This window comes from Amblyomma americanum, chromosome 2 (genome assembly GCF_052857255.1).
Source record: "Amblyomma americanum isolate KBUSLIRL-KWMA chromosome 2, ASM5285725v1, whole genome shotgun sequence".
NCBI lineage: Eukaryota > Metazoa > Arthropoda > Arachnida > Ixodida > Ixodidae > Amblyomma > Amblyomma americanum.
Window position 1 is genome coordinate 34,182,965 of NC_135498.1, and position 56,360 is coordinate 34,239,324.

The window sequence follows — 56,360 nt, forward strand, 5'->3', positions numbered from 1 at the left end:
TCTCGTCGCCGCTGCTCGTCCCACGCGCACTACGATTACCGTGCTCGCACTCCTGTAGCGTGCTGCGGCACCCCGCCTCGCGAAGAAGACGCTACGCCCCAGCGTGCGCAGATCTGAATTTGGCCACCAGAAATTTATGCACAAGAGGACTTCCTCAGCCAGGACGGAGCGGAGTCGCCGACATAGTGGGTTATTAAAATAATAAAAAGAAAGGATAAAGCTGGCAAAAATCTTATCCTTCCTTTTTATTATTATTTTAATAAACCACTACTACTACGCGATCGGATGTCGGCGGCTCCGCTCCCTCCTGCAGGCTGAGCAAGTCCTCTTGTCCATAAATTTGTGGACATCAGGCACATTCGGCTTGGGCCTGCGATTCTCCTTCCACAGGCTCCTTAATTAAATGTGGACAACTCTCCATACGTGTTTAGTGTACGTTAATGATGGGGGCATTTTTTGCACGTATGCCAAGGTGAGCTACAACTCGTATCGGATGCCCGTTTAAAAAGCTCGTCCTGTACTCTAAACAGAAAGGACAAAAAAAGTGGTCGCAATACTCAATAGAGGGCCGACTCCAGGGGGAGTTTCCCCGCACAAAAATTTGCCAACCATCGTGTACCCGACATACCAACGCGCAGTCCTGCTTGTAAAAATAATTGCGTCGAGCCTTGCCTGGACGCGCCGGGGCACGGGCCTCGGCACGGGAGGGTCTAGCCCTTAACGATGATATGGCCTCCATCCCCAATGAGGTTCCGCGTTGTGACTAATACGACACGTGCGCTGCGTCAATTTGAGGTTGCAGAACATTCTCGGGCTGTTTCGCATAGTGTGGCTAGAGAAGAAAAATGGGCCGCAATCACTGATGTCGACGTAGACTCTTCTGCGAGTGCTTTCGTATGCTGCACACTCCTCGCGTGTGCCGCTTCGATGATTCACTGACAAATCCCACGTGACCGCACGTTGCATGACGTCGCGCATTTCTTCATTGGTCAGTCTCGAAGCGGCGCTGCGACTCAATTCCAACCGGACCCTTTCTTCCAGATGCAGACCGACGCAAATGGCAGCGTTGCCCAACGAAAGTCGCACCATATGAAACCGGCCTTATTTTAACTAATTGCTGTTGCATTTTCCTAAAGAAGGGCGCGGACAGGCGAGGGAAGAAGGAAGAAACGAGCTTCACAAGGATTGACTCTGAATAGAGCGTTTAATGAAAACGCGCACAACTTTTATGCGAAGCATACTAGCCGCACAACCGAGCTCTTCCTTGCTGCGCCGCGCGCGGCCGCGTAGCTACCACATGACCTACATCGGCGCACCACGTGATATGACGTCATAACGGCTGTGAAAGCTGGGGCTCAATTGATTGATTGTAAAACATTTTATTCGCCGGGAAGAGCTTGGCAAGAAGTCGCGTTAAGTGGTCGAGAGTACATAGCCCTCGACGACTTTGTCAGCCCACTCCACCGCCAAAACTTGCGTTCTGGGGTCAGAGCTAGCCAGCACGGTCTCCCACCGCTCGAGAGAAGGAGCTGTAACTAGATCACCCGGAGGTGGCTCTATTTTGCAGTCCCACAGGATGTGATCGTAGGTAGCACGTTGGCCACAGTGTTTGCAGTTTGGGTTGTAAAGATCTGGATAAATGTGCGCGAGGAGTGATGGGGTGCGTATCGATCTCGTCTGTAGACGACGCCACGTAACCTCTTGTTCTTTAGTAAGGCTTTTGTCTGGAGGGGGGAAAATTCTCCTCTCTAGTTTAAAATGATTGGTGAGATCATGATATGTGATCATTGAGTCCTTCGTGAAATTCAGGGAGCCAGACTCATCCACTGCCCGGTCGACGAAACCTCGGGCTTTATTGTGGGCTGCCTCGTTCCCCGGATTCCCCGAATGGGCTGGGACCCATATCAATTCGGAATAATTTGGTGAGAATTTGGTTGCGTTAAGGATTCTAAGGGAGGTGTTTGTAATTCGCCCTTTAGCGAAATTATTGATACCCATTTTGGAATCGCTGAGGATGATGCTCCCTTGGGTATGTGCTAGGGCGAGGGCTATAGCCGCCTCTTCTGCCGTTTCAGAGGATTTCGTTTTGATTGTCGCCGAGACGATGTGGTCACCATTCTCGTTCACAACCACAACTGCAAAGGCATTGGTATTTTTGTATTCTGCCGCATCTACATAAAGTGTTGCAGCACACTGTCTGTATTTCTTATACAAGGCTTTGGCTCGTGCTTGTCTTCTACCCTCATGGTGTAAGGGGTGCATGTTTTTGGGGAGTGGTTTGATTAGTAGGGCCGTCCTATAGGCGCGGGGTAAGTCTACTTTAGCATCGTTATTCGTAGGTTGAAAGTTAATTCCGAGCCTGGTAAGAATACTCCTGCCAGTTCTGGAATTGGCTAATCGCGCTGTTTGAGCCATTAAATGGGCTTCTTTCAGTTCATTGTAGGTGTTATGTATTCCTAACCTCATAAGCCTTTCGGTTGAGGCATTTAGTGGGAGTCCTAACGCAGCCTTATAGGCCTGCCGTATCATGCTATCCAATTTGTCCTTTTCTGCTTTCGAAAATTTCAGATAAGGGGTGGCATAGAGTATCCTGCTCAGCGCAAAGGCCTGCACTAGGCGGCATAAATCTCTTTCCCTCACCCCTTGTCTGCGGTTAGCTATGCGGCGGAGTAATCGCGCCGTCGCTTCTACCGTGCGTTTTAGCTTAGTGAGTGTGTCAGTATTTTTTCCATTTGTTTGTAAATACAACCCCAGTATTCTCATGGTCTGTACCTCTTTGACAGATCGTCCATTAACATAGACGTTTATTTGCGGGGGGGATGTCGTGGTACGCCTACCGCTTTGTTTACGACGGATCACGAAGAGTTCAGATTTTTGCTCAGAACAAGTGAGGCCAGAATCCCATGCGCATGCCTCGATGATGTCCACTGCTGCTTGGAGTGTGTCTTCTATGTAGCCTTCGCATCCTTTGGTTACCCAAAGTGTGATGTCATCTGCATAGAACGTGTGATGTAGGTCTGGTATTTGTGCCAGTTTGGGGGGAATTTTGATGAGGGAGAGGTTAAAAAGGAAAGGGGACAGGACGGAGCCCTGTGGCGTTCCTTTACTTCCTAGTTTGATTGGGGCAGACTCTATTGTTCCGACCGTTATCACTGCTGTTCTGTTAGTGAGGAAGGATCGGATGTAGTTGTACGTCCTTTCTCCGGGGTTGATTTCTGACAAGTTTGTCAAGATGGCTTTGTGGGTGACGTTGTCGAAAGCTTTAACAAGGTCTAAACCCAATATTGCTTTCGTTCCTGTTCCCTCGTCAGCTTCAATTATGTCCTTGTTAAGCTGCAAGAGAATGTCCTGGGTAGATAGTTGGGCCCTGAATCCTAACATTGTTTCAGGTAGGAGGTTCATGTCCTCCGCATAGTTTTGGAGCCTATTGAGGATGACATGCTCCATGAGTTTGCCTAGGCATGAAGTTAATGAAATTGGCCGTAGATTCTCAGTGCTGAGTTTCTTACCCGCTTTAGGAATAAAAGTGATTTTCGCGTGTTTCCACTCTGGTGGTATGTTGCCTGCATGCCAGTATTTGTTCATAAGGTCTGTAACCGCCGCGATCGACGTTGCGTCTAAGTTCCTGAGAGTCTTATTTGTAACTTTGTCTGGTCCTGCCGCAGATGTTGTCCGCAGTTTTCCAATTGCGTACCAGACCTCTGCGTCTGTGATGTCTGCGTCTAAATTTGGATTAGGAGTCTTCCGGTAGTCTGGTTGTGTGGTACTATCATCCGTGTTTAGATAACGTTCTGCTAGCTCTTTGATTAGGTCTTCAGTTGTACCCTCATATTTATGTATGAGTCTGTACAGTTGACTTTGTTGCACGGGACGTGTTTGTTCTGGATCGAGCAGGTGTCGTAGAAGATGCCATGTCTTCTTATTTCCGAGCTGTCCATTGACGCTTTCACATATTTGGTTCCATTGTTGTGTTTGGAGAGTAAGTGTATGTTCCTCGATTCGCCTCTCGATTTCAGCAATCTTTTTGCGTAGTCGCTTGTTGTGTTTTTGCTGCTTCCAGCGTTTTTGGAGGCCTTTTTGTGCCTGCCACAGGTGTAACAGTTTTGAGTCTGCAATCTGCTCCTCCTTCTCAACTGGCACCACAACGCTAGTGGAGCTGACATCCTCATTCAGGGCGATAACCCAGTCGCTAAGGTTAGAGATCTCCTTTGGAGCTGTTTTGTCGCGAAGTTGCCTGAACTTGTCCCAATCCGTGGTTCGTATTTCTTTTGCTTTGTTTTTAAGTTTTGTCGTGGGGAACGTGATGCTAAGGATGAAGTGATCACTGCCAAGGTTTTGCCCGGTGTTGACCCACTTTGCGTCCTTGACGTTTTTAGAGAGGGATAAGTCTGGAGATGTGTCTACACATACACTGTTACCCATGCGTGTGTGGTCGCTCGGGTTGTTTAGCGTTGTGAGCCCTAGTGACTGTATGATTTGCCAGAGCAGGTTCCCTTTCGGAGTTGCTTTGGTATATCCCCATGCTGGGTGTTGAGCGTTGAAGTCTCCCACAATTAATAGTTGAGCCCTAGCAGCCAGCTTTACTGTGTTTATCAACAAGTGTGGGAGTCCATTGCCTTTGTTTCTGGGAGGGTTGTATACATTAAGGATGAAGAGATTTGAGCCTCCTTTTTGCCTTGGTACTATTTCAAGTAGGGTGTAATCTTCTTCCGAATCATTTATAAAATGTTGAATTGCGGTGATATTTCTATGCACCAGAGTGGCTGTGAAGGAGCCGGCTGCGTTACTAGTATCATAATGAGGTGGCAGATATGCTTTATAGCCTGGCAGTGTAGCCCTGCCGCTAGCTTCTTGCAATGCAATCACGTCTGGGGTTGGAACAGACGGTGCTTGTTGGATGTGGAGCTGCAAGTGGGCCCGCTTGCGGCGGAAGCCTCTGCAGTTCCATTGCCAAATTTCAAATTTTTGGCGTGGTGCCATGTTGGGTTATAGATGGTTGTGGCGTCGTGGACAGATCCACGGTGGGGGGTAGGCGGGCCTCGATAGTTGTAAGCCTATCCATTATTTGCTGCATGCAGGTGGCTATTTGGGATACCTGTCCCTCTAGTGTTGCAAAGCGAATATCTATCTCTGCAAATTTGGTAGTAACGAGGCCTTGGAAGGTAGCTTGTTCTGTTGATATAGCGCTAGTTCTCTCTGACAGAGTATTGATGTCTGCCCTGAGTTTGGTAGGCGCTTTCGACGGCTGCGGGGTGTCGGCTTCCGAAGCCTCGGCCTTTCTTTTGGATTCCTCGCCTTCTTTTGTAGGATGCGGTCTTTTAGTTGCTATTCTGGCGTCTGTGTCCGTCGCGTTATGGGCTGAAGACTGGGACGCGTTGGAGGGAGTGTGGCAAATAGCGTCTGTTTCCATCGCATTATTGGTCGAATCCTGGGACGCGGTGGGTGGCATTCTAGCCGCAGTGGCATTCTGTACCTGATGCGCTTGTAACAGGCGTTTAATGTCAGCCAACTCTTTTTTAAGGCTGGCAATTTCTCTGTCTCGGGATTGTAGTTGGATCTGAAACTCCTTCTCTCGAGCGTCAATAGATTGGGAGGCCTCTGCTGGCCAGCTCACCTTTTTATTGGAGCGGCTATCGCTGCGTCCGCGGCTTGAGCTCCTCTTGTCTTTCCCTGCAGGGTTCCCCAGGGGCGGGAAGGAGCTGGAGTTGTTCCGGCTGTGGCTTCCTCCTTTTCCGGTAGCACCGTGTTCCTTCTTCCTGGGCCTAGACTGGTGTCCGTGTAGTGATGAGTCGTTGTCCCCTTGCTTGGGTGTCTGGTTGCCATGGGGCGTTCCTTGTTTGTTCTTGTTGATCAGCCGGAATTTGCAGTTCCGGCTGCCTGTGTTGTGGCCCCCGTTGCAGACGATGCATACGGGTTGGCAGGTTGGCTGTTCTCCCTCAGGTGGAGGCGAGTGATTTTCTCCGCAGCGGCGGCAAAGGTTCGTTGTAGGTTTGTAGCAGACATCGGCCCGGTGTCCTACTCTCCTGCAGTTGTAGCATACCTCATGTTGCTCCCTGAAGGGGTGGACCCGAAAGACGCCGCACTGATAGATTACTTGGCTGGGTAGCTTCTTTCCAAAAAAGGTGATTTGTATTGTTCTGGATTTCCCGATCCTTCGGGCATCCACAACTTCTATTCCTTCGTTTCGGTTTCCGAAGCCTTGGCGAACCGCTTCGGGCGAGTCTCCCGCGTAGGCGTTGTAAATGACCCCTTTTACCGAGTCTTCGGGCGCCGCCACGTACGACGTTACGTTGTAGGTTTGATCTTGGAGGTTCAGTTTTTCAATATTGGCGTATGCAGTCGCCCGTTGACGATCGGGCGTGCATAGCGTAAAGGTGTTGTTGGCCGTATTGACTCTGATAATGTCTTCATTCTTCACCGTATCATACGGCAGCCTGGCCACCTCGCAGGCGCAGAAGAGTAGTAGTCCGGGCGCAAAGTCCCTCAGATTCCAACCTTGTGGTCGGCAGACGATTTTGTAGTCGTCGGTCGGTAAGCGCGGGAGAAGGGCTTTCTTGCTGAGTGCAAGTAGCTTCTTCCCGTTCTTTCGCGATGGAAAATTGGAATTAGACTTGCCTTGGCCGTGCCCCTGCGCAGGCTCGTCGTCGGTTGATGCGGGCCCTTTATTCTTCAGGCCTCGTTGTCGGTCGCGGTAACGAAGAATGGTTTCCCATTTTCCGGCCTCGAGCTCCGACGGTGATATTTTCTCGCCTTCCACGGCGTACTCCATCTGTGCGGGTCCCTGGGCGCTCAGTTCCCGGCGGAGAGGTGACGAGCTAGGTCGAGCTCGATGGCTAGGCCGGCAGTCAGCCGGCAATATGCCTAGGTGTCCGTAGATTGGCAAAATCCGGCTGCAGCAGGCACTGGACAATGGCCCGGATGTCGTCCAAAATATTCGAGCCCGAAGGCTGACTTTTTCCGCCGAAAAGTGGCTTCGAGGCGGGAGCCCATGCGAGACACGTCAGCACAGCTCCGTGGATTGGATTGGGGCTCAACTCGTGCGCTCGCTTGCGGACGCGCAGCCTCCGCCGGCGGCCTAACTCCCGCTCCTACCGCTAGGAAATACTGACGTCACGCAATTGTATAAAAGGCGACGCACTCGTTGAGTCAGTTGACTTCTTCCTCTGAAACCCTACCTATCCTTCTCTCTATCTGCACGCCGGCAGTGGTTGTGGTGTTTTAACACCAGTCACAGGCCCGTGCATTTTCCTTTCCTCTTCCCTTTACATCCACTTACTACTACTTACTACTAAGTCAGTTGAGCAGCGAGATGTCGGCCAGGGAGAGGGCGGCTCGCCAGACCGCAATGCGCAAGTTACTAAGAGCCACGGAAACAGGAGAAGAACGAGAAGTACGGCTTGCCAAGCGACGTATGCTTCGCATCTTAGGCTTAACCATAAGCTAAGCCAGGCCATTTTTCATATTGCCACATGTTGCGCACACAGACTAAATAATTCAAGGATATAGCAGTCAGGCGCATTCAGCATCAAGCACTGGCACGACAAGACGAGAGGATATACACCGACAAGATATGGACCTCCTGCATGTTTGTAAACAAACGAGGTCGCGCTGCAGTCGCTAGCGAGCTCGTGGTAGGCAAAAGGTCGGGGAGTGGCGTCGCGGATATGTGTTGTGCGCGGATTTTCAAGGCCTGTAGGCGCGTTTCCAGTTTCTGCGAATCACAGCAATGGTCGATGCTTCCAACTTAGTAATTTGTCGAAGTACACGAGCTCGCGTTGTCCACGTGCGGCCTATAAAGAGAAATAGTTTGCCACTGTGTATTGTATATATGGTTAGTAGTAAACATGTAGAAAGCGTTCCTGCCGTTTATTTATGCGCTAGGCATTGAATAAAACAAGTTTTGACACTCTGCACTCGCCGGAATGATTTTACTTCGGGACACTAGTGAGGGGAAGTGCTGGCGTTGTTTCGCCGGAGCAGACATGCGCTCATCGTCTGCTGACATACGTACGTGTCGCGCTGCGCGAAAAGTGGGGAGAGTCGTGTCCCCGATCTCCTGTCTCGCTTAGCGCTGTTTTTAGCCGCATGACCACGCACCAGCCAGGCCGACTTGTCCTCTTGTTAAGCTGGTCGATTTGGTGTAAATTTTTGATTTCTAGAATTATTTCCTTTCCTAGCCCTGAAGTCTAGTTTCGTGACGAAAAATTATAGCAAAATATTGAGTACAAATTTATAAATTACGCTTTTTAGAAGTGTGGTCGTCAAAAATTGTGAGGTAATTTCTTTGATTTCAGTGCCGCATTTCTTTGACCAAAGCGAAAGCGAAGATGCCATAAACGAGGGAATAAACTTTAAGGCTCGTTTTCTGACCTCTCACATTTTCTGCGACTGGATCACTCACCTTCGTAATTCGCATGAAAATCAAATGATTCCATTTGTCGCAAACTATTCCTGAGACGTTGAGGAGCGTAATAAATCTCTCGATTTTTTTCCCTACACGTGCAGTATTGTGTTAGTTATTTTTTGTAAGAAACGTTTTCATGTAACTATGCATGCATAAGTACTGATCATATAGAAAAACAACTAATCGCGTCATCATACAGAACAGGGCTTTATGCACGTGCTGGAATAAAAAAAAAAACTGCGCACTATCTACTCAATTAGAGACCTAGCTTGGGGGGACTTGACGATGGTGTTAATTATAATTACCCAGAACTGCGCCAGGTATAGCTATAAATAAAAGGAATGACTGAAACTAGCGTAGGAATTTCATATTTACACCAAGTTTAGTTACAACGAAAACACTTTTCATGCCGCGTCCCCTCTCAATCTCGCCACGTGTCTGTTAGTAGCACGCCTGCGGCTGCTTCTTTCCAAACAAGCTTCGCGATCATGTATTACCTCATGAAACATGACACATGCATGATGCAATGAAAAAGCATATGGCGTTTAGCACACTTAAGGTACGCTATTCCAAGCACACCAACGCGACCGCGCAAGATTGACACAACTTACCAGACTTCTTTCTACTCGAATGAAATAATTACGTCGTCATATCAAGAAACAGTTTCAAGTAACTATTAAATGTCACAAAACGCGCCATTTAAACATGGTGTGCTATTAACAAAAAAAACGCATTCCTTGGGGGCGAGTGAACCTGTCGGCGCCCCGTGCATTCCGGCTCAAGGTGATAAGTACGTGTGCAGCTACATGTCTTTTTTTTCCTTGAGCAATTATCAGCCTACTATCCTGAAGTTCAGGTGAATGAACGCAGTAACTTGCATGCATTAAGTGCATTGAGTGGCAGTGCCTATCGACTCCCAGACTTCGCGCTTTACTACCGTGGCCCAATGCCTGTTAGCCAGTTTCCAAATGCGGCATTTATGCGCGAGAAACCTATCGAGGCTAATTTAATATTTTTTATGCTACTACGCGGATCCAGCAGTGACGCAGCTGGTCAATATATGCTGCTTCTGCAGTGCACAGGCTTGAAGCAGCCGCCGGTAACTGCGGCAGCTGCGGTAGGCACTGGCAAGCGGAACCTGTTTTGCCTACCATGCGAAAGTCGCTGCTAACATCAGCGCCACCGCATCTTCGTGACGTCACGGGGTGAAGGAGGTCCATACATCGCGTATCCATGCTCGCACTAATTATAAGCAGAGTGAGATGTTTTGAACACACTCCTTCCTCCCCCCGCCTTCTCCCTTGCGCGAACCTTATTCGTACCGACGCTGCGGATCAAATTCGGGCCGAAGAGGAGTCCACAGAGAGTCAGTCAGCTACTGCGTAAATCCTTTCGTCGTAATCATTTTTGTTTTATCTGCGGCGCTGCACAGGCTGTCTCCTCGCCGCCGTTATAGAACACCTGTGCTGCTGACAGGCATCTAGCCATGAGATTTTTAATCTCCCAACACCTACAACGCCCTTTAAAGCGTTATTGTGGTTGGTGGGGGGAGATTACAGACAGTATTAGATCATAGATAACATCCTAAGATAAAAGCATAATTTCCTCCTTTTGACACGAATCTTATTCAACTGCTTCTATCTCAGAAGCAGCTTTGCATGCTTATCGCCTATTCTTATCGAAAGGAAATTTCAAGCACTGAGGACGATATCTGCCGACGCGCCGACGCTGTAACGAACACCAGTGATAATGGATTATTCCTATTGGGTGAAATCCCTTTCGTATCGCGGCATTATATATATATATATATATATATATATATATATATATATATATATATATATATATATATATATATATATATATATATATATATATATATATATATATATATATATATATATATATATATATATATAATGCAGAAAAGGGGCACAAGAAAGAACAGAACCAAAGATTTATTTACGACGTTTCGGCCGCGGCCCGGGGGAACACCCTCTGGAGAATTTGAGAAGGCCTGGGTACTTCTCCCGTGACGTCACGAAAAGAGGCCCACGGTCGCCGCTACTTACGGTGTAGTTTGTGGAATCGCGGCTGGGATCACCTAGCAGAAATAATCTTCCGTTGATAATCCACACTTTTTTTTTTCTGCTAAACGCTAGAATAAAGAGCAGGCACTTTACGGGGCATTTATTTAGAGGCAATAGCCATTAACCAGCTTTGTAAAGGTTGTTTATAGGTACTAATATCAGCAACTCTGTCGCGTTCTCGTCATTGTCAGTAAACATTTAGCTTTGTACATTCTTTCAAATTTAACTCTGTTTTAAAACCTTTACCTGTCTTATTTCTGTACCTACAATTTTATGGAGCGCATTTATAATGAGAAATGAAACACACTTGCTTAGCTTCACAGCTGCGTATGTAGTTTCTTTTGGGACACATGTATTTATTATAATTTTGCTCTCAAGAAAAATATATACACTTAATTATTCCATCCACTTAATTGAAACATGCCAAGCAGATGTCTTAATAATTAATAATAATTGGTTTTTGGGGAAAGGAAATGGCGCAGTATCTGTCTCATATATCGTTGGACACCTGAACCGCGCCATAAGGGAAGGGATAAAGCTAGGAGGGAGTGAAAGAAGAAAGGGGTGCCGTAGTGGAGGGCTCCGGAATAATTTCGACTACCTGGGGATCTTTAACGTTGCACTGACATCGCCCAGCACACGGGCGCCTTAGCGTTTTCCCTCCATAAAAACGCAGCCGCCGCGGCCGGGTTCATGTCTTAATTGGTTTTTTGGGGGGGAAAGGAAATGGCGCAGTACCTGTATCATATATCGTTGGACACCTGAACCGCGCCGTAAGGGAAGGGATAAACGAGGGAGTGAAAGAAGAAAGGAAGAATGAGGTCCCGTAGTGGAGGGCTCGGGAATAATTTCGACCACCTGGGGATCTTTAACGTGCACTGACATCGCACAGCACACGGGCGCCTTAGCGTTTTTCCTCCATAAAAACGCAGCCCAGACGAAGGCAAGTCCCGTTGTCTAAACGTTGGCTAGCGTACTGAGACTCCCCTTCACATTTTTCACTTTTTTAGTGGCATCAAGAATCTCTTCTTCTTGCCCTCTCTCTACCACGTGACTTGGTGACTTTTAAGAAAATCTGTACATTCGGTGCGCAGTGCACTACGTCCTGTTTTCGGCGATGCTGTGGTCGTCATACACGAGGTCTTCACGTACGTGGTCTGCGCATACGGACTCTAAATCTCCTAGAAAAAAGGAAAGTTGGTATTATATGATTATGGCCGCGAAAAGCATGATACAGAACCTCCAATGAGGACGCGAACAGTTTGCAGCACCTTGACGAGCCGCTGCAACTGCTGCACCCCGCTGCAAAGTCGTCGTCCTGCGATAAAGGCATTTTATGCTAGTGATGGCGGAGATGCAAAAAGCCGCAAATAGAGGAAGCTCAAAGGGAAGCGGGAGAGAAGGTGCCAGATGGCGCCACAGTTGCTGCTCTGAACAGAATGTATAAAGCAACGGACCTGATTCACAGTACTCGGTGCCGCGCGCTGCAGGGGGCGGGTATGCAGTTTCGTTTTGTTAAGCGTTCGGATCGTCTGGTGTTGTCTGTGCTCTCGAATTCTCAGAACCTTGACCCGCTCTCTGACACTCTTTGTTCACGTCGAAAGTTCGCCAAGTTTCACTATATATGTGTTTCTAAAGCCATTTCAAGGGAGGATACATGGCTTCCAGAGAAGGATCTTTCACGGAGCAGTCACTGGCCTCTGGTACGTATTTCTAAATTATACTTCGTGTTTTACTGAATTGTTGTTGTGGGTGCGACTCCGCATAATGAAGTCTCGATGTACTGGCTTTCTCGTAGTTTTCCTACAAATCCAAGTGCAGTCGCCGCTTCCAAAATAGAGTTAGTGACTTCGATTCCGCCTAAGGCGACGGTATTTCGACTGAGGCGAAATCCAGCAAAGACACTATGAGGATATTTCGGTATTTTTTTGCTCGTTAGGGAAGGGGGGGGGGTGACAATTAACTCTTGGAGGAAGCGATTTGGAATGGGGTGAGGCAGATATAATACTTTTCTTGAGCGTTCTTTGTCAAAAAAAAAAAATATGGTTGCCAGTAGTAGTTTTCCCGCAGAAAATTTCTTGCTTGTCCTTCCTTCCCCTTAGGTGAGAAATACTACTTCATAGACCATACAGTACTGAATATAAAGTTGCATTAATTAATCTGTGCCCCGCCGCGGTGGCTCAGTGCTTAGGGCGCTCGACTACTGATCCGGAGTTCCCGGGTTCGAACCCGACCGCGGCGGCTGCGTTTTTATGGAGGAAAAACGCTAAGGCGCCCGTGTGCTGTGCGATGTCAGTGCACGTTAAAGATCCCCAGGTGGTCGAAATTATTCCGGAGCCCTCCACTACGGCACTTCTCTCTTCCTTTCTTCTTTCACTCCCTCCTTTACCCTTCCCTTACGGCGCGGTTCAGGTGTCCAACGATATATGAGACAGATACTGCGCCATTTCCTTTCCCCCCAAAACCAATTATTATTATTTAATTAATCTGTAAGCTTCTTAATAGCTGTTTATGTGGCCCAACGGTCGCGCTTGTTTGTGCATCCTATAGGTACTGCTTTCTTTCTGGTGTTTCTCTCTGGCGTGGAGAGAACGGAGAAATTCTTGGCCTTTGTACCGCTGCTCTTTCATATTCTGTATCGAACAGCTATGTCCTGATACCGAAGCCCGCACGAATTATTTGTTGCATGTTTGCGCCGTGAGGACGATAGTTACAAGTGCCCTTTCAGATCGCGCTTTGACCTGAAGCCCTTTATGCGTTCTCGCAGTCGACAACGACAATACGGTATTAAATTAAAGCTCTTATCTGATATTGGCGTTCGTCTCTCTCTTATCTTACCGCCCAGCACATGCACCTGGGTGCAGCTGTTCGCTGGAAACGCGTCGCTGCTTACTCGATAGGTTATTTTGGCCGTACTCAGTAAGCACACGCTACCTGCATTTGCTGCTATCTCGGCCACTGCTTAATGTATATTGAGGAAAGAGAACGCAGAAAACAAAGGGCTGCGGAAGAGTGGGCAGGGGCCTTTATCTGAGAGAGTAAAAAGTTGATAATAATAATTGGTTTTTGGGGAAAGAAAATGGCGCAGTATCTGTCTCATATATCTTTGGACACCGGAACCGCGCCGTAAGGAAAGGGATAAAGCGCGGTTCCGGTGTCCAAAGTAAAAAGTTGGAAAGGGCGATTTTTCTTCACGCCAAGTCAGCTTACTCATTCTGTACCCTTTCCTTACCAAAATATTGTTCAGAGCCATTCTTTCGACCCGCCGCGGTGGCTCAGTGGTTAGGGCGCTCGACTACTGATCCGGAGTTCCCGGGTTCGAACCCGACCGCGGCGGCTGCGTTTTTGTGGAGGAAAAACGCTAAGCCGCCCGTGTGCTGTGCGATGTCAGTGCGCGTTAAAGATCCCCAGGTGGTCGAAATTATGCCGGAGCCCTCCACTACGGCACCTATTTCTCTTTCTTCTTTCACTCCCTCCCTCATCCCTTCTCTTACGGCGCGGTTCAGGTGTCCAACGATATATGAGACAGATACTGCGCCATTTCCTTTCCCCAGAAAACCAATTATTATTATTATTATTATTATTATTATTATTATTATTATTATTATTATTATTATTATTATTATTATTATTATTCTTTCGTTCACTCCAAACTTGGAGAAACGAACTAAACTTCGGCTCTAACGTGGCCAGCCAGTTGAGTGAAGCTGCAATGTATAGGTGTATAGACAACAGACCGAAACGGGCAACGCCTACTGTGCATTGTGGATTCTTTTCAGTCATGAGGAGGAGCCAGGTAAGCGAACGTGGTGTAAATTTATCTATTTATCCTGCAAAGCAGACTACCGCGGTGGCTGAGTGGTTATGGTTCTCGGCTGCTGGCCCGAAAGACGCGGGTTCGATCCCGGCCGTGGCGGTCGAATTTCGATGGAGGCGAAATTCTAGAGGCCCGTGTGCTGTGCGATGTCAGTGCACGTTAAAGAACCCCAGGTGGTCGAAATTCCCGGAGCCGTTCACTACGGAGTCTCTCATAGCCTGAGCCGCTTTCGGACGTTAAACCCCCATAAACTAACTTTTCTGCAAAGTGACTTTACTCCAAGCAGGGGTGAGCGCAAAAGAACACAGTTATCAGTAAAAGCAAAAGACGTCATTTAGGAACTTCATACAAGAACAGCCACGTAATATGAACGTCGCGCGCCCGAGACCCTCAAATTAGCAGCAAACATTTTGCGTACTAGGGCTAACCGCTGCGCTCTTCAGTGATTTAGTTCACTCTCTGATGATTCTAGCCAAAATAGAATTTGAATGCATTACTGTTAGCTCGATATTCCTGAAACATTTTCCCGTTATTATATCGCGTACTTGCACGGCGAAACAGGTTATGGACACTGTCGTATCATCAGCTGCTTACAACGTGAACAATTTTTGGCGACAAACCGATGATGCGCCTCGCTAGGTCTAGGACACGCCGAATCGTCAAACCAAATAAAAAATAGAGGAAGCTTATCCCTCATACGTTTTGTTACGAGTCATATGAGACGAATTAACAGCCCGATGTGCCGGTTTTAACCTGTGAACAAACTGCAAATTAATGCTTGAGAACATAGACATTTATATTTGTAAGCGTTGTGCGCCTGTGTCGCGGAAGTCGTACAGGAAGGGCGGAGGCGGGGGAAGTAGCTTTCCTCGACATCACTCCTGATGAGGAGAGGGCGGCATATAATCAATCAATCGATTTGAATTGAACAAGGTGATACCAGAGTTCGATTAAGAAGCCATCGAAGCTGTTACGTTGATAAGAGCCCCTCTCCAGCCTCCTTTTGCCAGCAGCAAGAGGAGCAAACCTGGAGCAGCAAGAGCAAACAACACAGGCTTGCATAAACAATGACGTAAACTCTTCTGTATGAAAAAATAAAAAAAACACATGAAAGTATGTACTTATAGTTAACAAGATTAAAGATCTCCACAAAGTATATTTTGGAAAGGGCCTGCTCAGCCGGGAGAGAGCCGTGCTGTCGGGCAGCCGAGACTGCTTGCCACTGCCATCCAGTCACGTAATAATAATAATAATAATAATAATAATAATAATAATAATAATAATAATAATAATAATAATATTTGGCTTGGGGGGAAAGGAAATGGCGCAGTATCTGTCTCATATATCGTTGGACACCTGAACCGCACCGTATGGGAAGGGATAAAGGAAGGAGTGAAAGAAGAAAGGAAGAGAGAGGTGTCATATTGGAGGGCTCCGGAATAATTTCGACCACCTGGTGATCTTTAACGTGCACTGACATCGCACAGCGCACGGGCGCCTTAGCGTTTTTCCTCCATAAAAACGCAGCCGCCGCGGTCGGGTTCGAACCCGGGAACTCCGGATCAGTAGCCGAGCGCCCTAACCACTGAGCCACCGCGGCGGGTAAGCCTTCTGCGCTTTCTTCCTTCTTTGGCGCTGTACAACTTTCTTTTCCAAAAATGAACCAACTAGCCCAGCAGCTGGTTCTATTGGGTGCAGGTACTGCGTATGCTGTCGCTGAAATTCGCGTTGCAGGTGGGAGCCGTCCTCTGAGTTTTCCTTCTGTCTGTGTTTTCTCGTTTCTATCCTAACCTTCCTGCTCCCGTGTTAAGCAGTGAATAAGGCTGTCTCCAAGCGAAACGCATTAAAAAGGCACGATTTCTTAAGCAAGCCTGTTTTCACTAAGAAAACGTGTTCCTGTCACTTTGCAGTTCTAACTAGAGCAACCGGATCGTTACATTGCATTAGTCATGAGGTATTCGTTATGTCAACAGCTGTACTCTGGAAGTGAGATGGACTATACCAATCCGAAACATTCCCTTTTTCCTAGATCCCAGTACCTCATGCTGCGAAATGAACGATATATCTGAATGGGAAGAAAAACATACAAAAATGAGTTGGAACGACACCCTTGGGTAAAAAAAAACGAGAGAAATTTAAACCTTCATCCAGTGAAGGCTATCATTTTTCATCAAGATCACATGAAATCCTTCGATCCCAGGGTTTCTAGAATGGCCAGTTCAGTATTTTTCCTTTCCTTCCGTCTCATTGCTGAGTGACGCGAAGCGGCGATAGTCAGCTTTTAGCATTCCCGCGTGCAAAGTTTAAGTTCACTAAGTACGCCAGCCCCCGGAAAGCGTAGCATTCGAGGACGCACCGAAGATGGCTCGCAGTCGGGCTCGATTAGCGTTTGTCCTCACGGAAAGCCTGGACTTCGGAGCAGACATTTGCGACAGGTATACGGTCCGAAGGTCTGATACTGCTGTAAACAGCAGTCTTGCAACCATCGTGCCTTTGCAGGTGGCGGCGGGAGCAAGACGCGATTCACGAACGACACGGATGTGTTGGACGTGTTGGACTTCCCGTGCCTGGAGGAAGAAGCGACGGTGGAGTTCCTACGAAGCCATGGCCGCGTGCTCTTCTTCATACGAGGCCCGGCCGGTTCGAGCAAAGGATCAGTGTCCTCGAGGCTTCAGGAGCTGTACCCGGGCAGCCGCATGTGTTGGTCCAACGAGGTCTTCAACGGGCCAGATGCTCAGGAGAAATCAAAAGCCACTATCCTGTCAGCGCATTCGCAATGCAGGGAGAAGTACGAACTCCGTCTTTTTTTCCTGACGCAGACGTCATCACAGATGGCCTCGCCACACCTACCGTTTCATTGCCACCGAAGCTTTCGCTATCAGCTTTGATAGCATACTGGAGATTTCAGCCGCTGCGATGACATAAAGGGCAACTGCGATGGCATAAAGGGCAACTGCAGAGGTTTTAGAAATCGACGAGTTTAAAAGGGGTCTAATGTATGAAATTGTAGGTAAACTATGCGAAGTCCTTTTGGGCTAGCATTTGAAATGTTGACGTAATTGTCGATTAAAATCATGATTTAAATCGTAGTCACGCTGCCGCTGCTGCTGCTGCTGCTGATGATGATGATGGTACACATTGCGAACTCGCAGCTTTTTCTCACACTGTGTTTAACGTATAAAGTTATAAACTGATTTTTTTTAAATTTCAGACTATAATATAACATTCTTCACTTTGAAAATAGGGCATTTTTTTATGCCAACTAGCGGACGCTGCAAATAATATTTCACGAAACGATCAGCTTTGTAGCAAATCATCCGCCATTTTTTGATCCCAGATTTGCCCCCCTCCCCCCACAGTACAATGTCATTTTTTTGCGTAAATTTGTAAATTTCTTGCGTCGTGTGAATCTTGGCAACAGGAAATTACTCCGCGTTCCCTAAAGTGTCAACATTGGAAATCCTGCTGTTTAATCTTACAGTTTTCATCTATTTTTTGTAAAAAAAAATTGTTAAAAAAATTTTTACACATGTGTGCAGAATTAGCCATTGGTAGCTTTAGATTAAGGTTTATGGAGGTTTAACATCAAAAGCATATCAGGTTATGAGGCACGTCGCTGTGAATGACTCCGGAAGTTTCGACCACCTGGGGATCTTTAACGCGCGCACATCGTAGAGCACACGGACCTCGAGCACTTCGCCTCCATCAAAGTACGACCGGCGTGGCAGGGATCAAACCCGCGTCTTTCGGGTCAGCTAAATAAATAAATAAATAAATAAATAAATATTTTTCCTCCATGCCGTTTCAGTTTCGATTTCAGCAGTTAATGGAGGTTATGGCGCCCCAAGACTGATATCATGTAAGGCATTAATTAGAGGACAATTTAATAGCCATTTTTTCGCACGATGCATTTCCCACTTCGATAGCGGGCTATTATAGCGGTTTTAGAAAATTAAAACGTAAAGCACCGATTATATTGAAAATTTTCTGCGCCTCACGTAATCACATACCTACTCCTGAGGTGGTGACCAATGTTCATCAAAAGAAACCTGCACTTTTGGGGAGAAGAAATTCAGTTTCAAATTATTTACTGTGTGCAGGCTAATTTAACATGATGGTACGTGTTTGCAAATGTAGTGTGCGGCATTACAAAAGAAAGACAAACGATTTAGCGTCTGTACAACGCAAGAAGATTCACTTGAAAAACAAATCTGCCACCTCCTAATGTCATCATGTTTATGCGTGCCAATATGTAGCTGGCTTTTAAAGTGAAAATGGGTACTGTAGCATTCTTGTTTTGGGCGCTTTCTAGACAGCAGCAACTTGAAAGTGCTTAAAATCAGCGCCATGCAGCAGTCGACTAGAGCATGCGACCCCAGTCCCTTGTGTTTTGCATTTGCTTTCCATATCGTGAGAACTCAGGCAAGGTGCTGGGTCTCATATTTTAGGGGAAGGTGCAACGGAGGCACCTTTTCTTGGAGTTGTGGCCCAGTGTGGGTAATAAAAGATACAGACAAACTCTTTAACAACACCTGCTGACGGGCTAGATGGTGCATTGCAGATTGACGGAATAACAAGCGCACAGGTCAACACACACAAGAGCGCCAGTCCGCGTCTTCCTCTGCTCTTGTGTGTGTTAACCTGTGCGCTTATTATTCCGTCAAACAGACAAACTCGTTCAACCTGGTTGTCGTCTAGGGTTGAATGGTTATTTGACATGGTTAGGTCTCAGTGAAAAGATCTCAGCAAGATTTTGCTTATCTTGTGGTGACATGCCGGTACTACAGTGCATAAGGGGTCCCGGACAGGATAGATATCCCACTTTAAAGCAATAGCGTTAAAGGCCCTTTCACCAAAAACTTCCCGCGTCGGCGCAGTGAGCTAAAAACCACGGGCATGGCTCTGGCAGGTGGTCCCCAGAGAGCAACCTAGGAGGCAGGTGGGCCACTTAGGTCACGTGGCCTTGCGGCGTCATCACAACCGGCCCACAGGATCGGAAGAAAACTGCCCACCATGGCTCTTGGCAATTAAATTAATGACTGGTCGCTCGGAAAGAGCAATTTGGATCGCACAAGGCCCATAGATGGCAGCACCTGCCAGCGTAAGGCAGTGGCACATCGCTTAACCGCTGCACCACTGCGCCAGGAAGAGTATGAGGAGTCCCAAGGATTGATGAATCCAAAGTAGAGAATGACCTTCTGCATATATGGGAGATAACCAATACCGCTATCGCGTCATACTCTAAAGGCGGAGCGTAAGTGCCTCCTCCAATTTATTCTTTCGGCACCGGGAGCACTGGCCAGTTGCATAGTGCACCTGGGCATCTTGTGCCGAACACGCAACTGCGAGACTACTGCGTGAGACATTTCAGTTCCTAATCGTACGTGGACGGCACTTTTGCGCAGGCCCAGATTTCTTCTGCTTTCAGTGGCCTTGGCGCGTTGCACAAGTGCTTTTTCTTCAAAAATTCGGCTTTGCAGGCAGTTGTAGGCTGAACATTCAAGTTCTTTGCTTTTGCTGGTTTTCATTGCAGGGCTACTGAATATATGAAGCACAATGAGCCACTTATTATCATCAGGAACACTAACATCCGTGTGTGGGAGATTTCTTCGTATCTGCAGCTAGCTGCCACTTACGGCTACACCGTGGTCATCCTCGATTTGAATAAAAATCTCGCTTTTGATCCACAGGTAAGCACCTTTTCCGTGTTTTTCCTGTGTTGTGCGTCCAACCCTTATGAAGTGTTCTACAGACTTTTTGTACACTCTATTGCCTTCCTATAGAGATTTCTTTTCTCTTTTCATTGTCTATAGGCAGAACTCTACTAAATGTGTACGGTCATAAATCTATAGATTGTCTATAGACTTTCTATGGGATTTGTATTGCGTATAGACTGTTCTTTAAAATTTGTCTATAGAGAGTCTATAGACTTTGTAGACAAAAGGTTATAGACTGTCTAAAAATTTTTGTAAGGAAACTGAGCGCTAAATATCTCAATAGCGAACAAGAAATTTCTGTTGTGAGACGAAGCAGTTTTTTTTTTTCGACCTGTATGGACGCTTGTCTCAGCAAAAACTCAATGGTGACCAATGGCCACCGTCCTTCTATAGCCTACACTAAAGATTCGCTTGGTATGAAAGCAAGCGCAGGTGCTTGCACGTACAATTCGGAGTTTATCCTCAACGTTAATTGCGTTGCTAAGCAATAAATAATACTAATAATTGGTTTTCGGGGAAAGGAAATGGCGCAGTATCTGTCTCATATATCGTTGGACACCTGAACCGCGCCGTAAGGGAAGGGATAAAGGAGGGAGTGAAAGAAGAAAGGAAGAAGAGGTGCCGTAGTGGAGGGCTCCGGAATAATTTCGACCACCTGGGGATCTTTAACGTGCACTGACATCGCACAGCACACGGGCGCCTTAGCGTTTTTCCTCCATAAAAACGCAGCCGCCGCGGTCGGGTTCGAAACGTTCCTAAGCAAGAAATAAGCAAGAAATGCAGTTTTGCTCGATTGTTGTTGTGCGCGCCGTTTAGATACCTGCCACGTAATATTTTGTCACTTCAAGGCTCTGCAAATGCTATATGTCCCTGGAATATTGCCGGGATTATACTGTAATAATAATAATTGGTTTTTTTTGGAGAAAGGAAATGGCGCAGTATCTGTCTCATATATCGTTGGACACCTGAACCGCGACGTAAGGGAAGGGGTAAATGAGGGAGTGAAAGAAGAAAGAAAGATGAGGTGCCGTAGTGGAGGGCTCCGGAATAATTTCGACCACCTGGGGATCTTTAATGTGCCCTGACATCGCACAGCACACAGATTATACTGTAAAATCTCGATAATTAGGATTCTGACGGGCCGGAGATTTGTTGAAATTTCGCGAAATGCGAACCAAAGGGAGCCCGGTCGGAACGAGGATATAATGCAATGCACTGAGCGAGTAACCGCACTAAAGACGCGTCAACGTGCGCTAGACCTTCTCGTTCGTTTGTGGCCGTTCAGCACACAGGTCAAGTGCAGTGGCCTATGAGGCGCCCTAGCACCACTTCGGTGTCATTCGGCTGCCCCTGGACTTTCCCCTGGATTTGAGCTCGGCTTTTCAGGATGAAATGTGTTAGCAGTGGAAAAAAAAATGACGATCGATTTGCGTTGTTAGGCCAATTTCGGTACGAATGTAGTTGGTAAAACTGGCGCCGTGCACATTGAGCTCGGACAGTGGTGAGTATATAGTATATGGAAGATCGACGTGCGTATGATTGCCGGAAGTAGCGGTGCTCGGCTTGTTGCGTGCGACCTACGGCCGCTTGATGACGTCGCCGTATTTTTCTTGTCATCGCTGGGATTTTCCGAACCATCTGCGAGTGCGCACGCAACACGCGCCGCCGGCTTTTCTCGTAATGGGACTAGTAATGCACTGTGCATCCCCCAGCTCGGCCATGCCTTTTCGAAAGAAGTCGGGTCCAGCATTCCTCGACAGGACAGCGCTGTCGCCATGGTATTACTTCTCGCCGCGGTTGTTTTGCTGGTTGGGTTCCTGCCTTTCGAAGGTTGTGCTTGATAATGGCGGTAACTGTAGCGTGGTTTCTGGAGGTGCGCAGGCCTGAAGTTTATCGGCGGCTATCACGCCTTCGTTTTATGAAAGACGTCAGCATAGCATGGGCATCTTAACTTTTTCATTAACAAATATAGCTTTACCATTTGCTACTTCGCAGCATTTCTCCCGCAAAAACGCAGCCCAGTAAATGTCTAATTGACGGTCAGAACCTTTGCCATCGGTCGCACTGTTACACTCTCGAACGCGGCCCTCCAGATGCAGTAAGGACGAGTGCATGATGTAAACCATCGGTCACACTGTTACACTGTAGAACGCGGCCCTCCAGATGCAGTAAGGACTAGTGCATGAAGTAAACCATCGGTCACACTGTTACACTGTAGAACGCGGCCCTCCAGATGCAGTAAGGACGAGTGCATGCAGTAAACCATCGCTCAGACTGTTACACTCTAGAACGCGGCCCTCCAGATGCAGTAAGGACGAGTGCATGAAGTAAACCATCGGTCACACTGTTACACTGTAGAACGCGGCCCTCCAGACGCAGTAAGGACGAGTGCATATAGTAAACGCGCATTTCTTTCTGCATGTGAGGATCTCCTTGTTGCACGCCCGTATGTGCAGGTTCTTGCGGCTACTAACACCCACAGCCTGGATGAGGAGTACATGGAACGCAGGCTGAAGCAATGGGAGGACGTGCATCCCTTCGCAATGGGCTGGTCTCCGAGGCCTCGGGACGCCGCGTCGCTTCTCAACCGTTTCAAGGAGATCGCAGCACGCCTTACCGGAGGCAACAACCGTGAGCGGAAAGTTATGCCTGAGCCAGACCACTCCTGCAGTTGGCGCGGCCTGTAAGATGGTGCTTGGACATGCTCAACATGAATGGGGAGAGACTGCTGAAGTAATAAAGTCGAATAACGAAACGGCTTATAACGAAACAATGGATATAACGAAATATTGACCATTACCCTTGGAAGCTCGGTCAACGCGGGCTATAACGAAATTACGGCTATGACGAAGTAATCGCCGGGCCCATTCAACTTCCTTGTAACGACTTTCAACTGTAATAACTAGTGTTGTGTTATTGACTCATACTCACGTCAAGACCATGGGAATGCAAACACAAGGACGTCGGACAGAGAAACGTGAAGGAGGTCACTGCAGGAGATATATTAAAGAAAAGTGTGATCATGTTTTGTCCGTGTTCATCCTTGTTCATTCTGTCTGCACTGAGAGCATTCAAGCTACCAACAAATGCCCACATCAGTTTGTGGTACAAGGGGTAAACAAAAAATTTCGACATGCTCGCAGCCAATAAATTCATGCAGAGATTGAGATCTACAAGCTGCTTTATTGTGCGAGATAAAATGGCAAACACCTCTTTATTTTCGGCTCCCTGCTCATAGCGAACGATCAAGTTTCCCACAGAAACTTTGAAATGTGGTATGGTGAGAGCCCCACTCAATGTTAAGGTGGTAGATCGCGTGCGTCCGTGTTCTCCCGCAAGCTGATGGAGACAATGCAGCATATTCAGAATAAACATTTGTTAGGTTTGTAGTAGGGAGTAATTATTGATTTCTTTTTGAGGCTGTTCATCATTTTTTTTTGCAATACCAGAAAAGGCCTCTGAAGCAATTACTTTTCCCTCCATTTTTCTCGGCAGAAGTACAGCTGAAGCAGGTCCGGAACACTGGAGTCTACCCTTTTTGCCTGGCGCGTGTCTGCTGGTTCGGCTGGGACGAGCAGAACAAAAAATACTGCTGCAGCGAACCGGTATGTTTTAATCTCACTTTGAATAAGTCCTCTGTTATGAATATTTACCGATAGTGTGCCTTTTCGCGTTTTCGTTGGGAAGGCATTGTATGCTGCGTTGCAGTTTCATTGTTTCAGTAAAGAGGCGGGACTAACTACCAGAAGTATTGTACGCACTGACTGAACAGTCGCACTTGCAAGGCTACCCATAGGAAAAATAAATTAGCAAGAGGTTTTATTGTTCCATGTGATGTTACAGAGTCCATAAAAACTCCCAAAGTTCCAGTTTCCCTGCTCTGCGAACAAGCGAGTGCGTTTGCTGTGTCTACATCTACTGTATCCCATCAAAGCGCCCATGTCTCAAAGTTTCACATGCTGCATGCCAAACTGGATCACACAACATGCAATGGAAGCATTTTCGAGAGCGCCCTCTTCCTGGTTTACCTGGATGACATTCCCTCAGTATTTGTTTCCTGTTTTCTCAACCTTTCAGATGATGTGATCATCTCGATTTTCGATAAATTACCGAACTGTCAAGGTAGAAGAAATTCTAAAGTGTGCGAGGAACCATTCAATGAAAATCATTAAAACAACCTATTGGCAAGCTGTATTCAGGATGGTTGCTGCTTTGGTAGAAATACGAATAGGAACAGCCCACGAAATTGCACAGAATCAAACTTGCCACATGAGAAAGCATCCGCAGCTACGACTGCTCCTGGAAACACTCCAGTTGCTTATCTAATGGGTCGCGACTGAAGTGACCTTAAATATATGCTTAATAAACTTGTAGACTTAAGGAGCTCTTTTCTGGGTGACAACATGGGATGATGTACCATTATGTGTGAATTATTTCTTCCAGGTGATGAGAGCTTATGGCTCAAAAGACGAGATCAGTGTAGTTGGCTACGCCGTCCTTGGCGATCTGGTCTTGGCTATGGTGCACCTCACAGACGTCCAGGAAGCACTCATAGGCGACAGCAAGCTAGGAGGCGACCGTAACGCAGCAAGCAATGGCGCCAACGACGAGGACTGGAGGCCCCCGATGTTTCCGGAGTTCGATGAGATGCGGTGCACCCTGAACCTGGACACGATATCCACGCAAGCAGTGGGCCACGGGACTTTGGAAGAGACGTCCGCATCCCACGAGCTTCCGCCACCTTCGCGACTAAGCTTCATCGTCCTGGGCTCCACCAGCTCTGAGCCCGTCACGTACAGTGAGGCTGTCCGCCGCCTTGCTACTCTGCGCGATGCAGTTATTTCTTGGAGGTACACGCCTGCTTCAGAGGCGAAGGCTAACGTAGGCGGCGTCGTTGTGTACGGTGCGCGCTCGGAAAATGGCTGCCCTCTTCTTATCCTGGACGAGAAGACGGTGAAGCTGGACGTTCTCTTCACTGGCTACTACCAGGCTCACATCACACGGTGCGTATTCCATAGCGCTTCTGCTTGCGGGAGAAAGTATAATTTCAAACGTTTTTGTCTCCCCTCCACCCGCAACTCTTCTGTTCTTTCGTTTTGGACATAAATGAATGAACGCTTTTACCGCAGGGCTAATATGCGTTGCGTAACGTGGTCAACCGGAGTTGCCTGCGTGAGACGTCCATTACTGGACACACCTCAACACGTCGGCGCCGGATGTCACAGACCGAGTGAGTTTTGTGAAATTAGTATTCACATTGGTGAATTTTAAGTTAAGCGGTCCCACAGGTACGCACTTCTACTAGAATCAATTGGTCAGTCAGTCAGTCAGTCAGTCAGTCAGTCAGTCAGTCAGTCAGTCAGTCAGTCAGTCAGTCAGTCAGTCAGTCAGTCAGTCAGTGTGCGCGCGTGTGTGTGTGTGCGTGTGTGAGCGCGCGCGGGCACGCACGAAGAAAAATATGGCGACGTCTTCAAGCGGTCGTATTACGCACACGGCAAGCCGAGCACCGCCACTTCAGACAAACATGTATATGTCATCAGTCTATATAAACTCGCCACTGGCCGACCTCCATGCGGCGCCAGTTTTCCCGACATTCGTACCAAAATTGAGACGCGACCGTTTGTCATACTGCGTTCATACTATTTGTCGTCGTTTCATATAACTTACATGTGCTAGTCAGGTTTCAGGCTAGCTTGCGAGAGGTATTCGAACCGACATGCGCACGCTCAATTGTATGCTTTCCTATATTTTTCGCATCAAATTCAAGTTGCAGCCATTTGTTGTACAGCGTCAGCGGACGTTACAGATCCCCAGGTGGTCAAAATTATTCCGGAGCCCTCCACTATGGCACCTCTTTCTTCTTTTCTTCTCTTAGTCTCTCCTTTAGCCCTTCCCTTACGGCGTGGTTCAGGTGTCCGCCGATATGTGAGACAGATACTGCGCCATTTCCTTTCCCCAAAAACCAAAAAACTGTCTTTTACGTTTGGTTTACTCGTGTACTTTCATGGTACAGTGTTTTTCTTCTTTTTAAAGCGGGACAGTCCTTTCGAAATTTTGGTACTTTCATAATGATGCTAGGAATTATGAGCATGTCGTCTTGGGTGCATAATGTAATAGTCGGGCACGCTAACCACGCCGAGATCCGTGTGCAGCGATCGTGCCCGGTGACGTCTGGTGTCCGGCGAGCAACACGCAGCTGCTTGAGGGCGTGGATGTGCCGTGCGTCCGGCAAGAGAAGACAAGACGCTTTCTGCTTACCCACGGTCGCCTGCTGTTCCTGGTGCGTGGCCGTCCCAGCTGCCGCAAGGACGCTGTGGTCGCCGAGCTGGAGGCGCTGTACCCAGCCAGCCGCGCCTACATGTCCGCCAAGCCTACAAAGTGGGACTGTGCCACCGTGAAACAATTGCACGACCGCTGCTTCAGCACGTGAGTGCGGGCGGGCGGTGTCGTTTATGTCCAGGCAGAATTAACCCTACCGTCGGCAACTGCTTCGATTGAGTCACTCTACTTAATAAAAGTGTCTTTACCCCTTTCCCTTAAGGACAGTGGCAAAAAGTTCAAGAGTATTAACGCGATAGCGTTAAAGGCCTTCTTGTTCAGAAAATCCGGTACCGGCGTTGTCGTCGTCGGCGTTCTGAGCTAAAAATCACGGGCACGGCTCTGGCAGATGGTCCCCAGAGAGCAACGTACGAGGCAGGTGGACCACGTAGGTCACATGACCTTGCGGCGTAATCACAACCTGCCCAGCGGATAGTGAGGAAACTGCCCCCCCTGGCAGGAGGCAGTTAAATTTAATAATTGATCGCTTGTAAGAGCAACCTGGGCCGCAAAAGGCCCACTGCTGGTAGCATCTGCCATCGCAGGGCAATGCTGCGTCGCTTAACCTCTGCACCACTGCTCCAGGAGCAGCGTGAGGACTCCCAGGGATCTATGAATGCAATGTAGAGAATTACCTTCTGCGTATATGGGAATTAACTCATTGCGCTATCGCTTCATACGCTGAAAGCGGAGATCAAGCATCCCCTCCAATTTTTGTCGCCACGGCGATCGCCACACCCTCAGCGTGCACGAGGCGAAAGAGGTTGTAGAACGGAACGTTCCTTTTCCTGGAGTTGCATAGAATTAAACGCTAAGGCGCCCGTGTGCTGTGCGATGTCAGTGCACGTTAAAGATCCCCAGGTGGTCGAAATTATTCCGGAGCCCTCCACTACGGCACCTCCTTCTTCCTTTCTTCTCTCACTCCCTCCCTTGTCCCTTCCCTTACGGCGCGGTTCAGGTGTCCAACGATATATGAGACAGATACTGCGCCATTTCCTTTCCCCCAAAACCAATAAATAAATAGAATTGTCTCATACTGGTCACAAAAACGTAGACGCAATACAAGGAAATGATGGACATCACCGATCACAGCACAACTGGCACGCGGAAGTGTGGTGGTCTGGTGAATTTTGTACAGCCATACCGGGCTGCAGGCAGAGCTGGTGCGACAAGCCTCGTGTAACGCAATGAAGGAGCAGAAGCGGGTAACTTTGAGGGCACGATCTGGAGATCTGTTACCAGCTACTCCCATGGAAGACGGGAAAAGCTGGAAGCGAACTGAAAAATCCTTTGAGCTAGTTTATTTGGTCACTTCAGAGATAAACTTTCCAGCGGAAGAATTCATCCGCGGTAGACCAGCACTGCAGGCTCTCTCTCAGTGCGGACTCGAAGTCAGACAAAATAACGACAATGTGCGTCGAAGAGAGAAAGACAGTGCAGCGACTCTGCGATGGCTGAAGATTAAGCCCTAGTTGAAGACAACATCTTTCGAAGCCGGCCAGTCCAATATAAAAGTGGCGACAAGGGAACCCCTCCACTATTTTTTTAAAGTAGGGCTTCTGAGGTAAATATAATTTATCTTTGGAATAGAAATACTAGTGTTGGCGGACGTCAAAAAACGGGCATATTATGTTAACCCTAAGGTGCCCGTGTGCTGTGCGATGTCAGTGCACGTTAAAGATCCCCAGGTGGTCGAAATTATTCCGGAGCCCTCCACTACGGCACCTCTTTCTTCCTTTCTTCTTTCACTCCCTCCTATATCCCTTCCCTTACGGCGCGGTTCAGGTGTCCACCGATATATGAGACAGATACTGCGCCATTTCCTTTCCCCCCAAAAAACAATTGTTATTATTATTAAACTATAGGCATATCTACCTTACAAGTGTCATATGCAAATCGCTGGAGCACATCGTTTACACTAATTTATTTAAGCATCTTCAGGATAACTTTTTTGTCCAATGCAACATGGCTTCAGTAAGGGATTTTCTTGCGATACGCAACTGATAGAGTTTGCTCACGATGTCGCTTTCTCAATTAACAATGGTAACCAGGTTGACTGCATATTTTTGGATTTTCAAAAAGCTTTTGATTATGTCGCACATAATTTATTGTTACTGAAACTGTCCGCCCTCAAAGTTCCACCCACCCTGCTGAAATGGCTCGAAGCGTAACTCGTCGGTAGAAAGCAACGCGTTATTCTTGAAGGCTCAAGTTCATCAGATATTGCAGTCTTAATTCCCCAGGGATCAGTTTTGGGCCCTCTTCTTTGTTTAAATATATATCAATGATATATTTGACCGGGTTTCCAGACGGGTCAGATGGTATGCTGACGATTGTTCATTTACCGAAACGTCACTTGTGTAAGCGACTCCTATGAATTGCAAAGTGACCTCGGCCCTGTCCTGGCATGGTGCAAAACATGGAACATGACATTAAATTTTTCAAAACGTAAAGTTCTGCAGTTTACAAACAAAAAGTAACCATTACCTGCCCAGTATTCTTTAGGCGACAGAAACTTATCGTTTGTTAAGAATTACAAGTACTTAGGTGTTGTTATCTTCGCAAACAACCTTCCTTGGAACGACCACGTAAACCATAATGCTGCCAAAGCTAGCCATGTGTTATACTTTTTAAAACGCAATTTCAAGCAGGCACCTGCTGATTTGAAGGAGACGCCCTACTTGGCAGACGTGCGTCCCATCTTAGAATATGGGTGTTGGACTTGGGACCCTGAAACAAAAACACTTATCAGCAAACTTGAACGAATTCAAAATGAGAAGCAAGGTGTGTGTCCGCAAACTATGATTTCACCAAAGGCTCCTCTCAGATGTGCAAAAATTTGGGCTGGCCTCTATTGCAAGACAGACGCAAATACCTTAGACTTAAGCTACTTTACAACATTTTTATAGGCGCAACAGGTTTGTCTAAAGATACATTCAGGAAAGCTCCCAGCTATATATCCTCCCGTTTAGATCCTTCTTTAAAGCTTCAAGAATACCAGTGCCGTATAAATGTCTTTAAAAACTCATTTTTCCCCAAAACAGTGTATGATTGGAATAAATTACCAGAAGTAGTTGTCTTAGCCCCGCAATCTCCTTATGAAAATGCTCTGTCGTGCCTTTTGTTTAATTAACTTTTGCGTGTGCTGTGTTGCTGGGCGTTTTCGAATTTTTTTTGCATACGCTTGCTCATATTACAATATGCCATTTACGTATTTCTTGCTTTCATGATTCTTTTGTTATCAGTTTGCTCAGTATTGGAATGCGTTGTATTTTTATTGTTTGTTTGTTTGTTTGCTTTTACACGGTGTCATCTGCATGACGATGTATGCTTTGCAACTGTATCCCCTCCCCTACAAAATGCCCTCAGCGGGCGCTGTAGGTACATAAATAAATAAATAAAGAAATTGTAACGGGGGGTTTGTTACGAGGTACTGGGGCGACGGGAACGGCAACGGCAGCAGTCTGGGATCAGATCGGCAAAAGACACACAAGCGTAGCGCTGGCAAAAACTCTCGAGAACACTGTCACCTCGTCTTCGTCTTTTCAAATCATCAGGCGCATCTTCTTCTTTAGCCTTACAATCACCCCGGGGACAAGAGGAGCCATCCTGGCGACTTAGGATGATGGCAAGACGGCGGGGTCGTAGTAGGGCTTGAGGCGCTGGACATGAACGGTCTCCCGTCCTCGGCGGCGGAGATCAGGAGACGGCGTGAGGGGTTCCACGATATAATTAACCGGAGAGGTGCGCTCCAGCACACGGTAGGGACCATGGTACTTCGCAAGAAATTTTGAGGAGAGACCGGGAGTTCCTGAAGGGATCCAGAGCCACACAAGTGCACCAGAAGTGTAGTTCGGTGGGGTTTGGTCTTGGTCGAGGCGGGAGCGCTGGCGATGCTGGGTGTCAGTGGTGAGTGACCGGGCAATTTGGCGGCAGGCTTCGGCGTGTTGCGCGGCGTCGGAAACAGGCCGATATTCGGATTCATCAGGGCGGTAAGGGAGGATAGTGTCGATAGTAGCAGAGGGTTGGCGGCCGTAAAGTAGGAAGAAAGGAGAGAATCCGGTGGTAGACTGCGTAGCGGTATTGTACGCATAAGTAACGTACGGAAGGACGAGATCCCAATTCGTGTGGTCAGAAGCGACGTACTTGGAGAGCATGTCTCCGAGTGTGCGGTTAAATCGCTCAGTGAGGCCATTGGTCTGCGGATGATAGGCGGTGGTAGTTCGGTGAATCGTGTTGCACTCTTTGAGAAGCGCCTTCACCACCTCAGATAAGAACACGCGGCCTCGGTCACTGAGCAGTTCACGAGGTGCACCGTGGCGAAGGATGAATCGGTGCAAAATGAAGGAGGCGACGTCCGTCGCCGTGGCAGCCGGAAGGGCAGCAGTTTCGGCATATCGTGTAAGGTGATCCACCGCTACTATAGCCCAACGGTTGCCGTCTGCAGTGTATGGAAGCGGACCGTATAAATCAATGCCAACGCGGTCGAACGGGCGTGGAGGGCATGGTAACGGCTGCAGCTCAGCAGCAGAACGATGGGGAGGTGTCTTGCGACGTTGGCAGGGAATGCATGCGCGCACGTACTTCATGATAAAGGTGTACATTCCGCGCCAGTAGTAGCGCAGCCGTATGCGGGTATAGGTCTTGAAAACGCCCGCGTGACCGCTGTGGGGGGCAGCATGGAAGTATGCGCATATCTCCGAGCGTAAGTGACGTGGAATAACGAGCAGCCACTTGCGACCTTCGGAGTTGTAGTTACGGCGATAAAGTAGGGTGTCACGGATCGCAAAATGGGCAGCTTGGCGGCGGAGCGCACGTGACGGTGAAGCAGCCGTCGGGTTGGCGAGAAAGTCGAGAAGGGAAGCGATCCAGGGATCCATGCGTTGCGCTGAAGGCATGTCGCTGAGGCGAAGCAAGGGCAGAGAAGCGTCGGAGGTGGAAAGGCTGGCGATCTCGGCTGGAAGGGGGCAGCGTGACAGTGCATCGGCGTCTTGATGCTTGCGGCCGGTGCGATACACGACGCGGATATCATATTCTTGCAAGCGAAGGGCCCACCTAGCGAGGCGGCCGGAGGGGTCTTTCAGGTTGCAAAGCCAACAGAGCGCATGGTGGTCGGTCACAACGTCAAAAGGGCGCCCATAAACGTACGGTCGAAACTTCGCGAGGGCCCATACAATCGCCAAACACTCTTTTTCAGTTACGGAGTAGTTGCGTTCTGCTGGTGTGAGTGTGCGGCTAGCATAAGCAACGACGTATTCGTCAAAGCCAGGTTTTCGTTGGGCGAGGACAGCGCCGAGGCCAACACCGCTGGCGTCCGTGTGAACTTCGGTAGGAGCGGCCGAGTCGAAATGGCGCAGAATGGGCGGCGCCGTGAGGAGACGGCGCAAGGTGGTGTATGCGTCGTCGCACGCTGGAGACCACAGTGATAAATCCGCACTTCCAGACAGCAGTTGAGTCAAAGGCGCAGCAATGGACGCAAAGTTGCGAATAAACCGGCGGAAATATGAGCACAAACCCAGGAAGCTGCGCAGGTCTTTGATGGAGGTAGGTTTGGGAAAGTCAACCACAGCACGAAGTTTCGCTGGGTCGGGACTGACGCCCTGCTTAGAGACAACATGACCTAAGATGGTTAATTGACGAGCGGCAAAACGGCATTTTTTTAAGTTCAGCTGCAGGCCGGCGTCAGAGAGGCAGGTCAAGACGTGCTTCAAACGGGAGAGGTGGGTGTCAAAGTCCGGGGAAAAGACCACAATGTCGTCGAGGTAGCAAAGGCATGTCTTCCACTTAAGTCCGCGCAAAATGGTGTCCATCATCCTCTCAAAAGTCGCGGGGGCATTACAAAGCCCGAAGGGCATCACCGTAAATTCATACAAGCCATCCGGTGTCACAAAGGCGGTTTTGGGGCGATCGGCTTCTTTCATAGGAACTTGCCAGTACCCGGAACGCAAATCAAGAGATGAAAAGAGGTCGGCCCCTTGCAAAGAGTCCAGAGCGTCGTCTATGCGCGGGAGGGGATAGACATCTTTGCGCGTAATCTTATTAAGGCGGCGGTAATCTACACAGAAGCGTATGGAGCCATCCTTCTTTTTGACGAGCACCACAGGCGACGCCCATGGGCTGCTTGAGGGCTGAATGACGCCGCTCTGGAGCATCTTGTCGACTTGGTCTTCAATAACTTGGCGCTCGGCGACAGACACACGATAGGGACGTTGTCGCAGCGGTGCGTGGTCACCTGTGTCGATGGCATGGGTGACAGTGGAAGTTTGGCCCAAGGAACTTTGATGTGAGTCAAATGATGAGCGAAACTGATTAAGTAAAGTGAGAAGCTGTGCCCTTTGCGGCGCTGGAAGGTTGTCGTCGATGGAGCGAAGGAATGCTTCGGTTGAGGAGGGATCGGGCGCAGCAGTAGGTGGGCTGAGTGCGGCTATGGAGAGGTGCGGCGCGTCGTCCGTCTCTTCGCGGATGAGCAGAGACGCGAATGGTTGTACCGTGCCGAGACATTCACCTAGGCGCAAGGCGTTGGGGAACGAGAATGGGTTAGACACGAACAGTACGGAGAGGCCAGCGGATATAGTCAGTACAGCGTATGGCAGAGGCAGACACTTGCGGTGCAGAAAGATAGGGGACGGAGTGAAGAGGACAGTGTCGTCGCGAAGAGGGCCGCAAGAGAGGGGTACGAGGACTGAAGAGCAGGGAGGCAGGTCAATGTCTTCGGCAACTAGGGCCTTAACACAGGCACCAGGAGGGGCAGTGTCCAAGACAGCTTCGGGCAGGTGAGAGAACTCGACTTCAGCTCGAGCACAATCGATGATAGCAGCATGGCGCGATAGGAAATCCCAGCCCAGGATAACAGCATGAGAACAGCAGGGCAGTACGACGAATTCGACGGCATAAATGGTCCCCTGGATTACAACGCGAGCGGTACACGCTGCTGACGGCTGGATGTTCTGAGCGCTGGCGGTGCGCAGTGAGAGTCCAGCAATTGGCGTCCTTACTTTTCTTAAAGAACTACACAGCTTTGCGTCCATGACGGAAACGGCAGCACCAGTGTCGACAAGCGCCATGACAGAAACGCCGTCGACGGAAATTTCAATGAGGTTAGCGGCTGACGGATGAGGCCTTTCGAAGTTCGTTGTGGACGCAGTTCTCGCCTCAGGAACTGCGGCGCCTAGTTTTCCTCCTGGTTAGCGGTGGGGCGACGTCGCATAGGCGAAATAGACCGGCGTCGTGGAGAAGAGGGCCGGCGGCTGGAGAGGGTAGAACGGTCCGGCGAGGAAGTACGACTTTGCGGCGGCGCAGCTGGTACAGAGTACTGACTCGGTGGGGGCCAGTACCCAGGAGCTTGGGGAGGAATTTCCGCGTCCGGGAGACGACGGCGGCAATGCCGAGCTACATGACCTGGGAGACCACAAAAGAAGCAAATCGGCCGATTGTCCGTTGTGCGCCAGGAATCGCTGACCCTTGGAGTAGGTCGTCGGTAAGCCACTGGCCCTCGCAAATGCGCCGGAGGCGCACTATAGATTGGCGGCTGCGGTCTTGCTACGACATCGGCATATGTCACTGGAGCCGCGACAGGAGGCGGTCTCGCGACGGCTTCGGCATATGTGAGCGGAGCCGCCATAGGTTGTGGTCTGGCGACAACGTCAGCGTATGTCAGCGGAACCGTGACAGGTGGTGACGGATGAGCCGGTGGAAGAGCCTCAGCAACTTGCTCTTGAATTGTATGTCGGAGCGCTGGAGTCAGATATGATGGTCGGTCGTGAGCGCTCGGCAGAAAGGAAAGTTGACGTGCCACTTCTTCCCGCACGAAGTCTTTAATCTGCTGTAGCAGCGAGGGGTCAGGAGCAGGCGTGAGCCCAGCGAGCGACTCAACCTGCTGTGGCCGCTGGCGTGTCAGAATCCGCTGCTTGCGCAACTGCTCAAAGCTTTGACACAGCGTGACGACTTCAGCAACGGTACGCAAGTCGCGCGCTAGAAGCATCTGAAAAGCGTCGTCATCGATGCCTTTCAAGATGTGTTGGATCTTGTCGGCTTCCGACATACGAGCGTTGACCCGCTTGCACAAGTCGACGACATCTTCAATGTAGCTAGTGAAGCTTTCACTAGCCTGCTGAGATCGTTCACGCAATCGCTGTTCGGCTCGGAGTTGCCTGACAGCCGGTCGACCAAATACGTCTGCAAATTTAGTCTTAAAAATGGACCAGGTTTGAATATCTGCCTCATGGTTGCGATACCAGAGGTTAGCCACACCGGCGAGATAAAAGATGACGTTGTTTAGCTTCGTCACATCGTCCCATTTGTTGTATACGCTCACCCGCTCGTACGATGTGAGCCAATCTTCCACATCGTTCTCGTCAGTCCCGCTGAAAATGGTCGGGTCCCGTTGACGAAGAGAGCCGGCACAGATGACAGCCTGGCCCACTTGTACGGCCTGGTGTTGGACGTCCTCAGGCATCGTGCGCGCCGGGAGAGCACGACTACGGAGCTCCAGGGCCGATGTTTTTACCCAGCACCTCCACCAAATGTAACGGGGGGTTTGTTACGAGGTACTGGGGCGACGGGAACGGCAACGGCAGCAGTCTGGGATCAGATCGGCAAAAGACACACAAGCGTAGCGCTGGCAAAAACTCTCGAGAGCACTGTCACCTCGTCTTCGTCTTTTCAAATCATCAGGCGCATCTTCTTCTTTAGCCTTACAAAATAAATAAATAAATAAATAGATCTATACAGACATCAGGCACTACCAATAGGGTTGAACATGGCGGCTCTTACTTACTCGAAGAGCCACCCATCAATGTATGCCTGCAGGCGGCCCCCGTAGACACTGTTCGCATGTTCACGCACTAAAGGTCTAATTTCCGCCACGGGCGTCGATCGGTACATGCGGCAGTTAATGTCATTAAGTGCGAACGCACACCGGTTATGTAAGCGAAGTAGAGAAAAGAGAAGCTTTTAATGTTGAGAAGCGTAGTTAGTGTCCCCGGTGTACAAATCAGATAGTGGACGTGCGTTGTGAATGAATTTCTAAATGTAAGCCAAATTTCAAGGAATGAGTTCGGCGTACTTTATCGTTTTACAGCGAGAGCTGTTAGACGCCCGTCCCTGGCTTTCTCGTCGCCGTCGGCGTAACCGGTGGGTGCGTTAATGTCACGTGACCTTGTGTCACGGTCAACCTGGGTCGTATAAGCCTACGGGTGGCTCTGCTTGGAACAGCCGCATGCCAGTGCAGGGGTGCATCACGTGACCACTACACCAGTGCGCCAGGACTATGTAGCCGAAACTAAGCGCCTAAACAGCTATCGCTGCGTCTAGCGTTACACAGTCGTAACCGTCCTGTGGGGTTTTTTTTTCTTCTTTCTACTGCGTAGTGCGAGGCTTTAACGTTTGAAGCTCCACCAACCCAATATGCACCCGCAGCGGTAGCTTAATGATTATGGCATTCTGCTGCTGACTGCGAGGCTGCATTCAGTAAGCTCGCCGCGGCCAGACTAGCAGTTGGCTACCGCATGCTCCTGCAGATTCTCAGCCACCTACCTCGCGTCTTTTGAGCTGCTTCACTTTCAATACATTCTTCCTCGTTTCCCTTACGACCTACTGTTCTCCCTTTAGTTGCTGACAGACCTATACTCATATGTTTGTATGCGGGTACCATGTCCTAGACGCACGACCAGACCTTGCGGCTCAAGAGCAAAGTAGACACAACTGTTCATTTCGTTAGGTTTCATAGCGAAGTGTTTATTTTCTCATTCACTCTTCCGCACCGTATTTCTTCCAGGATGGAGGGCTTCATGAAGACTGACAGCGCAGTGATAATAAACCAAAGCCCTTGTGTAATGGTGTGGGAGACGACATCTTTTATAGCGCTGGCATGCACATACGGCTACACCGTAATTATCATCGACTTGCCACGAGAAACTTCCTCCGATTCCCAGGTGAAGGCATCTCTTTTCACCCTTGTTCTACCTCCCGACACAATTATAATGGTCTAGCCACCGCCGTGACGGAGTGGTTACGGCGTTCGGCTGCTGGCCTGAAAGACACGGGTTCGATCCCGGCCGCGGCGGTCGAATTTCGATGGAGGCGAAATTCCAGAGGCCCGTGTACTGTGCGGTGTCAGTGCACGTTGAAGAACCCCAGGTGGTCGAAATTCCCGGAGCCCTTCACTACGGCGTCTCTCATAGCCTGAGTCGCTTGGGGACGTTAAACACCCATAAACCGAACCAATTATAATGGTCTAGGTGGGCTTATTGGTTCTATGCTGTTGCGAGGCAGTGGCTTTTTCTCTGGACATGCACCCTGCCTCGGTGGCATTCATCGCGGCAACGCACGAAGAAATAGTTGCGGTCAGCGGCCCTGCACTTTTCCATACGGCTGCCAAATAATCAACCGCAGTAGGCACTGAAGCGCGAAGATAATAATAATAATAATAATTGGTTTTGGGGGAAAAGAAATGGCGCAGTATCTAGCTCATATATCGTTGGACACCTGAACCGCGCCGTAAGGGAAGGGATAAAGGAGGGAGTGAAAGAAGAAAGGAAGAAAGAGGTGCCGTAGTGCAGGGCTGCGGAATAATTTCGACCACCTGGGGATCTTTAACGTGCACTGACATCGCACAGCACACGGGCGCCTTAGCGTTTTTCCTCCATAAAAACGCAGCCACCGCGGTCAGGTTCGAACCCACAAACGCAGCTGCAGCGGTCGGGTTCGAACCCGAGAACTCCGGGTTTGAACCCGACCACGGCGGCTGCGTTTTTATGGAGGAAAAACGCTAAGCTGCCTGTGTGCTGTGCGATGTCAGTGCACGTTAGTGCGCTAATCCTCTGAGAAGCCTTCATGGTACTTCCAAGATCGTTTGCGTTAAAATGGACACGAAGTTAACAACTCACCTTCAAGCAGCATTGAAAAAAGTTTAATATTGTAGCAACGGCCCTCTCTTGGGCGGCAATATTTTCGTACTCACCCTGATGTTAAAAATGTTCTTGGTATACTGCCTGTAAGTTTCAGATTAATGGCAACAACAGCTGTCACGGAGGGGGCTAGAAAAACATTAGAGATCACTGCGGCTACCCGCATTGGAGGAATGCGAAACCATTGACGCCTCCTCGGCATTCGTCGCCTCTCTTTGTCCCTCTTTGAGTCCATTAACGTTTGCTTCTAATTAACTAACTAATCTAAGTAAATCAAACTTTCTCGATTAATTATCACTCATCAAACACATTTCAATTCATTTCATTCATACTTTATTTTCACTTCTTTGCCTATTTTCCCGCTATTTTGCCGTCCAAGGCTGTTCCGTCCACTGACTATATCGACGTCCGCGCTATTTCGGCGTTTTTTTGACATTATTGGCTCGAATTAATTAACTCATCGCCTTATTGGCATCAAATTCTTTGCGCTTCATCCTCACATCGTCCTCTATCGATCATAACCATTTGTTTGATGCTACCTTTTCGGAGAGCGTGACAATCCCTGCGGACAAGTTTCGGGGACACGCTTTGGTGACACGACCCCATCGACATCGCCTAGTAATGCTTTCGCATTAATAATTTCATTGCAATGTCAGATTAGTATGGATGGCATGTATTTGCGCCGCATTGGAATGTGAGCAAACATGTGGAGACGGTGTGCTTGGAAGTGCGGCCGCCCCTCTCGCTCTTGTGTTATTATTAACTCCACGCATGACAATTTAACTCAGCAGCAATGAGCCACTTTTCTCTCCGTTAGCAATGGCAGTGCACGCATCGTGACGTCCATCACTCGCTTTTTTGGTAGCGATAGCTACATTACGGTAGCATTTCGAGCCTTAAGCGTGGCTGCGCCGCCACGCTGTCACGTGGTTGGTCACGTGGTGCGGAGCAGCTGCCGGCGGCGCGGCGCCGTGGCTGATCACGTGGTTGGTCACGTGAAGAGCCACGTGGTGTGGAGCAGCTGCTGCTGCCGGCGGCGCGGAGCGCCGGCTATACCGAGCTGCCACAGCTGTGCGCATGCGCCGTGTCAAGTGGGACGAAGATGAAGAAGGAACGCCCGTATTTGAGGCAATCAAAACTCTCACCCCTTTTCTGTTCATGAGGAAGAATTCACCGGTGTTGCGCTCCCACGTGCTTTTCCTTTTTATTAACTGCGTTCAGATGAACAGCCACCCGATTCTTGGCCGATCCACCAGTGTGGGTATGTGCCATCTTTTGATAGGCTAACAACAACAACAAAAACAACGGGGCGGCGAAAGATTGACTTTGCAATTCAACTGAGCAAGTTCCACCCTGCCAGCGGGAGCTACCGCCTCACTCCAGGTTTAACCAGAGCTAAACCACCACCAATTTGTCTTTATCCAGGTTCTGATAACACCCGACAAGGCTCAAGAAAAGCCGTACGTCACCTACTCGGTGAAACGGTGGGAAGAGTTGCACCCGTTCGCCATGGGCTGGTCTGCGAGACCCAAGGACGCGGCTCGTCTGCTGCGACGATTCCGGCAGCTGCGGACAGTGCTGCTAATGAGAGATCGTGAGTAAAACTTGCCCTGTTTTGGGTGGTGTTGTAGACCACAGGCGGTCAAAGATATTTACAAAATGGCCGAAATTGAAAAGCGTTTCCCGGTGCCTCTCTGTTGCAGACTGCATCAGTGTCATGCTTCGCAATATGCATACAAGGCTAAACTATCGATTCGAACTTAAAACCTTGCCTATAAATCCAATGTTCGGTCCAACTAGCAAAGTATGGCAAAGGTTGTTTTATTTTTCATTGACGCTTTCTTCAATGTTTTCAGCGTTTATCTGTACAGACAGCTTGCACGTTGTTGCAAAAGATTTGGAGTGCATTTCATGTGTGCTTCATGGCCGTACCCTCTTGGCCAAGAGGAGGAACTCAGTTCTTTGGTCCCATGGTTCTTTCTTTGAGGTGTATTTTCTTTTGAAACGATCGTCCAAAAGCCACCTCAGGGTTCTCTTACGGACGCGTATTCGGCTTGCACTCGTATGGTCTTCCCAATAGCCGCACATTAGCCGTACATTAAAGCGGGGAAAATGTTTCTTTCGCGGGTCTTGTGCTGAAGTTCCAGCACGTGTACCTGTACGGTTTTGCGTCAGCGCTCGTCTGAGAGCATATAAAAGCTGTGTGTTTTGCCCCGTGAACAAACAGCTGAGAGTCAGCGCTGTGTTCATCTCTTTCCGCCCTTCCTCCTGTATTCTTTTTCTTTGGCCTAGCGCCGTTGCGCTGTTGTCTACGAATATGTTCCAACTACAGTACCAACTACATTATACCTCTCTTTAAAAGGTGAATAGGGGTGACAGGGGACATAATAGAACTGGATAGAAGGAGCGCGCTGAACTTTCTTACTTCGAAGAGCAAATTTGTTTTGCAGAGACCTTGAGTCCAGGAGACGTGTTCAGCAGTCAAGTTTCCCCCTTCTGCTTGGCGAGGCTCTGCCGTTTCGGTCGCACCCCAGACGACAGGGATTACTACAAGAGCGAAAAGGTACAAATATATATCAACGAAGGAGGCATGGTATCAACGATTGGCCTCCTCGTTTTTTCAGCTCTGAAGTCTGATGGTGTCAGTCTAGTAACTCATCTGTGTGTTTAAACGTACCTTGTTACTAAACTTCTGCGTGCCGTTTTCATTTTTATTTCTATAGTACAAGTTTTTATAATGCTTCAACATCATTAACAGTGCAGGAATTGAAACACCTATTATTTTATCCACTTCCACACATCGCTGTCCTTCATTGACATTTTACTCTGAAGATTTCTGGCAGCGGATGTGACAAGGAAATCATAACTGACAGCTCTCAACTTTTCATTGGGTGCGCAATTTGTGCCATACAACTATTTTCTAGGATTTACTACAGAAAAAAAAACAATGCACGTTCTATGCTCTGTCTGCTGATCAACAGACAAAACTTTAAAAGTTAGCCAGAAGCACATGGCATTAGAATCGCTGTTCGCTTCAGCAGTAGTACCACTTAATAAAATGGGAGTGTTTATGGGGGATTTAGCGTCCCAAAGCGACTCAGGCTATGAGGGACGCCGTAGTGAAGGGCTCCGGAAATTTCGACCACCTGGGGTTCTTCTACGTGCGCTGACATCGCACAGCACACGGGCCTCTAGAATTTCGCCTCCATCGAAATTCGACCGCCGCGGCCGGGATCGAACCCGCGTCTTTCGGGCCGGCAGCCGAGCGCCATAACCACTCAGCCACCGCGGCGGCTGGGAGTGTTTCCCCTACTATTTTCGCATAGGCCAGTGTTCCCTAAAATCCGAAAGTATTTGGGCCACTGCGCGCCGCTCAGGTGGCACGGTTGTCAATAAAACCACTGTCGAGCTAATCCCGCCTACACATAAACACCACCAACTCAGCGGTAACCCTCGCAAATAACACAACATACCTCGGGATTTGTTATGCGGAGACTACTCTGTGCTGGCGTTTTGGCCTGGATAGTATCACATTTCTGTTCTCGCACAAAACACCGCTAGCCACAGTGGCTTGCCAGAAGGTGCTGCTGTTCAGCTTACCAGCTCGTGTCTTCGACAACTTAAGTGTCTTCACGTAGCCGTGTGGGTATGCTAGATCGCTGAAGTCGTCCTAAAAGCACGCAAGTCTGAATATTAGCTCTTGTTCGGTGAGTGTGTCCTCACGCGTTAGTACACTTCACCTCAACGTAAGAGCTGGCGTTCGAGGTACGGCAGATCAGTGTAACTCACTGCTGCAGATGTCAACGAGAGCATGACACCGCACCTCGCATGCGGGAGGTGCGGGGTTCGATCCCCAGTGCCGCCGGGTACCCACCGGTGATGCAATGGGTACAAGCTTTCCCCTGGCCTGGTGCTCGGCTTATTTAGGCTGAAATGCTTGGCAAATGGGTATTTGACCCTACCTTGAGAAATGAAAAAAAAAAACCTTGTGCCATGGCGCTCTTTGGCCGTAGATGCCCTTGCGCCATAAAAATCTATAATCATCATCAGCATGACAGCTCCTGCTGTAGCTGTAGAATGCCGCCACAGGTGGTAGTTGTAATCATGATAACGACACTGTCACAAAGCGAAACTACGCATTGCACAGGGTAGTTTACCGAAGACTTTACACGTTTCTAAAAATAGCCTCTTTGTATTAGAAGACCGGTTTTTCGGCACAGAATTTCGGCGGTGTATTACATGAAAATACATATAAGACGTGCTGACTAGCAGGCTGGTTAACTAATGTTGAATGGTTAACTTTTTAACTATTACCGTTAGGCTCCTTAATTATTCAGAGGCGTGTGGCCCACGGTAAGTAATATCCATGCCAGTTTTTAGAGTTTCGAAAACGCGCTTACCATCGGCGCTGTGGCCTAACAAATTTTGGCTGCATCTCGCCAATATATATATACACGCGCTTTCGAGAACCTTGCAGGCAAAGCAACCTTTGCAATGCGCGAAAGTCGTCGAAATAGCCAAAATTTATTGGGCCACAGCGCCGAGGGTAATCGCACTTTCGAAATTCTAAAAACTGATATGGATCTTACTCACGGTGGGCTACACACCTCTAAATAATTAAGGAGCCTAAAGGTAAATAGTTAAAGAGTTAACTATTCAATTTTAGTTAACCAGCCTGTATTCAGCTGTATTCTGATGCACTACGCCGCTGACAGTGCTATGCCGAAAAAAGCTCTCTTCTAACTCAAAAATCCTATTTTAAAAAATTGCGCCAAGTCTTAGGTGAAACGCCCTGCATAGGGCGCCATGGTATGCTGCATACCACTGCAGTGCCTCACAAGCCTTTTCTATATTTGACCCACGCCGTTACTCGACTTACGCAGGTCAGGAAAGCCTACGGCCGGAGTGACACGCTTCGCGTATTTGGCTACGCCATTTCCCAAGGATTTGTGTTCGCTTTGCTGGAGCTGAGCGACCAACAGGCCTCGTTGACCCGAGGCGATGGCGGTGCCAGTGGCGACATCGATCCACAAAGTTGGAAGGAAGTGTCCTGCCTCGTCGACCTGGCAAGGTTCTCCCCGGAGGAAGATGGCAATGATCGGGAGTGCCGTGTTGGACAGAGGGTCAGTCTTGAAGGTAAGAACTGACTTGCCTCTCGCAGTGAAGGGTGCCTACACACTAAACAAATTCTTACCCTTAATTGTGTAAATTAGGTGTCCCCAGACGAACACCCATTTCCAGTTGTTGGGTGCTAAAAAATGGTTCAGAGATCAGCACCCTTAAGGAAGGGTGCACTTAATAGTACTTTAGAGAATGTAATGGTTGCACCCTCATTAAAGGGTACTATTTTTCCGTAACGCCTCTACGAATGCATGTTGGAATGGTGCTCCACATTGATTCACCCATGAAGCAAAAGTCTTGGATTGATGCGCGCCCTCTAAACTTTCATGCTGTGCACCCTTCCTGAAGGGTGCTGATCTTTGCACCTTTTTTAGCACCCAAAAGGGTGTTCGTCTCGGGACAGCTGATTTGCATCCTTATGGGTGAGAATTTGTTTAGTGTGTAGACCTATACAAAGCGATGCCCACAAAGTATGTGGATCGAATGTGCTATAGATAGCGTTGTTGTTTGAAGCAGATTTTCTCTAACATAAACACGAGGAAAAAGAACAAAACGATTGTTGAAGGGCACGCATGGAAAATGTGAGAGCAGATAGTGCACTGCGCTGACATTTTACGCTTTCGCGTAACAAGCTTGCAAGTAACTGAGTCGAAAATGCTATCAATCAGATGTTGAATATGCATCCTGCTTGACATGCCAGTAATCACGGCTCCGGCCGCAAGACAAAGTAGTTGCTTTCAGTTCAATTTCCGAGTCAGAAGCAGGTAAAAGCTGCGTGCCTTCACATCCTAACCTGAAGGCGAGTATATTACACGGGGATCCGCACCCAAAAAACTGCCATGACGCGCCAAAGTATCCTTCCAAAACCAGACGGTGGCGGCGATAATAATAATAATAATAATAATAATAATAATAATAATAATAATAATAATAATAATAATAATAATAATAATAATTGGTTTTGGGGGAAAGGAAATGGCGCAGTATCTGCCTCATATATCGTTGGACACCTGAACCGCGCCGTAAGGGGAGGGATAAAAGAGGGAGTGACAGAAGAAAGGGGTGACGTAGTGGAAGGGCTCCGGAATAATTTCGACCACCTGGGGATCTTTAACGTTCACTGACATCGCACAGCACACGGGCTCCTTAGCGTTTTTCCGCCATAAAAACGCAGCCGCCGCGGTCGGGTTCGAACCCGGGAACTCCGGATCAGTAGCCGAGCGCCCTAACCACTGAGCCACCGCGGCGGCGATACCTGCATTGCATTTCAGTGCGAAAGCGCTACGTCACGGGGCCAAACCCAAATAGAGAATCTTGTGGCGCCCCTGACATTGAGGGTGCAGGAATAAAATGAATCTTGCCGTGAGTAGGTCTCGAACCCGTGGCGGTGCGAACAGATCAGCTTCGTTGGCCACTGCACGAGAGCACTTTGCTATCGCCGCAGTTTTTTTTCTTTTTTGCATGGAAACAGCACCGAAAAGAAAAGGCTAAGCACGATTACGCCGCAAAGCGCCAGGCCACCTTACCCCTGCACGACACCACCTTCCAGAACATGAAAAGTCTGGGAGGCACACACATGCATCCATATAGGGTAGCCAGCTAGGCGGCTCTTGCAGGGCAGCATACACTCCCCGCACCGAAGCGCATTGCTCAAGAAACACAGATTTAGACGACCGTGGTAATTTGGCGTGGCGGTATATCATGCGGCTCTTCCAGAGACTAAAAGTCCCAGCAACATAAATAGATCATATGGCACAACACTGTTTTTCTCCACAGGCACTATGCTATCGCCGCAGCCGATCACGTCTCGTGTTATACTGTAACACACACTCGCGCTGGGCGTTGCACAGCGCCTTCTTCAAAAAAGCGCAATCTTCATCAACTTCCATCTGCGGCACGAAGAGATTAGATCAGCTTAACCTGGATCGGAGCTTAGCCTGAGTCTGATATCGTCGCCAGACATGCTGACGACCCAGCAAAGCAAAACCATGCGCCAACAGGGCTATGCTCATGCTTTTGCATGTCTACTCAGTTTAACTACGTTGGAAACCTACCAATTTTTTTATGTTTTTCTAGCTTATGAAAGCTCCGCTTCCAGTGTTGAGGCGTCGTCTTTGCAGTCAGAATGCAGTCCTCTATTGATACAGCACTAACTTTAAATGCGGATTCTATAGTGTCTACTTTCAGATTGGTGAAGATGTTATCGCTGTCGCTCATTTCTAGACGGGGTTTCTGACAGCGTCTAGAAAATTCTGACAGCGTCTAGAAAATCTCCCATCATATTTTCACCCGGACATATCACAATCTGTATGAGCGCTTTAAGACGTCGAAAAGCCGGAGATGGCTTCTCCAGGACGTTTCTGAGCCGTTTGTGTCGTTCTGGGTGGTTGCGATAAAGACGTCTGCGACTCGTTATTTGTCACCCAGTGCCGCTCGCTCGAAGGGCAACCGAACGTGTGCCCGGGAGTTTGAGGTCGTACAATACTTGTAACTAACATCATTCTGCGTTGCCTTTCTCGCAAGACGTGGACGCTTCGAGAGTCACCTTCATGCCTCTCGGCTCGGTCAGAGGAGTCAGATACAGCTACAGCCGAGCCTCGGGTGTTCCGTGGGCGCTGCTGTCTTCGCGGCTGCGCTCTTGGACCGCGCAGTCGGCAGAGGGCACGGGTTGTTCGAAGAGGGTCGCTGGCGTCGACGTGTACGGCTCCACAGGGGCGGCCGATGACGTCCTTCTCCTAGTGGACGACAAGACGGTGGAGCTAGACGTCGTCTTCACGGGATGCTACCATCCCCACACGACTGCGTGAGATATCTTTTTTTTTTCGGCCATTTTGCCGCATGCATTGCAATATCTTTTTTATATATTTATCAGTCTGTTCGTTTAAAGTTGGACGTCCCCCACATCGAAGTGGCCGAAAACAGGATGAAGTAGTGAGCGTTTGCGTTCTGTGTGTCTTCTCAACTAACCTGTGGCCCATCGAGTACCCTGTTGGTTTCTGCATCAGGATCATTAGCTTTACCACGAGGCTATCGCTACCGCGAGGCGATATCCGCGCATGCGCGTTAAGAGGCGCCAACTGAGCATACTCAGGCGGTCCAAAAGCGTCTCGTACTCACTACGCCTCTCACTGCACTGACACCACTTGCGTTACGGCGTGAGCGGATCACGGTACTTGAGCACGAAATGTACACTTGTCAACACAAACACACACGGCGCTGGTGGACACTCTCAAGGTTAGGTGAGACCACGGAGGAAGACTATATAGGAGTGGAAACTCCGCTGCCTGCAGCGACCAGAAAAGGTCGCAAGCCCGCGGCGCCACTATCGTGCTGGCGGCGCCTGGCGGCCTGGAAAGAAACTGCTGAAATACAACGTCACGGCGTGCCCGCTGAAGCAAACACCCGTGTCGTCTGCTTTGAGCGCGCGTCGGAGCCGCGTGCCCTGGCGCTGCATTTTTTTTTCTTTCTGCGACTTCCATGATGCGCCATGCGCCACCGCATGTGAGACCCCGTCGGCGCATACAAATGTGACTTTAGAGAGTTTTAGTTTCACGTACGTACAGATTTCACGTACGCAAACGTGAGAAGTCTACGTAGCATACGCGCATGTAGTTTCAAACCCTTTTAGTTGCACGTACGCGACAGACGCCGCGCGTTCTTCTACTGACAGATGAAGACACTGCTGTAGCCATGTACTCTAAGACAAGATGAGTCAAAGCCAAGCCAGTCGAACTGCGTCGGAGCGCTGCTCCGTCAGGCTTAACAGCTGGGAAATCGCCCTTATATATGAAAAACAAAATCTATTTGTCGCTTGAAACTTTTTGCGAGGTAGGAATGGGCAAATCGATGGCGAATGCAGCAGTTAAGAACACGATATGGCGTCGAGGGATTAGCGACGAAGTTGTTATCGCTGTGAAGCGGGCGGGCAGGGCGCTGCCATGTTTGTCAACGCTACGTACGCAAGCAACGCAAAGACCGTAACGTAAGAATCCGAATCTCACGTACGTCCGTAAGTCTCACGCAGACCCTTTGCGTTCTGCGCATGCGCACTGGTCATACGTAAGAGCTCTACGTACGTGAAACTAAAACTCTCTATTATCTGGTCGCCTGCGCTCGCTCGTGCTGACGGGAGTTTCACCTCCTATATAGTCTTGCTCCGTGGGTGAGACGAAGCATTAATAACCCCAAAAGCAGAAGACAGGGCAACCAACGCCGGACGCGAAATTCGGAGCTCGTGGGTTCGGCGGCATATGGCTGTTTTTTTATCTTCTGCTTTCTAATATATTATCCTTGAGCTATAGGACAGACTATTATTTTCCATTGATAAAAATCACAAATTTAATGTGACAAGATAGAAACATTCCCCTATGCTCCTGGGTGCCGGTGACTGTTGGCTTCCTTCATATGTATGTCATAACAAGCCATCATTTTCCTTTCCTTCTGTGCTCAATCACTCTTGAAAAACATCGGTCCCCCTATCGAAACGTCGAGTCAAATAAATTTGTCGCCTTAACGAAGAGTATCATGTTAAGTGAAGTAGGCACTTCTACAGAGACGCATTTATTCTCGACGTTTCGACCGCGGTATAAACGTCGAGAATAAATGTGTCTAATTATAAGTGCTGCCTACTTCACTTATCCTTTTCCCTGCGGAAGCCAACGCAGCCTACTTTCTTAACCATATATATATATATATATATATATATATATATATATATATATATATATATATATATATATATATATATATATATATATATATATATATATATATATATATATATATATATATATATATATATATATTCTTTTAGTCCGTTAAAAAAGAGCTACGTCAAGGTACCTCCCCTGAAATATTTCAGCCGCCTATTCTTGAAGGTGATCTACCACTTTCATATCGACACTTTTTTGCCGAAGGCAGTATTTCAAATGTAAGCTAGTTAGTCTTAACTAATTAACTTTTCAGAGCGAAAAAATACTGCAGACTAGGCCACACGACCCTCAACAGCACTGAGTTCGTTTCAAACAACCAGGACACTCCGACTATCTTTAAAAGCTAAGTTACATTTAGCTGGGTCACCCGGTACACATGCCCCCCATGGTCATAAATGCGCAGTTCGATGTTGTGACATGTGCAACAACACGCGTGATTCGCCGATTTCTTTATGGGGTCTTTATCATTTTTAAACAATTACCACGCTACCAGTATTGTGAGAGTGTGCAAGATATTTTGCGAAATGATATCCAATACATCGGGGGTCATCTGTGAGATAAAATATTTTTGTCAAAGAGATAGAAAAACCACGTGCCGGTCGCGTCATCGTAAGTTAATTTTTTTTACATGATCTTTTTTTTTTCATGCAGCCTGAGTAACCGCATCCCAGCGATGCCAAGAGTTGCACGCTACAGCTCACCTGAACGCTGTTCCTGGAGGCAAGGAAGAAGAGGCGGTCGACCTGAAGGAACCCTTTCGTGGCGTAGATAGAGCCCCAATGAGAGAGCCCACAGGATCGCTCACAGGACCATTCACAGGAGCATTTACAGTAGCGAAAGCTTTCCTAGCATCAAATATAACACTTTTTTTTTTTTTCCTTGGGGACAAGCCCCAGCTTAGAGTGCATACAGAGTGCTCCACCTAAGATTTTAAACAATTTTTAAAACAAGCTTTTTTGAGTTAAAAGAGCACTTCTTTCGGCGCAGCATTGTTAGCGGTGTAATACGCCAGAATACAACAAAGACGTGCTCACCCGCAGGGCGGTCAACTAAAATTGAATAGTTAACTTTTTAACTATTCACTTTTAGGCTCCTTAATTATCGAGAGGCGTGTAGCCCACCGTAAGTAATATTAATATCACTTTTTAGAATTTCAAAAACGCGGTTAGTCTCGGCGCTGTGGACCAACAAGTTTTGGCTATTTGGACGAGTTACGAGAACTGGAGAGGTTGCTTTTCCGGAAAGCTTCTCGAAAGCGCGTGTATTTTGGGACGATGGAGCCAAAATTTGTTGGGCGAAAGCGCCAAGGGTAACCGGGTGTTCGAAATTCTAAAAACTGATATGGATATTCATTACGGTGGGCTGGACGCCACTCAATAATTAAGAGATTTATCAGTAGTAGTTGAAAAGTTAACTATTCAATATTTGTTAACCAGCCTGCTAGTTAGCACGCCTTAGCTGTATTCTGATGTACGTACTACGCCGCTGACAACGCAATGCCGAAACAAGCGTTCTATGGAGGAAAAACACTAAGGCGCCAGTGTGCTGTGCGATGTCAGTGCAGGTTAAAGATCCCCAGGTGGTCGAAATTATTCCGGAGCCCTCCACTACGGCACCTCCTTCTTACTTTCTTCTTTCACTCCCTCCTTTATCCCTTCCCTAACGGCGCGGTTCAGGTGTCCAACGATATATGAGACAGATACTGCGCCATTTCCTTTCCCCAAAAAACCAATTATTATTATTATTATTCTAACTTAAAAAGCCTGTTTTTAAAAATTGTGTAAAGTCTTCGGTGCAACACTATGCATAGAAATGCAAGCAAAACGAAGGGTTTTTTGGACCGATTGTTTCTACTGTATTAACTGATCGCACTTGTATATAATCCCCCATCCCTATTTCGGATCCTTATGATAGAAAATAAAATTTCCCAGTCGTTCTGCCTACACACTTACCTGCAGCGTGAGCAGCTATGCACTTTCGTAACTCTGCAAACAATGCTCACTTTGTTTCGAGAACGAACTTACTTTCAGGACGAACTCCAGTTTGGGCTAGTTGGCTCATGATTCACAAAGGGGCTGCTCGCTGCAATAATGACTACCAGATTGCGGTCAGTCACCGCTGCCGCTTTACAAAGTGTCAACCAGTGAAAGCAATGACTTACCGCTCTTTGCTGCGCGAGCGCACCGCGACGATTCAGCTCGGCGATGCCTGCTCGAAGGTCATCAAGCTCCATGGGCTCGGCGCACTCCACAGGTCACATTGCTCAGGCCCCTGCTCTTCAACCTGGCAATGACCCGCGGGTCTCCCTGCAGCTGCTCTCAGTACTGTCGTAAGACATGCCGTGTACGCGGACGACATTACCGCATGATCTGCAACGAGCTCGGATGGAGACGTAAAGAACGTTCTTCGGGAGGCAAAGGGGGCCACTGTACGCTTCGCTCAGAGCATACGCTTCACTTGATGCGGAGCGAAATCTGCTCATGGTACACTGTGATCGTCCGCGCCGCCTGCTACGTTTCATCGTACGCCTCGGCGGACAACCAACCCCTCTGGTCCTTTGGTCTTAGGCAACGGGTTGGTGTGTATAGTGTTTTAAAATCATTGTTCCAAAAGTGATTAATTGCTACAGTTTCGACCATAAGAGACGTAAAGGTGGGCATATTCAAAAGCTTAAACACATATCTGTGTCTTTCTTAGGGCATAAATCATATACCATTGACAACAGCAAAGAACGTAAAATTGAATTAACTCTTGAGCTCCATCTGAGGGTGCAGTGACCATACACAGTCAAACCATAACGCATAATACCGTAAACTAAGGCATGAACAATTGTTTTTCGTACAGAAATTGGCATTAGGCATCGGATATTGCATACAACATACAAGAAACCGCGCGCAATTTTTTTACACAGGTGGGAGAAATGAGAAATAAATGAAAGGTGTTTGGAAACTGGAAGCAAAGAGGAAACTTCTTTTGGCGCCATCGATTGTCGGCAAGTTTGACCGTTTTGCTCAGGAACCACGCCTAGTAAATACACACCTAACCTAACAAACACAGGTGGGAGTCTACTGAAGAAGCGTTGTAGAATGAACGCGGGGAACTTCGTTTCACAGGATGTTTATTGCCCACTCTAGCTCGGAGATTGGGAGGCTTCAGAAAAAAAAAAACTAGAATAACGAATTCGTAATACACTAAGTTTGATTCGGTAACGACAGCAAGAAAAGCTCGTCATAATTATACCGATGGGCCGGCTCTAGATCTGATAGTAGTTGTAGTATGACATTTATTCAGCGTCGCATGTGCTGTGATTTACCGTTCTTTATGGCTATGATTGTTCACCCTTCCAACAGCGCTGCACCGTATTCCGATGTGCTTTGCCGTCGTGCTGTTCTTTCCCTGCGCTCTTTCCTTCGTCGTGCTGTTTGTTCCCCGTGCTGTTTTGTCACTGTGCCGTTTTGTCCGGCGTGCTGTTTTTTTTCCTGTGCTAATTTGTCGCCATGCTGTTTTTTCCTGTGCTCTTTTGTCGCTGTGCTGTTTTTTGTGTGCTGCTTTGACGCCTGCTGTTTTGACGTGTGCTGTTCTCTCGTTCCCCCGTTGGCAACCATATCTGAGCGCTACCGAAAATCGCTGCTACGTTAAGACGCCGCCAACCCGGAAAATGCAACAGTTTAGGCAATCTCCTTGGGTACTAAGGCATGGCCATATTCTATGCTATGATTACAAAGAATAAAATCGCTTGCCTTGTTTGCATCACAAGGGCCTCTTAAAACAGAGGAAAGGGAGCAACCGATTAGGGCAGGCGAGGTTTTTTTTTTCTTCTCATCGCTGTTCGTAATAACGTGAAAAAAATTCATGGACCCTAACGGCCGTGCATTTTTCAACCTGCTCGTTGCCTGTACAGCTTTTCCATATTCCTGCTGGCCCGAAAGACGCGGGTTCGACCCCGGCCGCGGCGGTCGAATTTCGATGGAGGCGAAATTCTAGAGGCCCGTGTACTGTGCGATGTCAGTGCACGTTAAAGAACCCCAGGTGGTTGAAATTTCCGGAGCCCTTCACTACGGCGTCCCTCCAAGCCAGAGTCGCTTTGGGACGTTAAACCCCCTAAAAAAAGTTTTTCCATATTCATGGGACGTGAATACATGGAGAAAATTTTGCCGCTAGGAAAGCTGACGCTTCCAGTTGTACACACTAACGTAAAGAGCCATGACTGTACTGTCACACACTTTTTTTTTTCAGCCGCATACAACAAATTTCTCAGATACCAAGTGACCGCTGTGTGCGTTGGTTCGCCGGGGCGACGATGAATCCTTTCGTCTCTGCGCACACGGGGTTCAATGAAGGGGGAGTGGCGTTAAGGTTTGTTGTTTTATTGCTTTATGGGGCTTAACGTCCCAAAGCGGCTCAGGCTATGAGGGACGCCGTAGTGAAGGGCTCCGGAAATTTCGACCACCTGGGGTTCTTTAACGTGCACTGACATCGCACGGTACACAGGCCTCTAGAATTTCGCTTCCATCGAGATTCGACCGCCGCGGCCGGGATCGAACCCGCGTCTTTCGGGTCAGCAGCCGAGCGCCATAACCACTCAGTCACCGCGGCGGCTGGCGTTATGTGCATGCGCGTCTGTAGCATGAAAGGAGAGTTCAACACTGCTTACCACTATACGCGGCGATGATAATCCGGTTTTGTATCCCTGTAAGTTCACGTTAAGATACAGCGAGCGAACGAGGGGCCGTCGGTGTCGAGAAAACTGATGCGTCACACACACACACACACACACACACACACACACACACACACACACACACACACACACACACACATACACACACACACACACACGCACACGCACACACACGCACACGCACACGCACACACACACACACACACCGCCATGTCGGATCGACGAAGCGGCAGCCGCCAACATTTATCTGCTGCATAGACAATCAATGGCCAGTCGTTGCTCCTGCACGTATTGCCGGCTTGAGTGAGCCGTTGAATGCAGCATGTTGCTGCCAAGGTCGATGATGTCCAGTCCCTGATGTCACGGCAAGCGCGCGCAAAGGAGCGGGCGGTAAGCTGGCGGCCGCGGGGAGGGACGTCGACGCGTCACGTCACACACCGCCATGTTGGCTCGACTGAGCTAGGCTAGCTAATCCTCTCGCGGACTGCCGTCGCAGGCGATGCAACGCCAATGTTCCACGAACACGCTGCTGGCTTCAGGGGCTGAATCTGTGCGGCACATTGCTGCGCAAAGCGCCGGAGATCCGGTGTCTTGTATCATGAGTCATGGCAAACGTGCATGAAGCACCAAGAGCAGAGGCGAGAAGCGAGCAAGCAGCTACGAAGTAGCCGGCGCCGTCACCTGCAAGTGCAGCGAACCGGCAGCTGCCACTACAGGCGGCGGGCAGACGCTAAGGAGTGTGTAAAGGGCCTGAAGAAGTAATCAAGCCGGCGTACTCGTGTTTAAAAAAACAGTGAAATCATGTGAATGCTTTATTTTACTCGTTGATTTTGTGACAGCAGCAAAAAAGGGGGATTTACTCGTTTTCACCACTTACAGCCGGTCACGCTATTTTTGTTCAGGAGTTTAAAAGCGGATGGTAGCCCTTCAAACTCCTATTCGGGCTAATTTATGTTTACAGTGTAGTCTTGGCTGGTCTCGGTTTTTCTTCTGTTCCTTTTTTTTTTAATTTTTAAAAACTGTCGAAGCTCGTTTTATTTGCGCTATCACGTAACACGACCATTTTTCAAGAATGTTTTCTCTATTTAATCGATCTCTGAAAAAATTCTGCTCATTCTCTGACCACATGTTTTTTTTTTTTTGTCTTTTACTACTAGTGCACTCTGTTTTCTCGTTTAGCACCACGCAGCTAGCATAAAGCGTCACTGGGGATCCCGAAGCGCACTCCCCATTATGTGCACTTAACTTGTGCGCTTTACTGGGTTATAAATCACCCCTGCGGAGCGCGCTCAGATCCGCTTCGGTCCTATACCGCGCAATATGCCCCCGAACAGGCATCAAGCCAGAACATATACCCAGCAGCAATTCTGAAGAAAAGCTTTTTTTAGCGGAAAACCGTTTATGAACGCCATTTTTTTGTATAATGTAAGATTTCAATATAACAATCAATATACCCGCATATCACCCGTCGGCAGTTTTATGCATTTTTTTTATTCACGTTTTTGCTATCGTCAAATGCGTTCCCCATTGGTTTTCTATTGCAGTCTTAACTGCGCGATGCGATCGGTGGAAACACTTTGAAATAAAGATTTTGCTACATGTCAGAATTATGTACCATTACCTTCAATATTTCTCTAACAGCTAGTGTCTTACAAGTTTACGATTTTCAAAATTCTTGCCCGAGAAAGCTGGACAGGGGTGCATGGTGGAATCGGAAGCACAAGCGCTACGGCTGAGCAGACGGGCCCGAGTGCCTGCAATGCAATGACGCATACCCGCTTTAAAGGGACACTGAGGAGAAATTGAAGTTGGCTTGTATCGATAGAATAGCAGCTCCTGATCACAAAAACGCCACTCTTACTGAAAACAAAGCTCTTGTAATGTAGAAAATAGCAAGAACCAAAATACAGGTGTCGCCGCCACAGGCCAATCTCGCAAGTACAAGCGTGATGACTTCCTAGGACAAGAGGCGCCACCTTGGAGGAATTTTCCTTACCTCATGGAATCCACCAATCTCTGAGGCTGGCAAAGGAAGGTTGCGCACCGCACCGCTAGCCGTCAGAAATCACGGAGTCTGCGTTTACGTCACGTATCACGTCACTCCGTTCTGTGGCGTCATAAGAGTTTTCCGTGTCGTCATAAGAGTTCTCAAGTTTGAATCAGAGCGGCGGGAAAACCTTTCTCAACTTAGAATCCAAATTTCTTTGAAATAAATGCATCTTTCGCGCCCGGACAAGCGGCAACAAAGCCATGAAATGCCGAACTATCAAATTTTGCTAACAAAAAAAAATGATAGAGTTCTCCTCAGTGTCCCTTTAAGGATACGGGGCGACCACTGCCGTAGCCGAGACCAAAGCCTCTCCGCTACTCCTCGCTACTGAATTTCACGCTACCACAGTAGTGGATTTTGAGGAGCTCGCCACATCACCAACTGTGTACCCTGCAGTCGGGCCAATACTACTAACCAGTCAATAAAAATAGCAATCCTCACTGACTGGCAGCAGCGCGTAGACAACGCAGTACGAAGGGACGGCATCATAGGTGCAGACCGAAATCATAAAACTGTTTCGAAAACTTTCATTTGTGCGCATTCCTAAGGGGCGCCGCCCCACTCGGTACGCAGAACCGGCCACTGGTAGCGCAAAATTCAGCGCCATCGTTGGAGGCGCCTCGCTGACCCACGGTTCCAATATCGACAGCTATAGACAGACCTTCCCGTCCTATGGAACGTGGCTGCCACTGGAAAATCACGAAGGGTGGCTAGCAGCGTAACAAACCACCTGCCACTATGCGTTGGCATAGTCGACGTAACACGCCACCTGACAGGTCACCCTTTCACCAGCTGACAGGTATAGTAAAGCAGAGCGAAGCGCCACCTGCCAGAAAATCCGCTGTCGGTGTTGTGAGCGAAAAATCGCTAGCACGGCTCTGGCAGGTGTTAGACAGATCGAGGGCCACCTAGGAGCTAAGTGGACCACCTAGGTCACGCGACCTTGCGGCGTCATCACAACCTGCCCACTGAATAGTGAGCAAACTGCCCACCGTGGCAGGTGCCAGTTAAATTAATCATCCGTAGCTCTGAAAAGTTACCTGGGCCGCACAAGGCTCACAGCTGAGAGCACCTGCCATCGCAGAGCAGTGGCACATCGCTTAAACCGCTGCACCACTGCGCCAGGAGGGTTATGGGTCTCTCAGGGATCTATGCATGTAAGGTAAAAAACCACCTTTTGCATATATGGGAATTAACCCATTACGCCAGCGTGTCATATCCTTACGGCAGAGATTTTGTGACCCCTCCGATTTTTTTTTTCATGGATCTCGAGCTTTTCTAGGCTGCAAACGGGAACATTCTTTAACCTACATATACTTAGCAAGATGTATCCTACACAGTATAGCCCGTGGTGCGGGGCAACCCCCACGCTTTACCATATAACCTGGGAGTGTGAGCGAAACACATTCCACCAACACAAAACCCCGAGTGAAGAGCCGTGGGAGAGCCAGCTCACCAGCTGCGAGCTCGCCGCCCAAAGGGCAATAGTGCAGCACGCAAGCGAAGCAGCGCGACTCAGTGGAGCCCTGGACTAGGGGCCCAACCCTGCTTTGAAGGTCAAGAGTCTCCAGCGATGCAGACGAAGACCGAACGCTAAACTCTTAATGGACAAAATAAAGTTTTTCTATCTCTCTCTCTAGGCGAAAAAAAAAATCACACCACCTTTTCATCAGAACGTCGGTCGCCCATCTTCGCCCAGAGTATCCCTCGATAATACAAATACGGCAGCACAATACGTAGAACTAACACAATTTCGCTTCGCCGTTATCAGCCGCCGTGCGGGCTGATAGCGGTGCATTTATCAATCCGCACGGCGTTTATTCCTGCACCTTGAAAAGATTCCATGAGCACTGTGACGCACGAGCAAGCTTACATAACGCAGGAATCTGGTACTTAAAAGGACAGCGACGATCGACGACTTCGTCTCGTTCCTGTTCTTAGCCCGAATTCATTCTACAAGTCTTTACAGCTATGCTTAAAATTGCGCAGCAGCAAAAGACACATTTGTTGCTGAGGAAATTGTATTTGTAAACCTTTCCCACCTTTCTTTCCACACTAGTGGCGTCAAAAGCGAAAATGACTCCACTATGGTCGTTTTCAAGATAATGGCGGTGCACCTCTGTAGCCTTTCAGATCAGGGCACGAAATACCGTGTGAACGCACCGCAGTTTGCTGGTGAAATTGGGCGGTGATGGGGGCACCCTTAATTCATGTCTTGTCCCGCACTCGTCGTTGGCCTCTCTCCCCGCGCGGAACAGCGTGCGCAGGCTTCCCTGCAATACCCACAATGTTCAGAAAGCAGCGGCACCGTCGACGGGTCTGCCGTGGCCACGGAGGAAGACTATAAGGAGTGGAAACTCCGCCGTCTGCGGCGACCAGAAAAGGTCACAAGCCCGCGGCGCCACTATCCTGCTTGCGGCGCCTGGCGGCCTGGAAAGAAACTACTGAAATACAACGTCACGGCGTGCCCGCTGAAGCAAACACCCGTGTCGTCTGCTTGTCTGCTCTGAGCGCGCGCCGCCGGAGCGCCTGCCCGGGCGCTG

General features: G+C 48.6%; 1 protein-coding gene across 1 annotated transcript; it reads left to right on the top strand.

Annotated features, from left to right (window-relative positions):
* The first annotated feature begins 11,960 nt into the window (after nucleotides 1-11,960).
* Nucleotides 11,961-49,935, top strand: LOC144120954 (uncharacterized). Its single transcript, XM_077653785.1, has 14 exons — nucleotides 11,961-12,197; nucleotides 16,811-17,099; nucleotides 19,845-20,001; nucleotides 22,485-22,659; nucleotides 23,524-23,633; nucleotides 24,472-25,031; nucleotides 25,158-25,258; nucleotides 26,181-26,454; nucleotides 36,122-36,278; nucleotides 38,679-38,847; nucleotides 39,704-39,816; nucleotides 42,137-42,389; nucleotides 44,898-45,177; nucleotides 47,738-49,935. The coding sequence occupies exons 1-14, from the start codon at nucleotides 12,152-12,154 to the stop codon at nucleotides 47,856-47,858; spliced, it is 2,805 nt and encodes a 934-aa protein (XP_077509911.1). The 5' UTR covers nucleotides 11,961-12,151; the 3' UTR covers nucleotides 47,859-49,935.
* The last annotated feature ends 6,425 nt before the right edge of the window (nucleotides 49,936-56,360 follow it).

Excerpts from the sequence above, each read along its gene's own strand:
- LOC144120954 (XM_077653785.1), top strand. The coding sequence starts at position 12,152 with ATGGCTTCCAGAGAAGGATCTTTCACGGAGCAGTCACTGGCCTCTG. Across the intron at positions 17,100-19,844 it reads CATTCGCAATGCAGGGAGAA|GGCTACTGAATATATGAAGC; the intron begins GTACGAACTCCG and ends TTTTCATTGCAG. Across the intron at positions 20,002-22,484 it reads ATCTCGCTTTTGATCCACAG|GTTCTTGCGGCTACTAACAC; the intron begins GTAAGCACCTTT and ends CCGTATGTGCAG.